Here is a 62827-nt window from a genome sequence, read left to right as displayed (position 1 = left end):
TATTGTGAGAAAAAAATTCTGTTTTTATTTTACATAAAATTTTGCATGGACTTTTGCTGTGATTGTTAGTTAAACTTACAAAAGCATTATCAAACCTTGAAATTGAATCACTTTATATTTACATTTGATATCAAATATTTTTAGGACCCAATTGGATCTGGCATTTAGGTATGTTTCTATTATGTTGCATAATGTTCCAAAACACATACTCTTACACACAAACAAATAGACAGACACACTATGAACTGGCGTTCAGTGAGACAAATGATTATATAAATGTCAATAACAATCATAAGATATTCCGCACTGTATTGTTTAACTCAATTGATACTTGACCGACTGTTTCCTGTTTAGGGATGATTGTTTGGTGTTCGGGCGGAGGGAGCGGGATGGATTTTCCCGGATTGAATTCTTATTTTCATCAACAGCTACACATACTTATTTCATTTTGCCGCGCGGATATTTATTTTCACTTCGTACACATTTGTTTCCTGCATTTTGAGATGCAAGATATTCATTTGTATTCTGTCTTGTGCAAAGTCTTTATATTTTGTTCAGGAAATTATCAGATATTGAAACTGAATATTAATTTTTATGTGAAATTTTACAAAATGCTTTGTAGAATCCTTATTTTTAATTTTAATTTTCAGACCAATACGATAAATTGTCACCATTTGGAATATGTATCACTGGATGCATTGATGGGTATGTGTGATGCTATTTCTACGTATTTGTTTGTATATATGAATAGTAGTGGACACATGGTCTTTTAATATTCAAATGTAGCATATGTTCATTTGCAATATTTTGATTGTTTGATGAAAAAAAAAGTTTGGATGTACAGTTATACAATTGGGCGTTTTATCCCTTATGAATAATAGTAAATGTACTAGGTAAATTGCAGAAAAATATTAAATACTTAAAACTAGAAAACGTCTAATTTGTTTATTAAAACTGTACATTTACCAAGTTTGTGCAAAGTAGTACGCCTACAGATAATTTGATGTATCAAAATAATTTTCATACATAATATAAATATTAGAAAATAAACCTCAAAGCGACTGGACAATGAAACTTCTTCGCAGATATGTCATATTGTTCAAATTCTATGCTCCTTTCAGTTTTTCACGATACATGATTTGGCTTAAAGCTGGTGTAACCAACAAGCAACCAAAGCAAATAGCTGCATGTTTTCTGCAGAGTGTTGAGGAACGGTCTGGTTTGTATTTGTAAATATCTTGATCTCTAGATGTTACTGTTGGTTTATACGATACAAGTGACCCTAACAATTATAGAGGAATAACAATAACAAGTGCAATTGGAAAGCTTTTTAATAGAATATTAAGTCTAAGACTGGACAAATTTCTTCAGGAACATAATATTATACATGATAGTCAAATTGGATTCACAAGGAAAGCCAGAACTGCAGATCATATGTTTATTTTTAACTGTCTTATTAACAAATACTGTAATTCAAAAGAAGGTAGACTGTTTGCCTGTTTTTTGATTTTCAGAAGGCTTTTGATACTGTTATACATACAGGGATCAAGATTAAACTACTAGATATTGGGGTTGGGTCTTATTTTTATAACATTATTAAAAGTATGTATGAAATTAGCAAATCATGTGTCAAAATTCAAAATCAAGTAAGTGATTTTTTCCCATTAGATATTGGAGTCAAACAAGGTGACAACCTTAGTCCTGATTTATTCAAGATATTCATAAATGATTTGCCCAGATATTTGTCAGATACTAGAGACCCAGTTAATGTCAATGACAAAGATCTACATTGTTTAATGTATGCGGATGATATTGTTTTATTATCTACATCAGCTGAAGGACTACGAGAAAAGCTGGGAATGCTTGATAAATTTTGCAAAGATTGGTGTCTCAATGTGAATACTAATAAGACAAAGGTGCTGATTTTCAACAAGGCAGGCAGACATGTAAAACAGATATTCACATTTCAGAATATAAATCTGGAATGTGTTTCAAAATACAAATACCTAGGTTTATATTTAAGCTCATCTGGTTCATTCAGTTATGCTCAAAATGAACTATACAAAAAATCCCTGAAAGCTCATTTCAAATTAAGGAAAGATCTTTTATCACTTAATCCTGATGTAAAAACAAGTATTCATGTTTTTGACCACACTGTAAAACCTATTTTATTATATGGTAGCGAAATATGGGGGATGTTTAATTCTCTTTCCTCTAAATGTAAGAAGGAAGATATATCTTTTGAAAAATTATATTCAGGTTTACCCTGTGAGAAACTTCATATAAAATTTTGTAAATTTATACTTGGGGTACACAAGAAAACAACAAATGCTGCAGTGTTATCTGAACTTGGAAGATTTCCAATATATTTTAATATTATAAAAGGAATGTTATTGTACTTGTATAGATTAGAGAATTAAGGTAATAATTTTCCTCTATTAAGAGAGGCATATACACAATCAAAGACATTACATCACATGAATATAACATCATGGTATGGTTCAATAAATGTTATTTTTAAAATACTTGGTATTGACTATACAAATGCCATAAATGCTCCATTTTGTGAATCCTTATACAAATTTAAGAAATATATACAAACCAAGCTATCAATATTGTTTATTAGCTGTTGGAAAAAACAAATAGATAAATTTTCAGACAGTAAACTGAAAACCTACCTTTTATACAAAACAAATTTTGGTTTTGAAAAATATCTAACATTGATCAAGAATTTTGAACTTAGAAGAAGTTTTACTAAATTACGTGTATCTTCTCATAGATTACAAATAGAATTAGGTAGATATCAGGGTATTCCCCGAATTAACAGAATATGTAATAAATGTTCTTCCAATACTGTCGAAGATGAGGCTCATTTTCTATTTGATTGTAACAAATTTGAGGATGATAGAAATTGTATGTTAGCTAGTATTGCAAAATATAATTCTTATTTTAATCATATGAGCAGTCAAAGCAAAATTATCTGGTTATTTAGTGTAGAAAATGTTGAGTTACTTAAAATAATATGTAATTTTATATACAAACATCTTCATTAGTGAAGATTAGTTAAAGGAAATCTATGAATGTATATACATTTGATTGGACATAGAAAATTATATTCATCTGAATATCACAAACATACTAGCCGATTAAAAAAAAAAATAATTGTTAAGATATATTATTTATTCAAATGTTCTCTTATATCCTTGAGGTATCGTCCCCTGGTATCAACTGCATTCAAGTTACCTATGATGCTTCCTTGTTTGCTTTTGATACAGGTAGGAAAGAGACATTTACACACATTTTACATGCCTATGGCCCATAAGGTATCGCCCCCTGGTGTCAGCTGCCTTTAGGAAACCATAATGCTTTCCTATTTGCTGCTGACACAGGATGAGTCATGGACATGCTTAATTTCTACTTTCTTTTTGGCTAATTATTATATGTTTAATTGATCCAACTTTTTGTGTACTATACATATATGGATATCTATTTTTCTTTTTTTTCTTTTTGGGCTGCTTGTTTGTTATCTATAGCAACCATACTTGCAATAAAATGCATTAGTATTAAAAAAAAAAAAACATACTATAGATTCTTTATCTACGTATTCTTTAAGAACTTAAATAGTTCTCGTTTAACTTTTTTTTTTATCTCATTGTTTGTATTGTATTATGAAAAATTATTGATGTTGTAATGTTTATGCCCTTTGGGGCCCATAATTGGAAATAAAATATCTTATCTTATCTTATCTTACCTATACCGAAATGACGTTGTAGACGGTAATACTTTTACATAGTTTTCAATGATATTAAAGATATATGATAAATATTACATTCGGAATTTAATGTTCATGCATTTATTTATAATCTTTATCTAATTATGTAAATGAAAATCAGGATTGCCATTAAGAAAAGTAACCATGTCTTATGGATTAAATAATTCGTGAAGGTGACATTCTACTTTTACTGGTTGTTTATTTAAATTGTTAACCAGTCTGGGTTAAGTTATAAACAAGAGTCAACACGTGGGGTAATAAATTATGAAAAGTGTTGCTTTTGCTATTAAATGGCTGATAAGTATCACTGCCATAATCACGTTAACGAGATGTCCGATTGGTGATGGTCATAAGATAGTCATAAAAATCAGCATATAATACCATTGACCATGTTTTCAATTACTTGTATTTAATTTACACACAAGAGATATAAACTTTGTACTTCAAATTTCCCTTAACAGGCAAGATATAGACCGTAGATAGAGAATGAACGTACTAAATTGATATTTATAATCAGTGGCTGGATTTTCATAAATGAGGTGGTATAGAGGTGCACTGAAAAATTACTTTTAACATAAAATTTCGGCTTACAAGGTACACCGTTGGTACTTCGGACCCACCTATTTCAAAAATAAGCCACCCTATAAATCTTGATGGCAAGATTTATTTACCATCACCCCTCTTTTATTAGTATTCCCATGCCAATTCCGTCATTAGAGATGATCAAAACACATCTAATGAAGGTCATTTCTAAATTCAACATTGTAATTATAAGCATTTTTTTTCCAGCTTGTCCACATATTGTACGTGCAGATGCAGGTAATTTGTGTTGTCTAGTAGCTATTCAGGCAACTTCCTCAATAGTTTACTAGGTATTTTCTTATAAGTTCAATGTGTCAAATAATATATAGACTTAGAATTGTCTATTATTTTTATTATGAATTCAAAATGGATAAAAACAGTTTTATGACGGTACAAAAATATTCTAGAAACAAGTATCATGTGGAAAGGATTAAGCTTCACGAGCAAAAACATTTACTCTTTCCTTCATAATTGTTGGAATTTCGTATTTATTCATTATATTTTATATGTGATTTGTTTTACTATAATTATAAAACCGGATTCTACTTTAAGTTAATATTAAAGAAATACAACTACAATGTATTGATACAGGCACTGAAAATGTGACAGTTTCTGCCATGCAGAATATGCTCAGAGAAAACAATAATGATTCCATGGCGGACAACTCTTTTGTGTATGGAAAATCAACACACAACCAAGTAAGTGTTTGTCCTCTGTCAAACTGGTTACACTTTATATAAATTTATTAGCATGAAAATCGCATTAAATCTTAGGGTACGACCATTTAACTGGTGTTGGTGGTTGGGGGTATATTTTTTTCTGATCCCCAATTTTATTCTGAATACAAATTTTCTGCATACCTCCTAATGTTAAATTTGAAAAATAATATTTGATTGATAGTGTCGAAACACTAAAAAAAATCAAACTGGGGAAAGAAAACTATACCGCCGGTTTGAAGTTTAATAATTACTCCCTGAACAATAGAATTTCAGAAGTTAGCTTAATTCATAAACTCGGTGCATGTTCGAATTTAATATCAAGACAATAATTATTAACACTTCTAATTTAGAGAATTGAAAGATGGTGGGGAACTCTAAGATCAAAATGCACAGACCGATGGATAAACCATTTCAAGGTAATTATAACACTTCCAATCATTAAAAACAAACTGGCAAATACGCAAGTGAAGATGATTTTATCAGTGTTTACCAGAACCGAACTCTCTTCGAAAGATCTTCGTATTGCTTTTCAGACAGATAAAGATTTGCTAAAGATCACTCTTAGTTTAGCTGTATCTTTAATATAAGACTAGTATGAAATAAGCTGCAGACATATTTGCCTATTCTAAAAGATATATTACAATTGCAAAAATATGACGCACATTCACTGGGCAAACGCGATTAAAAACAATTGATTAAATGATAATAATTGATCAAAACATTTCTTTACGGCCCTATGTTTAATATGTAACGGTCTTATTTAAATGAGATGGGATAATACCCATTGAATTCCTTTATGCACGGAAGATTTTGGCAGTCAGTATATTAAAGAAGATTTGAAGTGTGTTTGACCAATGCGACACTCGTTACAAGATAGTAAGGACTAGGTTAGTTTGGTATACTATTCTCACCTTGTGACCCCTTATCCTTTTTATTTGTAACCTTAACGTTTCTCATCGACTTGTGTATGGTAAAAAATAAGTCATTTAAGGCTATTGTATATATGTATGTTGAACATGATGAATTAAAGGCGATCTTGTAGCGAATGCACAACCCTATACTGTGTTTGGTTTTTATACGCCCGTCAAAATTTTGACGGGACGTATTATGGTATACAAATGTCCGGCGTTAAAACTTGACACACTTCTTAGTTATATTAATCTAAAGATCTGTATACTTTTTGGTGATGATTCAAAATTTTATTTTGGAGTTATTGAGTTTTTTATTTAAAAAGGGAGGAGGTTTCATATGTCGCACTGTATCTCAGAAACTATTTATGATCATTGCATAAAACTTCACACACTTGTTACTTATATTAATCTGAAGATCTGTATACTTGTTCGTGATGATTCTTTTTTTAATTTTGAGTTATTGAATTTTTATTGAGCTTTTTGGTTAAAAAAACATTTTGTGTTTTTTTTCCTGTCTCTTAATTAAGCTTCCTATTGATCTTTTTAAATAAACTTCCTATTGAGCAGGAATGAGGAATGAGTCAGGATATACTTAGCATGACTTCCTGTACAACATCTGTGTTATTCCAAAAACATTTATTATGTTTTTTTTTCACAAGACGACGGGCGTATCATGCGCTCGTGGCGCAGCTGTTTATTTTTTTTCTACGATATTTTATTTTTCGGAGGAGTGAAATGAGGGTGTAAATAATTGGAAATATGATCCTGTCCCAATCTAATAGCCTCTGGTTTAGTGGCTGTCGTTGGTTCATGTCTGAGATATTTGTTTTTAATAGTGGGCGAAATGAAAATAAGTGAGAGTTAGGGGAGTGTTATTTTTTGTTTCGATAAGGAATCAGGAAGTAGTTTAGCACAAACATATTATGAGAAATGCATACTTTCGTTAGAAATCATGATGAATATAGGTTACTTTGATATTTCAACCCATTTCTTGTTGTTGCAGAAACTTCAGGCTGAAGGACATTTTGTGGTAGGAAATAAGCTACACAAGTACGTATAAAAAAGACGGAGAAGCCTGAATTCATTGACAAATATAAATTCCATTTGAAAGAAAATGCCGAGGTGCACCTTTTACAAATAAAGTTAGTATAAATACTCGAAAAAAAAAATAGAGACAACAACCCGACCAATGAGCAAAAAACAGCCCACAACCACCAATGAACCTTCAACACAGCGAGAAAAACCCGCACCCGGAGGCGGACTCTAGCTGGGCCTTAAAAAATGAAAATGGACGTCAAACTAAACTCCAAAACATATATAAGCACAAGAATTAAAATGCGTGCAAGACTATCAAACACCAGTACCTCCAGACATGGGATGGGCGCAAAAATGCAGCGTGGTTAAACATGTTACATGTTTTACCAAACGCCAAAATAAAGACTTTGGTGTTTGCTGTTTATTCGCTAAACAAGTCCGACTAATGTGTCTAGGTAGGATGACATGTCTCCTAGTAGACTGTAATATTATGATTTTCAACAAAAAATTTGTTTTGTATTGATTGTTTTTTTAGACAGAATAAACTTGAAATCAGACAATAACACATGCACTTTGAAATGGAAAGGAACCCATGTTTGACTTTTATAGTTGATACTCAAGTTGACAAAAGCCTTCCGTCGGTTTCCAATTTAACATTACGGTTTGTGGACACGGAGTTTTCGAGCCATACAATTTATTGATTAAACAAAAACTTTGCTAGCAATTCCCCATAGGAAGAAAAAGACTCATATTTGTCATCCGTTAAATGTCAATCTCGCGTACCTATATTTAGAGATTGACATTTTGGCAAACATTTGGCCCGGGGATGTTACCTCTTTAACAATATGACAATTTTTTACCAAACTCAATTTGATATTTAATAATGAGGAGGACAGGACCCCTATTGAAAGGTCGATGTCGGAGCAAGTATGGAAAGACTAATAAATAGTATATGGAAAGAATTTTGGTTTCTGAACTTTTTAATCGTTCGTCTAATTTCCAACCAAACTTGGTGTTGTAATGCTACACAAAGTAGAATGTCCGTATTGATGTGTTAGACAAACGGTTAACGGTCCAAATCATAGCAATTGTTAATAAATTGCATCTTGACTTAATTTTGGGTTCCACGTGATGTCTTGAACCATATGAAAGTTCACATGAGTTGCCAAACTTCGCTTTTAATTTTGTTGCAACTAGATCAAAGGTTAAGCTATTAGCAGTACATCAGAACACTAATGTGGTTTTGGTTAATATCTTTGTAAGCATATGTTCAACTTTCTATGCATTGTAATTGACACAAAATATGGTTCTTCTAAGTACTACAAATCCATAAAGATCCGGTAACACAGTATATGCATTCATGGTACATTTGAATGCTTATTATTTTTTTTATCATAATTTTTATAGATGTCTAGTGCAGTTCTGTTACCTAAGCTTAATAAGAAACGAATTAGAAGAGGTCAAACATTCATGGAACCACCACAGGATACGAAGACAAACTTTGGGAGATGTGGTCACTGGAATTCCAGATCTTCTTTATCATAATCCTGAGCTATTGGGTAAGATACTGAATTTTTCATGATTCATATGATACAAAAGAAAAGATTATTTTACTCGGAATTCAAGCACTTAAATAATAAGTGAACATTTATGATATACAATCAGTCAATTAGTGGTTGTCATTGTAACTTTGGGTGTGTTACCTTATTATTCGAATTTGTGATGATATTATATCTAAAAAACTTTTAGTTGATGTATTCTGTAGACAAAATTTATCAATAAATACTCAAGGAAAAATCATGGAATAACTTTTATAGAAATTGGACGAGAAGTACAATGTACTCAAAATCGTTGTATGTTAATTGTCCAGAATCGGGTGCTGGAGACCATGCATGTCTTCGTTTTTATATGTAGTCAAATTCCTATGTATTAAAATGTTACTGTTATACGAACATTTATTTGTCAATTCACACCATAAAACTGGCAAAACAATTGTTATGCTGTCCAAATAAGAATAAACTGAATTTATACATTCGAAAACAAGTGTTTTTAAATGTCAATGTAAATTTCAATTAATGAACTTTATCAAATGGAATGTGACAACACTTAAAGCTATTTTATCGGTTAGACACTTAAAAAAATGAAAAATTAGGATAAAGTATAATTTGTACTGGATCTCTCTTTTTACAGATAATCCACACTGTAGAGATTACTCTCATGTCGTTCAAGTGAATGGTGAAGAGTTCCGTTTCCTAAAACAAAACTGTTTTTGGGACAATGAAGTCGATTCAGACTTTGCTACTTTAGCAAATGCAATGTGTGATACTAATAACATAACGAGGGTGCCATCTTCAGCTGCAGAGGCAAAATATCTGTATCTGTCTTTAAAAATAATATTAGAACCTTTATTTGATAATCAATGTCTTAAATTAGCACCCATTGTTGGTGCCCTGCTCTTATAATTGCAAAGAATGTATCACACATTGCATTTGCTAAAGTAGCAATAATAAAAGATGCGTTATTTAAACTTCTTACAATTTCTAGAAACTTCCGTTTTTACAGTTTTCTATGACTTTCTTTTCTATAGTGTTCTAGAGACTTCTGTGACAACTATTTATATACAGACACTAAAGTTAAACTTTCAGACATAGACATCGATAGACATTAATATTCTCAGCAGTTGGGTTGACATTTTTACTCTACAAACAACATCATACTAGATTGTGACCTTAGTAATGGACGTAATATTCTGATTGGATTCCCGAGAAGATTTCCGGATAAAGAAAAGATAAAAGACATATATTTTGACAGTTAAGTTGACATTTCTATTTGTGTAATACTTTTTGTAAACTTGTGTATAATAAATCTTGTTAAATTTTATTATTGATTTGTGTCTTTTGTTGGCTACAATTAAAAGGTGATTCTAGCCGTAACACTTATGCATTAACGCTGACAGAATAAAGCCAAAATTCTGTTTCAAAGTTGTTTGGTATAATGTAAAATCATCTGTATCAGGTTTGATGAACACCAATGGAATTTTATAAGTAGGACTCTGTGATTAGCCAATCGCATAATTTGTGAAAATATAGACATCGTTTATTTAAGTAGAAGCTTCTATGGAAATTCTAGTAAGTGAATTTTGAAGTTAGCTTTAAAGAAGAACACTATTCAAGGTATCGTCAGTTTGAGTAAAAATTAAACAGCATGAACGATTGCTGATTGATATTAACTGACTAATACAGGAAAATAAACAAGAAACAGTAAATTGTTTTTTTACCTTTCATTACTTGTTATTTTCTTTTGTGTGGGGTATTCACCGATTTAAATATGCCGCAACGTGGTAAAACTTATGCTTTTATGACTGTGGCGTAAATACATTTGTTTTATAGCATATATGTTAAATTGTTAAGGATTAACCACTTATGACAAGTCAATGATATTTTGTATGCAGCACTGGAAGTTTGCATTTTCACAGAGATTATTTTCCCTGGACCTTCACTTTGTCATGTTTTATTTACTTTGAATGCTTACATGATAACATGTTAAAATAAGTTCAACACTTGCATCATACTGATGAAATAAAAAATCGAGACATATACCTGTGTCAAGTTTTTTTTTTATACATGGAGCTCCGTACCGGAGCACCCCAGAGATAAACGTCAGGTTTTTTGGTGGTGTTCGCGTTTCTCAGTCTTGTTTTCTTATTTGTGTTTTGTGTTATTTTTTTTTTACTGTTGTTCTCTTGTTTTTAGCAATGGCATTGTCAGTTTATTATCGACTTTTGAGTTTCAATGTCCCTCGGGTATCTTTCGTCTTTCATTTTGTTATTTGTGTCATGGTTTTGCTGTGTCATTCACGTAAAAACCCGGCTTCAAATTTAATTCTTTTTTGTTTGTCATATTATTTTGGTAACTTAAAAGCACTTTAAGCTGTTTAGTGAAAGCTATGAGGATTTGGTGACACTAGCTTTTCAGTTGTAAAGATTGGATGTTTTTGCTCGAACTAGGTATATTTTTAACTTACATTGAAGTGTTATCATTTATCAGCAAAAAGTTAAGACCTGATAATCAAACCAGAAAAAAGAGTAGCACGGCGATTAATTTTGTCACAGAAGAACAGCGATTATGTATCAATGTGAAGACAGAAAAGAAAAGACGCATTTAAGATTTCATTTCAAATCAATAACTGCAAAATATATTCTGAAAGTGTTACTGCATCCGTAAAATTTGAGATAAGACTTTTCCTGTTTTAACAAAACTAAATACTCTTTGAAGAACAAAAGAAAAGTATATTACTTCTATGTAGATACGAGAAGCTTGCATCAAGTATTAAGTAAGTCTTTTTTTTTTAGCTCTATAAGTGTTAAACTTTTGACAGTGAAATAATAATATATTTACCGGTTTAATTCCCCCATGGTATATGTTGTTTTTGTTCATTTTTTGTACATAAATTAGGCCGTTAGTTTTCTCGTTAGAATTGTTTTAGATTTGTCATTTCGGGGCCTTTTATAGCTGACTATGCGGTATGGGCTTTGCTCATTGTTGAAAGCCGCACGGTGACCTATAGTTGTAAATTTCTGTGTCATTTGGTCTCTTGTGGAGAGTTGTCTCATTGGCAAACATACCACATTTTTTTTTATATACTAGTCAACAAAAAAGACGATACACAAGTTTGAACTAAAATTTATCAAAAAATATAATAAATAGGAAAAACTGTTAAATTATCCAGTGAAAAACATTCATGTACAAAGCAAATGCATATCATTAAAAGAATTTGACCAAATTGAAAAGTAAGAAAATACCGAGTTATTGAACACAGGGGTCAAATTTTGTTTGCGGAAAGTCAGCACTTTATTTTGAAGATGAGAATTAAGTATATATATATTCAAATATCAGCAAAGGCATTCAAAACTTTAAGCAGATATTGTTTAAGTTTAAAAGTTTTAAGTCATGATATCGATTTTTGAATTTTTGGATGAAAAAACGATTCACAATTTTTTGTTTTCGGTTTTTTTGCCTTAAATCAATGGTTTTGATGAGAAAATAACACTACGTAAAAATTAGACTAATAGGGCAATTATTTACCTCGGTGCAGTGTATCCAATTTCGTTAAATATGGAAAATGCATTGCCTTGTATCGTTTCTTTTGTTGACTAGTATATAATTAGTATATATTCAAGCATATGACGGTAAATTAAAGATGATGCACATTTATTCATAATCATACATTTGTAGGATGGCATATTGTTTTAAATGAATCATAAAGTCAACAATTCATAAATTTTCATTATGGAATATTGTTGGACATAACTTTTTTAAAATAGATATTAAAATAATGAAAATATAAAAAAAACTTTGAACTGATATATGAAATCAAGTATGTTTACTGAAAATCAGATTGTGAACTTGAAGTTCTCAAAAAATCTATTTTATTCAAACAAATCATGTATCTTTTCCACAGATTTTACTACATACAGAATGATTAGTTGTTGATTCTGTGGTCTCAAAAGCTAGATTTTTATAACAACATAAACTGGTCTATGATTTTTAAACTTCAATGTTGTCAACAGGTTTTATTAGAAACTACCCCCTTTTTCCACACACATACATACAGTCATACATGCATACACAAATATAAATCTATATATCAACTAGTCATTTAAGGAACAATGTATACATTATAATTTCTAACACTAGAACAATTGTCTCAGATTTCATGTTGCAAACTGACGAGATCAAGTTATAAGTCTAATTTGTACTGGTTTTTTATGTAGAAATCATCTTCACGTGACCATTCTGCAGACTTCTACATTAAAAATACATCATCTAAGTTAGTCATTGTCTCATGGAGATGGTACATCTACAATCAGAAAACAAAATTGTATGAAATTTTTGGAATAATACTACCAACAGGTCAATGCATTTGAAACATAATGTAGCATTATAGCATAAAACTTTGCTAGACGTGTTTTCGTTTGTGTTGTTGATCTTTAATTTTCTGTGTAGTGATTTGTTTCTTTGTCGTCGTTTTTCGGGTTTTTCCTGTCTAGTTTCCCTCGACTTATGACTTTTGAATATACCGTTGGAATCATCTCTTTTTTTATATAATACTAGTTGACTTAAAATCTGGTATTCATACAATATTGTACAATCAAAATACAGACGAGAGATCCAGCTAAGACAAATTGAAAAAAAAACCTACTTAAGATAACATGTATTGAATAAAAGTAAATACATGAATGGCATGATCAGCACAATGATTACATAAGGGACTGACCATTCAACTTTAAAAGAGTAGGATGGGTTATGGTTTTTCCCTAAACAAACATTCTGATGAAAAAATATTGTGGTCAAGCAGATGACAAAAAAATATTCGGAATCCAGATCTTCCCCATACCCTATAGTGTTAAATTTTGAAGAAAACAATAATGAAAAAAATGATTGATAGCGTCAAAAAAAAACAAAAAATAACTTCTGACTTTGACTCAATCATAAAAAATAATTGCACAACCAAATGCAAACTCTAGGTGGCTCCTAAGCAATGGACTGAACAGAATTATTTGTTAGATATCGATTACGTCTCTCTCAGGGGTATCGCTACCTTCTTTAAGCTTAATCTCACAAATATATCTACTCTTCAAACAGGATTATGTATTAAAATCAAATTATAACATACATCTTCTTTAATAAACAATAATGTTGGCGTGTGCTTGTAAATTTTATAGTTCGCCGAATCAGGAGTCAAAACGTAACTGTGGTCACAGTCATCATCCGTACATTTCTCTGGGGCATGGCATCCTAAATGAAACTTAGGTGGAAGAATTTCAGGATCCATCTCCATGCATATCCACGTATACAAAACCTGTGGTTTTAAGAAGAAATAAAAAAGGATTACTAAGTAATATATGAATATTCTTCTGAATCATCAACATATGTTTTCTATTGCGCAGCTACTCGTCTTATATCTACAAGATATTTATGCACTAAACATTAATCCAATTAACCTAACACATTGTGGATTTTCAAATATTTTATCCTCAATCATCACTGAGGAGACATTTATGGTCGAAATACGCATATGGTGCTACAATTGGAACGGTTAATGTTCTTCACATGTACTGATACCTGTACATTATTGCATGCCTACAACTTTTTGGGGTAAAGTTTATTAAGGTACAATGTAGATCCAGAAAAGCCCTTCCCATGCATAAAATTTATAAATTGTTATTTTTAGTTTGAGGACTGTGACTTAGGTGAGGTTAAGGAATTTGTGTCAGATGTTCGGATTCCTTGTTTTTTTTCGATCAATACAGGGTAAAAACAATTTTCCTAATGACACCCTTCTTTTATATAAGACTTCATTTGCTCATAAAAGGTCATTTACCAAAATTTAAGCAGATTCTATATTTCTTTTTTTCTATTTGAGACTCAAAAAAAACTAATGCAATAATAAGGTTAAAGTCCGAGTCAGTCTTTTCCGGCCGCCATTTAAAAAAACATTTAAAAGGAACTCTATAACCTATCTATATTTTTAGTTATTTTGTGCCTTAACTAATGCTCTTCCAACTTATAGTATCAATATTAAATTCTTGATTTCACCTCCTTAAGCTATACTTATATGGATCATATTTCAGAATTGAGCTTAGAACGGCGTCACTATAGTTTACTGGTGGAAAGCGGTCTCGTTAGAAATCATACCATGTCTTCCTATTTTTATAAAGAATCAATATCGGTTTTATTTAATTGTGTACCAATACTAGTAAAATAACAATTGATTTAAAAATAAGATGGAAAGCCACTTTCCCTGGTGTTTGTTGCATTATTAGTGGTTGCTTTAAGTGTAGCGGGAAACATAACACACAAATTAGCATAAAAGATGATAGCATATTAGTGATTCATATATAGACACATTTTCCGCAGCCTAGGATAACCTCCTCCTTAATGTTCAGTTTTTTGTGGTTGCTGTCAGGTTGACCCATGGAGTCAAACCCCCAGCCACCTGCACTTTTACTGCGCTAAAACAAAAATAAGACGTAGTTCTGCAGAAGTTATCCTCTTTTTTCCTCTTAAGAAAATATGGAGATGCTTTTACCTGAAGTGTATCATTTTCTCCAAATTGGCGAGTCATAGATATTCCACCATGCTCCTGGTAAACAACGGTGATATATTTCCTGTTACCCTCTGGTAATTTAAGGGATATGCCCTCAGCAACCTGTTGATACATAAACAAATCTAAAATGTCTCGAAAATGATTCACAGTAAAAACTATAATATTTGCATTAATCAATGATTGACTTCTTATCTCTGGAATTTGTAGTTCATAGTTTTAAACATTTCTGAATTTCATTTCAATAACAGCGTTACACAATCTGGGACTACATATGATAACCTTAATTAACAACGATTTATTCCGGTATACATAACTCTTACAAACAAAGAGAGAAATCAATTTGTACTTTTTATAGACCGGTCTGTTTGACTTACGAGAAAAACTATACATTTTCCCTTAATTTTAAAATCTTGTTTGTCAGTTTATACAGAGACTTTTCATATTGCACCGATATGGCTCTTGACAATTTAGTTATCGCAACCTCAAGGATTGTGAACTGGACAGAGTATGAATCTTTGTGTGTATCTTTTTCTACTTACGGATTTCCTTTGTCTTTTCTTGTCTAGAACCTAAAATATTATAGTGTAGACGTTCTAAAGATTATAAATTGCAGATGAATACATATGAATATAAACAACAGACTAACGTCATGGAAAATCCGAAAAATATCGTCTATTCCACTTTTTTAGTACGAAACTGTAGAATGTGTGTGTGTGTGTGTGTGTGTGTGTGTTTTCAATGTAAACTAGACACGCGATGGTAGGCCACCTTACTACCTTGCTTGGCTTAGCTTAAAAGTTGCTTGTTACTATCATGTCATGATACAAAATTCCTACACACAATAAGATGACATTTTACAACGTCTCCATATCTTCGTTGGTTGAGTGTTATAAGTAGCTCATCTACAATGATCACTATAGTCCCTGTTTGTGTTAATGCATATTCAACTCCGATCTTATTTGACAATGATTGCCTGCTTTCCTGTCGGAATATATGCGATTCTGTTCGTGTAGTCCCGGCAATTCTATTAATAAAAAACTGGCCGCCGGGTTTTTTCTTAAAATATGGTAAAACTAATATCATTAAATAATATGCGTGTTACTACACAGTGTCAAATTTTCAGACCATCTATGAACTGTAAAAGATAACATTTTTGATTTCTGAAAAAAAAAAAAAAAAAAAATCATTTCTTTAATTGAAAAAAAAAAAAACGGATTTGGTCGTGAAAAAGCTTGGTATATATTTGTAAAGGTGATCTTTTACTGTTCTTTTATACACCCAATCTGTTTCGTGAATGAAGTGAAAAATATAGATGAATACTAACCATATCCAATGCTTGTACATTTGATGATGAGAATGATGATGGACTTTTATCTGGACACTACAATTGGAAATAGTGTTTAATTGTCATTAGTAAGTAAGGAAGTAAGTAAGTATAAATAAGTCAATCATATTGTCATATTCATATTTATATACACTGAACAATAAACACGAAATGAAAAGCAATTATTTTATCCATAATGCTGTCTAGTTAAAATATAGAACTTTGATTTCATTAAACCCATATGGAGTATAACAAAATCAGAGTCAGTCTATATTTAAATTAGACTGTCCATAATGTTGATATGTATATGATATATGGAACCTATTAAATCTTAACAGAAAATGTCTTGTTATTCCTAATATAATCAATTTAATGGATATATATTAAAAACAAATATTTTCTTATCAGTGTCGGTGAAGGGGAATATAAAATAACATTAATTTTCAATTTATTAAATGCTGCATGCACGCTATTAAATTTCACTAACTCTGCCTTATAGTTTTCAACCTTCAGTTATTGCACATGGAGATCTAAAAACTTAATCAGTACCAGATTTGTAGGTTAATAATTAAGGTTTCTCAGTTAGTGTGTTTGTTTGAGGACAAAATACCAGAAATTCCAAAACCTAACGAAGTCTAAATTTAAAACATACCTCTTCGACTGTATTAAGTCCCGAAACTCCTGGTTCATCTATAAGCTTTGAAATAAATGAGATAGACCTGTTATGAAATTATTTCATAAATCTTAAAGTGCTAGAAGTGATTTTGAACATAATTAAAATACCACACAAAATCATTTAACAGAGTTAACTTACAATATTGATTCCTGCTTGCTTGTTTCAATTATCTTTTACATTTTTCAAATAACAAAGAATTAAAAGATTGCTGTTCTGCAAGTCCAAAACAAATTATAGTCTGTACAACAAAAAAGCCACAAAAGCTTCTATATAAAGGTTTGAATTACGGAATAAGAAATTTTACTCAAATTTCTGTACGCTGAAAAGACGTCGTTTCAACTACCACATGTTACTGTCCTGTCGTCGTAAGTCCGAAACATTTTCTTTCTTAAGGAATTTGTTTTGATGGCGAGTCTTTGCTAGTATATTTTAAAAAAATCACTTCTTAGTCTTGATTTGGGACTATTTGGTGCTTGATTAATTGTAAATATGTCATACCTTTGGTTATTGTGGAAGGCAGAATGTTATTATCTCTTGATGTCTTTTAGTTTTAATGTCTCGTTATCTTATTAACGCATAATCAGCATTTCCCTATTCATATACAGTTCAACTTTAACGTAAAAATAATGTGGACTATGGTATATTCTTAAAATGTTTTCTGTGCTCGTGATTTTTGTTGGGGATGGTTAAAGTAAGGTGGTTCGGTATCCTGTCAAAATGTGGCATCATGGATCATGCCATTACATACCTCTTCAACAGCATGTATTTCTGAAACATCTAGTTCATCTATAAGCTGTGAAATAAATAAGACACAACTGTTATGTGATTATTGCACGGACTTAATAATGCTATACATAAAATCAAACTAAACAAAAAGCTATAACAAATCTTTCATTAGAGATTACTATCAAAATCAATTGCTTGTTTCCATCAAATTTTAACGTTTTCGAATATAAAATGTTTCAAGGGTAACTTAAATGTGTGATCAAGAAATAAAGAATATGTAAGCACTAGAAGCATTTTTCACATTGATCAAACGAAATTCTATTTGAGAATTTTCCAGATTTCCTTATATATCGAACGATAAAAATGTTTTATTTGCATTCCAAAAGAATTTGTTTATCTCCCAATACAAGTCAACATCATGACAGCATGGGCTTCCCACAATCCATATAAAAACAAACGGAAAGTTTGATATAATGTTCGATGTTTGGTGTAATTTTATGGTTGTTGCATAAAAAGGTAATTATCGTGTGCACACTATTATCACGAAGCTCTTTCCCCTACAGAATATGCTATTCGGTCAACGATTTTACGAAAAATACAAAAAGGAACGTATAATTCTTAAAATGGAAACCACAAATTTTGCAGATGAAAGGATTTTTTTACCTTAGGTGCAGGCTTCCGTTTTCCCTCTGTAGATCTGAGGTATGATCCAACTGTAGCATGTCGACCTACATAGGCAAAGTGTTCAGTTATTTCATTAATGCGTAAAATCTCATTTCCCTCAGTTACATTTTATTCAATCTATAAATGCTGTCTCTATCAACAATGTGAAAAAAAAACTTTAGCACATGATACCATGGGCTGTCATACTTCATTAGACAAGGCTGTCGGTCATGTTGATGTCTCTCCATTCGGGAACCCAAAGTAAATTTTCCACAAATATTGGTTTTAACCATTGTGGTATTATTAATTCGAAGACCAAAAAGAAATTTCCAATTAGATAGTTCTTGCATAGCAACCGCCCCCCCCCCCCCCCAAACCACAACCACCAACACCACACACACATGCACCTTGACCAGTCGACGAAAGAGATATCTCTATGAAAAACGAGATCAAATGTAGATATTTGATTTGCAACAACATAAGAATTGTGTCAATAAAAAACATGGAAAAAATAAATCACTTGCGTATCCATGATATCGTTTAGAAATGAAGCTTGCTAGTAACAGATTATTCAATTATTTTACCGTTTCATTTATGAACTGTATTACAATCTGACCTTTTTTTTTTATCTGAAAGTAGATAGCATATTTTGTTGATGCCACCTTTTTTTCTTTTTGGCTATTTCTAAGCTGTTTAAATGAATAGCTTTGATCAATTTTGTCCAAGTTGCCTTTGCTGGTGGATATATATGGATGGAGATCGGGTGATGGCTGGAAGCAGGCACGAACAGATCTAATCCAGTCTCTGCATGTACTGTTCATTTGAACATCAATCCGGACGTAACCACGATCTATACCCATATCATCCTTAAAAGCTCTCTGCACCATCTTCATCTTTCCATCTAATATCTTAACATGAAGAGCCTGTAAAATCAGTAAAAGATTTTTTTTTAATATGCACTCTTGTCACTTTGGCACTCTTGTTACTTTGGTTAAAAAGATTCAGTTTATTTATCATTTACCGTTCCGTTGTATAAATTGGTAACTGTGTGTTCGTTCATAGATTTATCAATTCAAATGATTAGATTATATAAAAAAGAAGATGTGGTATGATTGACAATGAGACAACTCTCCACAAGAGACCAAAATGACACAGAACTTAACAACTATAATACGAAAAGTATAAACATTAATGATAATAAGTGATCACATGTAACATTAGAAGGAAGATAACAAAATTTCCAAGTTGATTGATGTTTCCATTGGCTCGGGTCAAATAATAAGCATGATATAACATAAGTCAGTTAGCATAACTATTAACCAGCTGTCTACACTTTTTAAAAATGCCCTAAATTACTGTTTGCTTTGGTGTCATTTTATATTTAAGCAATGACTGTAATATTTTTTCTGTATATGAAGAAATAACATAAAAAATGTGGTGCACACTGAATAACACGCGTAGCGGGTTATTTAAAAGTGTGCACCACATTTTTTTTTATGTTATATCGAATAGACAGAAAAAATATTACAGTTATTTAATTTTAAATTCCATTTTAAACCGGAGTAAACCATGAAATAACGTTGATGACGTCACGGTCACATGTCTAAATTATGTCTATGAGCTGATAAACAAAACAACGTTAGCCAATCAGAAGACGCGTTACATCCAAAATTAAATCATTTCAAAATAACTATTGGACTTCTATTACCTTAAGTCCAATTGAAATAATAGCATACCACTGCTTTTGTTAGTTCCTCTTTTTTAATACCAGTAAATACTCTCTTCTTGCTCATCCTCTGTACCGAAGCTCCCCATTTTGTTTTCAGGGCCTCTAAACTGACTCTTGCCTCTTATGAATATAAAAAAAAGTAATGTATGTTTTGTAGATTCTGTTCCTCATAGACCAAATAAACGGTTTTTTTTTTTTTTTATATCAGAGTTATTCTTTGGTCTGCATAATACATGCATTCAACTTTTCTCTTAATTGCATTTTTTCATTAAGGTTATGGGATATAAATTAATTTTCACAATTGGAAGAACAATTATTTGATGCGTGATATACATACCTTTTGTTATTTAAGGCGCTCCTTCTTTGTTTACTGTAAAAGAAAGCCAGAGGTGACTAAAAGAACGATTAAAATTGTATGAATTTATCTACTGTAAGCTATAATAAACATTATGTTGTCTTCTATTGCACTAAAAAGGAAATGTTGAACTGCCGAAAGTATTAAATATACTAAAGAGCCTTAAACTTAAAATGAATGTAATAAAATATGAAAATCGGACGAAGAAACAATTTTAAATGACTGATTTCACGTATATCACGCCAGAAGTCTTTGCTGCCCAATGAATCAAGAAATAGTGCACGAAATTTCTCGAATCGAAATAGATTTTTTAATATCATTTAGTTATAATAACATGAATAACTGCGGAAGCCGGTTAGTGTTAGGGTGTTTTATAAAGACTTAAAATAAAAACTCCACTCGGACACTAACCGGCTTCCGTAAATAACAGCATATCAATAGACGGCATGGGCGCATTACGTTTGCGCGCATTTGGGGATTTATATACCAATACGTATTATTACATGTGTTTACCTGAAGGTACGTGTCAAATAAATGCGCTCAAATGTAACCAACAGCAGCACGCAATGTAATGGTAATGCGCGCAAACGTAATGCACCGGACGACATTGAATAATTCCAAAATTTTACATACCATCTGACGTTTCTTGTAATTCTAACTGTTGTACATCTGCTAAAAAATAATAATGGTATTTATCGCCATATATTCAACAAAAGAAAGATTTTCGAACTAGCACTTTCCCCACTTAGCTATCCCCAGTCACAAACCCGGATTTGTTTTTATCTCTATCGATTTATGAGTTTCGAACAGCGGTATAGGTACTACTGTTGCCTTTACAGATAAGTTTATCGACTTATGATAATTGAATTTCATGCCAACTGTATTCCAATGAATATTCAACAATCAATTGATGTAAGTGAGGACATATATCGCAAGATATAGAGGACAATCATCTACCCAAAAGTACATTGACCGCGGGTGGAAAAAATCATAGAAATGCGAGGAGGGGGGGGGGGGGGGGCTTTGGAATCGCCGTGCAAAAAGTTATAACTTTGGTGAAGTGTTGAAATGAAGTCCGCAGACTGTAAGCAGCGAAAAAGAAATAATATAAATAATAAGCAAATACATACTCGGTAAAGTTCACCCGCGTAATTTAATCGATGGCTGCATGTTTTGGGAGAAAGTTGGACACGTAGAGGAATTGTTCGAGTTAATGGTATAGTCTTTAAAATTGTCAGATTCAAAGAATATGTAATAGTTATTGAACAATCATGCTGGTATATGCTAGTTATTTTTCACATCTTTTATGAACCTACTTTTCCCGATAAACATTGGGGCCGAGATAGCAGTGTATCTTACATTTACACTAAGGCAAGACGTCCGGCATTAAATTAAATTAGATACGCTGCATTTATTATCGTCTCCGCGGAGACGGTCTTAAGAGTTGAACGATGCACAGTCTGCGGGCTGAATGCTTCTTACTATCTGATTGGAAGATAATTACTGACTCTGTAATAGTGAAGTTCGTTGATTGGTTGGGACAATCATAGCCTAGTCAATGTCTGTTAATCCCGTAGAGTGTCGGATATGAACTCTTTGTTTTAGCAATTAGATTTTGCCTGTTTACCAATCATGCATATCGATACACGGGTAACACTTATCTATAAATAGCCGAAACTCCTAAAATTTTGTAAACACACACGTGATTATTTCACATTCAATCCAGTCGCACTGCCAAGTTATACGTACAGTCTGTACATGAAAACATAGGATAACACCCTATGTTTTTTTCTTTGGTTATAGATATTTTTTCTTAGTAAGATAATCACAAGGCAACAAAAACATTGAAAACGGAGATATCCAAATCATTTACCGGTATTTTCAATTAATATTAGTTTACAATGGAATCTTTATCTCAGGGGGCGGCGGCACTTCGACCTTTTTATGGTAGGGATGACTAGCTGAGACATCCAGTACCCCACCCTTTTCATATATTTTGAATAACAAAAGAACATACCATAGCTATCATACTTGCTTACAATAATTATACCTACATATAGCTATCATTGTTACGCTTTTCATGGGGAGATAAATAGAGTTGACAAATGTCTTAAGCATTAACGACAGTAATTTTAATTGCATCTGTAAAAAAATATCTGATTAGTTTCAGATTCACAATCATCAACCTTCTTATATATTTCACCTAAATTTCTCTACCAGCGGCTCATCTCTTCCACTCATTATAATAAGTGCCCCCCTCCACACACCCAAAGATCTTTAGGGGATCCGTTGTCTAGCTCTCCTAGCTCTTCCTTTCAAGATAGCAGACGTTGAAGAACAGAAGAAAGAAAAAACTCCAAAGGGGAATATAAGTAGAATAAAAAAAAACTACTCTCCGACGAGTAAAGCAATTATACATGTATGTTAGCATATTTTAAGCAATATTTAATATTTATGATAAACTGGACCAAATAATCTCAAAAGAGAAACATTTAATTGTAAGAATACTCATTATTCAAATATAGAAACAGGCGTTTGCGCATTCCACATTGCAGTCTAACTACAATGAATAGACAAGATATTAAATAAAAAAGGACCATACATATGTAAAGCTTTACATTTTAAGGATCATTTTTAAAAGATGTGAGATACCGTTTGAAATAGATCATTTGTGTTCTTATATGTTTAAATTAAACTATGCTTCAGTCCTGGCATTTTTCGATACCTATCACGAATGAAAAACATTCAGGTGGAAGCGGTCATACTTTTCTAAGACAAAACATTCAGGTGGAAGCGGTCATACTTTTCTAAGACAAAACATTCAGGTGGAAGCGGTCATACTTTTCTAAGACAAAACATTCAGGTGGAAGCGGTCATACTTTACTAAGACAAAGAAATAAGCAAACAACCAAAGAAAAATGAACAACATATCTGTTTGAAAAATAAAACAATCGATAAAAAGGTACAAACGCAGATGAATAAGATATTACCCCTCCGTTTCCTGTGTAAATACATTCCCCCTCCAAAAGATATTGGTAAATCTAAAAAATTGTATAAGCAATTTTTCTAAGGTAGTTCAGAGAAATATTTTACCTGCTGATGTTACAAACAAAATCTTACTATATTTATCATCAAATGATAAAGTCGATTTTTCTGGTTGTGACATAATTTCTTTACCAAGGAACATAGATTCGGATGGTGATATCTGCATAAAACGTTTTTTTGGCAACAGTTCTGATCCATCATGGGAACCGGACAAGTTAGTGGATGATCGACTTACTTTTTCCGTGAGCAGAAACATAAAACTAAAATCTGTCATAATGTATGGCAGTCCGAATGAATCGTTCATTTATTCACTGTCTCTCTACGAACAGAACGGTGATCTAATCCAAAATTGCAAAACAAGGATTTTGTTCCAAACAACTGTGTTCCCAATTGTATTTCCAAGGAAAATGTCTTTAAGACCAGAAACAAAGTACACGTTGGTTGCAATAAAAACAGGACCAGCAAGTTACAGTGGCGTTGGAGGAGTTGGTAGCTGTAGGGTCCAAGTCCCTTCTGGAGAACGCCTCAGAGTTAAATTTGAAAACTCTTTAGGACTATCAACCATTGGAAAAGGCCAGTTTAATGGCCTTGTGTTTTCAGAAATTATGTGAATGGTCTGTAAAGATCTGTAAAGGGGATGATATTTCTTGTGTCAATAAGTCGGATATAAATTATCTTTCGTAGTGTTTTTTATATACAATTTTATTTGAAAGGTATAAAGATATTCCATGGATTAATATAAAAAATCTGCGTGAACTTGTCAAATTTATGTTTCTATGTATACATAATTCCTTGATGAAAAATTTGTAGAAATTATCACACTGACTTAATAACCAACGTTTATCGTCTTTGCTGAAAGTCTTATATTTAGTATAATTCAATGTAAATAATTTAATATATATAACCGCTTCCTAAGATATTCTTAAAGATTAATGGAACAAAACATGTGTAGGAATTTCATGACTTATTCAATGGTATTACTTTTCATGGTCATTTTAACAACTTACTCTTCAATGTTCGGATCGCAACTCTGTCTTGATATGTTCATATATTCATTAGCGTTATTAAAAAGAATCAAGAAATACTTGAATCATCATGCACGAATTTTATTTTGCAATGCTTATATATTCATCCACATTTGGTTTATTGTTTTTCAGTATGGGTAAACCATCTATTGAACTATTTAATGAAATGAAATTATCCCCGTTTATAACATAATACTTTACCACAAGTCATTGTTAACGTATAATTCAAAACATGAACTGGCGTCATAATATTTACCAAATGTTTATTGTGCTTACGAATATATAGTAAACAATCATACAATACTCGACTTTCATTATCAGATTATTTTATTGCTCCTAAATCAAATACAGAATTATACAAATAAACTTTTTCTTTTAGTGGTTAAAAAGTGTGAAATTTACTATCCATGCAGTGAAACTAAAAAAATGAAAACTGTGTCTGCAGTAAAATACTCTAAAAAACATTATCTTTTTAACAAAGTGTTAAATTTAATAGTTAAAATATTATAGGTGTACTATTTTTGTAATATGTTGATATAATTATAATATTTGTGTATTGGGAAATTGATTATGTTTTAGTATTATCATTATGAGCGTAGATTTGCAAACTTCATGTATGTGCCTGTCCCAAGTCAGGAGCCTGTAATTCAGTGGTTGTCATTTGTTTATGTGTTACATATTTGTTTTTCGTTCATTTTTTTGTACATAAATTAGGCCGTTAGTTTTCTCTTTTGAATAGTTTTACATTGTCATTTCGGGGCCTTTTATAGCTGACTATGTGGTATGGGCTTTGCTCATTGTTGAAGGCCGTACGGTGACCTATAGTTGTTTATTTCTGTGCCATTTGGTCTCTTGTGGATAGTTGTCTCATTGGCAATCATACCACATCTTCTTTTTTATATTCACACTGTTTCTAATTTTCTGCTTTTAGTTGCTGTGAACATTTTCTATAAAATAACCTGCAAAGATGATAGCTACAAATATTTCACTTATTATTCATAATTTTCATTCATTTTCCAAGCATTTTTCATTTAACATCTCCAACCTCAACTCACGAGCCAACACCTTAAAACATGCACGCGGGGGCTGGTCCATTACCACGCATGAGCCGTCAGATGAAGCTTTGCTTTGTCATTCTTTTGTCAGCTGTGTTGTTCAAGTTGAGCTTAGTGGCTTGTCAGCTGGTGTACTTTTCACGAAAGAATCGCTACCTGACAACGTCCTGGATCAAAATTATTCTTCAGATAGTTGAGTGATTTCCCAAGGCCAAACAATTTAATATGTTTTATATCTTTAGAACAGAAAATACACTTTCATTTTATTTAGTGTAATATTCATAATAAATATATTACATTTACACTGTATTTGTTTAGTATCAATGGTTCCGTGAACAAAATTTATTATTGAATCTACAGTCTGCTGACACTACACTAAGATAACATTCACCAGACTGGAACCTTTAACAAATTTGACCTCAAGATTTGTAACAGATGTAAAAGTTTAAAACAGTGACGTTAATGAGCATATGGACACTAAATAATTTCACAGTTTGATGTCCTGCGAAGATTCTCATGCTAACTGATTGATTGATAAGGAGAATACAATAATTATTACAGAGACTGCAATGTCGAATTCCTCACAAATCATTTGACATGCTATTACATGTGTATAGCAAACTGCATAACATGAGACTTATGTTATAATCGCCAATGACACCAGCATCACAGTTTATTACAACCTTTAAATATGCTATCATTATATTAAATTTTACATGATTTCACTTCGACTATTGAACTACAATTAGATAAACAAGATTATCATGTGGAAACCTCGCGTTATTTTCAGATCTAAAGTTATCGATTGATTAATTTGATTAGATGCTTACATGGTTGATTGGTTGTTTGTATAGTTCCAGTGGCAAATAGTTCATGCATATACACGACGGGAAAAACAGAAAATATATTTTGAAACAGAATTTCGACTATCAGTTTTACACAAGCACACACAGGAAAAACGAATATATAAAATCTATATATACTTGTATTGTATAGCAATAAAATCCAGCTTATTTGTATTAGATTTCCCCCCCGATATAGATAAAATACGTAAAATTTTCCAACAGATTAAAAAACTTAAAAAAACATCAACTTCTTATTTTTTTATTGATAGAAAAATATAATTACCATGTGTGTTGCTTAACTTGCACATGTTTGTGTGGGTATTTATTAAAAACACGCATAAAGCTATGGTCTATGCAGTATTGTCCTTTTTAACTTGGATATACAATTAGTTTCACAATTTTATTCACATGATGTTAGTAGCATCTTAGACTACTTTTATACATGCTTTTAAAAATACCCACACAAACATGTGCAAGTTAAGCAACACACCCATGATAATTATATTTTTTTTGTATCAATAAAAAAATAAAAAGATACGATTGCCAATGAGACAACTCTCCCAAAGAAACCAATGACATAGAAATTAACAACAATATGTCATCGTACGACATTTAACAATGAGCAAAACCCATACAGCATAGTTAGTTATAAAAAAAATTTAAGGTCCTCCAATGACATGTCAAAACAATTCAACGAGAAATGACTTGGGACCACATACAGAATGTGGCAGGTTAAACTAGTTTGAAGGCACCGACCCTCCTCTAACCTGGGACAGTGCTGTAACAGTACAAAATATGAACACAATAAAAATCAGTTGAAAAGGGCTCGACTCATCAGTCGATACAAAGCAAAAGTTGGTCTACATCATTCGCGGAGTCGGTTAGGTATGGAAAGCCATACGGGACCCCCGACTTCGTGCAAGTTTAACAGTGTAATAATACAGTACTTGCACGGCCGTGTAAGATTACCGAATCCCGTGAATGTTTTTGCCGACTCCGCGAAAGTTTTGGACCGACTCCGTGAAAGTTGTTGGCCGATTCCGTGAATGTTTTATACCAACTCCGTGATAGTTATGAACCGATGATTCCGTGAAAGTTCTTGACCGACTTCGCTTTTTGGACCGACTCCGTGAAAGTTGTTGACCGATTCCGCGAATGTTTAATTCCGACTCCCTGAAAGTTATGAACCGATTCCGTGAAAGTTCTTGACCGACTTCGCGAAAAATGCATGTGAACTGAACTATTGAAATATTTTGTAAATTCCTTTCCGTTATAATATCTGAATGGACTTTTAACATTTAGTTCATTCTAGTACGTAACGATACATGCCAAAATTGAACATTTGGTAATGATTATACAGCACAAAGATCATGAAAAAAATGACGACTCTGTGATGATTAATAAAGATATGATGCAAGAATGCAGCCGGCTCTGGTTATTTTATAAACTACATTTGTGATCTTAATAGTTCTTCTTGAAATGATTAAATTAAATGAAATGTTCATAAGTGTTTGGATAAGGGTCTTCATACTTGTTTTCTTTAATTTTAAGGACTTTTTCCCTCTCTTTCCTGTTCCATTCTTCATGATTTACCACCCCATTATTCGTTTTATTTTCTAGCACTCCACTATTCTCATTTCTTTTGTATCTGGCGCCGATTATTCTCATTTCTATATTATTTGCATATTATTCTCTATTTTGTAAACCGTATCCACACTCTCGTACGGATATTAATGATATCATGTTCCTAAATTGTGATATGGGGGAAAATATAATGCTTCAAAATGCTTGAATGGCTCGTCCTGTTAATATCATACACGTGTAGATATCAACTTCCTGAATTGTGATGTGGGAAAAAACTTAAATATCATATGTTCCTTCAGCAATCACATAAATACAAATGACCAATTACATGTTAGATGTTTCCAAGACAACACCTATAATGTCATATTCATGGGACAGTTTCAAGAGTATGAATTTGTCTATCAATAACTACTAACAAAGTTTTATATTTGGCGAGTATAAAGCTTAGGATGTCTATGGAATTTTCATAACGAAGTCTTTGTAAATGAATGTTTGAAAACAGGCTTGTTGTGAACAAAACTTTCTTGCTATATCCTTTCTTTGTCGTGTTTTGAGGACTAATGTTTGTTTCCCAGTCGTCTTTTGGTTCTGCATAGTTGTTTGACAAAAAGTTGAAAAATATCGTATTTCACCAGTCGAATATAAGAACAGTCAACGCTATGACAGAAATCCGAAATCGACAAAAAGAATAACAACGGTATTACAACACCACATAACAGCATAAAGACTTATTTATTCATCCCATGAAATAGGGGTGTTCTCGTGTGCTCTTGATTGGTAATAAGATTCTGGTCAACATGTGAAGAGTTCGGTACTACGTTTCGCTCATTGCCTGGGTTTATTCACTCTCTTTTTTACTGTACGAGCAGTATATAAGACATAACCAAAAGAAAAAGTCATTATTTTGTACCAGAAGTTTACTTTAAAGGGAACATGTTTTGGATTATCTCCCGTTTCCCAGATAAAATATTTTCGTCCTGAGTGCGGTGATATGTATTTCTTATACGCATACATCTGTGAAGTTCTGTTTAAATACTTTTTTCTTTTTGCCATATCAGTAGCTCGTCCTATCCGAAAAGGGTGAGAACGAATGTGAAACGGTAATTCACAAAAACCCAAACATTTTGGAAGGAGGGAACAAAATTGATATTTTGTTAAGGCCAAGCCATTAAAGTGTGTATATAATTTATTTGAACCATTTACGCCGGAGAAGCGAACCTGCAAGTAAGATTGTAATAGATGAATTGGACAGATATTCGAGTCAGCATGTCTCTGAGTTATCAGGGTAACAGAATTATGCTTTTGATCGGTTTTTGAACTACATATGTAATTCGGTGCGACCATTACTCTTAGAAAAAGTGACATCTTCACATTTCAAGGCATGCCCGCATTCGTTAGTACGACTGTTTATAGCTATCTCGCTTATCCGTAACATAGCAAAGTACGCAAGAGAAAAAGCAGAAGAAAACAGGATAGTTTCATACTGAGAATTACAAACGCTGCGTAGACTGAGAATTAAACGTTTTAACAAATTTAGCGATATCGGCGTTCGAACATCTCGTTTTTGTGGATTTTTTTCTGCGCATACTTTCAATTATTTTGCAAATAATGAATGATTTCGTGTTATCTGTTACATTAAGAATTTTGTGTGTGTGGGCCAATCCGGAAATGTAAGTAGAAACAGTAGACGCAGACAACCCTTTCTATGACAGGTATGCTATAAATTGAGCGATTTCGTCGATAGGTGCCGGCCAGTTATAAATAATTATAAATAATGCGAAACTTTTTAAAACATTCTACTGCTGTTTTATAAGTTTTCCAGGAGTCAGAAGCCATTGACCATTTAAGTAAAAGGTCTGCTTCGTCTTTTAAACTTTCCAGAGGTGGGTCGGAATCACATGTGGGCTTGGACCAGGTTGTGAAGTCATTGGATCTGAAATTCCCCTTGAACTGTCAAGTATGTTTTGCTCGTTCCGTCGTGGACTTTCTTGAGGTGTCTCTTCCTGGATCCTGAATGGCACGAATGGGGACTCCTGATCATTTGCGTCTGCCACGATGTTGATCACCGGTCCATAAGCCACTGACAAATTAGAAGCTGTCACTGTTCTAGAAACTGGTACATTGTCTACAGTTCTTTGCTTGTTCTGTGATCTACGCACATCAATGTCTGATGAAGATGGAAGTGCTGCTCCTCGTATTGATGGCACAGGATCAAGTGGTATCTGTTTGCCTTTTTTAAGTTTCTTGGCTGGACCTGGCTGATGTAAAACCTTTCTTGGAGCATACTTGCGAACCTCTGACAATGAGAAATCATGTCATGACATGACATGACATGTCAAAAAGCGTGTGAAAACGCGCGACGTAGATGCAGACTTTTTCACACTATATAAATTTGTTAATATAAAAAACAATATTCTACTGTAAACTTTTATTGTTTTCAACAGTGGTCTGTTTTGCTGCTTTTAAAGCAACACCACTAGGCACATATTCTAAACAATTGCCAGTTTGGTTACATTTACTTGATAACAAGGCACACAATATATATCATTGTCAAGTTCTTATCAGAATTCAGTGTACACTTCTTTATAATTGAAAATGCTCTCTCACAGTCAGGATTGATATTTGGTTGAACTATATGTATATATAATAGCTTTATTAAGCTTTGAAAGAGTGTCATAACGTTTTTTTTTTGCCATCTAAAATGTCATCTTTTATCTCTGCCATTGCTCCCAACAAAATATATATGTTGCTATTGCCTGGTCAAAACTGGGAAGTTCATCAGAAGACAGCTGGTACTATGAGAACTGATCCAACAGTTCCGTGATATTTCCAACCCCTATGGCATGTGGAAATCTGTTGGCCAGATTTGAAACTGAAACTGAAAAATATTTTATAGTTTGATTACCATTCAACATTATATGCTTCATCAAATAGCTACATTGTAGTTCTCCTCTCACATGTATTGTTATGATTGCAACTTAGGGTGCACATTATGCGTTACTCATCCGTCGCTCATTTAAACTCGAAAACCAAAATATAATTTATAAATCTTGAAATTATCTTGGTACGTACGTATATATACACATCGTTTTCGCTTAGCAATCGACTCTTTAGACGACAGTAGTCCTGAAAGCGACCTCTCACTCTGTGGACACTTCCCCTAAGTGAATTTGAAAGAAAGAAAATCTTTCAAAATCGTAAATACTAATCACAAACTACTTACCTTAAGGGCTTTTGCTGTTCGTCCATAAGAAAAATAATCAATGGCGTCCAAACAATTGTTTCGAAATTTTCGGTATTTATCCTCAAGTAATGAAAAAAACCCGTGAATCGCGATATCACTAACGACCAAAAAATCAAAACAAAGAAAAAGCGTGTAATTGCGTGTAAAGTGGTGAAAAGCGTGTACACGCCATGTGACAAAATCCTCGCGTGTAAGCCGTTGAAAAAGCGTGTATTACACGCGATTATCATGTCACTTGGCAACTATGTCTTGGAGCATTACGAGGCCTCTACTGCGGTTTCATATCTAAATAATAGGATGTGAAATGCGGATGTTGTAGATTTTTTTTACGATTGTTTTTTGAAACTTTCACTTATCTTCAAGAGCGGCTAGTTCGATGTGAGCAACAGTACCCATCAGCGTGTGTGAAAACAGAACCTATGTCAATTAAGAGCCGGAAGTGAAAATAGAACCATATGTTACACATGCGTTATAGCCTACTAATAGACATATATATCTACCCAAAAGATAATGTGAACTGTCACGATACAGGACTTATTATCAAATTAAGTAGCTGATATAAACACACTTTCTACACAATTATCAATGGACATCATTAAACTGCTGAACTGATAATAAAAAAATGCACGAATTAAATGGCAACATTTAAATATCTTGCTCTGTTAAAGACACATAAATTTATGTTCTGTTTGGCACTGATGAATGAGAGTCTGGATGGGGTTTACAGAAAAGAGAATAATGGTAAAAAAAAGGTGCAGAATAAATAAAGAATAGAGAAAAATTGGCAAAAATGATAATAAAAAAAATAGAGAAGAGTATGGTGAACAATTATAAAGAATAAAGAATAATGGGCATGCAAAATAAATAATAAATATAGAGAAATGATCTAAAAAAAAGTTAAAGAATTAAGATATAAAGGAACCCCCATCCAGACCCTCATGAATATTTGGTTCCAGTTCTATCGTAATTATTGACAAACGCTTGTTGACCTTAATTTTGAAGATACAATTGTACCAAAAAAAAAAAGAAATTATTGAAAGCTTAGGTATTGGGTTGATGAACGCTTCACTGTACCAGTAAAGTAAAAAAAAATGTGTATTTATTTTATATCTGGGACTAATTGAAACATTTATCTATTAGTCCCAGTTTTATACATATTAAATTAGTCTTATTCAAAATTAGAATGTAATATGTGTTTTTTTCAAAGATATCAGACAGAACGATCATGACACAATGTCTATAATTACTACATTTATGAGTATTTCTAAAATATTAAAATACGATTACTATTACACAAGCATTTTCTCCCCCGTGAAAATTACTTTGATTTAAATAACTTAAGTTCATTGACCAGAAAGTGAAACTATTTATGAGTAAAACAGAGGTTGGAATTTAAAGAGAAAGATTTATTTGACGTAGTTTATTTATGTACGCATGTAAATGATTAAAAATCTTTAAATGACAAAAAAAATTAATATGATTATCTACTAAATGTCTACATTATTGAAGCGTCAAAACGAAAGCGATTTTTTTCTTCGTTCTGTTTAGTGGACGACTATTTGATTTTCGGGGGAGGGGTGGGGGGAGGAAATCCGCTAAAAAAATATGCATGCGTAGCCATGAACAGATGTAAATAAATAGCCAATCCACAAAAACCCAGAATATCAAATGCCCGTCCCCTTAAGTAAAATAAGGATGAAGCCATGTAAGAGGGTATGGATGGGGGATCCTTAATTTCTGTCTTCTTTAAATTTTTAGGGCATTTTTCGTTATCTGTAAGAATAACGCTTAAATAATTTTACAATTAAAATTTTCTGTAATTGGAGGATTTCTTTATTCTGTACATCGTTCATTTCTCTAATCAGTAAAGTATTACACAATTCTTTTATTTTCCAGTTATTCTCTATTCTTTATATTTTCTGCTCATTTTTCTCTATTCATTATACGTGTTATATTTTTTTGCCATATTTCTCTATGAATACCCCATCCAGACCCTCATGTTATTGTAACGTAAATCTCTGTAATTTATTGTTATACTTACACTGTATTTTTCCCCTCTGAATTTTTAAAATCTTCTTTCCCTTCGAAAAAGACTGAACAACGATACACCTATGTCTATATATATATATAAGGTGTAATTATGAACCAAGTCAGTATATGGAATATATATAACGTGTTAATCCAGAACCAAACATGCAAATTTAGAACCAACGCATTGTTAATCCAGAACCAAGTCTGTATATGGTATATATATAACGTGTCAATCCAGAACCAAATATGTAAATCCAGAACCAACACCTTGTCAATCCAAAACCAAGTCTGTATATGGTATAAATATAAGGTGTCAATCCAGAACCAAGTTTGTTTATGGTAAAAATATAACGTGTCAATCCAGAACCAAACATGTAAATCCAGAACCAACACCTTGTCAATCCAGAACCAAGTCTGTATATGGTATAAATATAACGTGTCAATCCAGAACCAAACATGTAAATCTAGAACCAACACCATGTTATATCAGAACCAAATGATTTAATCTGTTTATGGTATAGATATAACGTAAACATCCAGAACCAAACATGTAAATCTATAACCAAGTCTGTATATGGTATCTATATAACATGTGAATCCAGAACCAAACATGTAAATCTAGAACCAACGCCTTGTCAATCCAGAATCAAGTCTGTATATGGTATATATATAACGTGTTAATTCAGAACCAAACATGTAAATCTAGAACCAACACCTTGTCAATCCATAACCAAGTCGTATATATGGTATAAATATAACGTGTCAATCCAGAACCAAACATGTAAATCTAGAACCAACACCTTGTCAATCCAGAACCAAGTCTGTATATGGTATAAATATAACGTTTTAATTCAGAACCAAACATGTAAATCCAGAACCAAACAAGTAAATCTAGAACCAACACCTTGTCAATCCAGAACCAAGTCTGTATATGGTATAAATATAACGTGTTAATTCAGAACCAAACATGTAAATCTAGAACCCACACCTTGTCAATCCAGAACCAAGTCTGTATATGGTATAAATATAACGTGTTAATTCAGAACCAAACATGTAAATCTAGAACCAACACCTTGTCAATCCAGAACCAAGTCTGTATATGGTATATATATAACGTGTTAATTCAGAACCACACATGTAAATCTAGAACCCACACCTTGTCAATCCAGAACCAAGTCTGTATATGGTATAAATATAACGTGTTAATCCAGAACCAAACATGTAAATCTAGAACCAACGCCTTGTCAATCCAGAACCAAGTCTGTATATGGTATAGATATGACGTGTTAATTCAGAACCAAACATGTAAATCTAGAACCAACACCTTGTCAATCCAGAACCAAGTCTGTATATGGTATAGATATGACGTGTTAATTCAGAACCAAACATGTAAATCTAGAACCAACACCTTGTCAATCCAGAACCAAGTCTGTATATGGTATAGATATGACGTGTTAATTCAGAACCAAACATGTAAATCCAGAACCAAACAAGTAAATCTAGAACCAACACCTTGTCAATCCAGAACCAAACATGTAAATCTAGAACCAACGCCTTGTCAATCCAGAATCAAGTCTGTACATGGTATAAATACAACGTGTTAATCCAGAACCAAACATGTAAATCTAGAACCAACACCTTGTCAATCCATAACCAAGTCTATATATGGTATAAATATAACGTGTCAATCCAGAACCAAACATGTAAATCTAGAACCAAACATGTAAATCTAGAACCAACACCTTGTCAATCCAGAACCAAGTCTGTATATGGTATATATATAACGTGTCAATCCAGAACCAAACATGTAAATCAAGAACCAACACCTTGTCAATCCATAACCAAGTCTGTATATGGTATAAATATAACGTATCAATCCAGAACCAAACATGTAAATCTAGAACCAACACCTTGTCAATCCATAACCAAGTCTGTATATGGTATAAATATAACGTGTCAATCCAAAACCAAACATGTAAATCTAGAACCAACACACCTTGTCAATCCAGAACCAAGTCTGTATATGGTATAAATATAACGTGTCAATCCAGAACCAAACATGTAAATCTAGAACCAACACCTTGTCAATCCAGAACCAAGTCTGTATATGGTATAAATATAACGTGTCAATCCAGAACCAAACATGTAAATCTAGAACCAACACCTTGTCAATCCAGAACCAAGTCTGTATATGGTATAAATATAACGTGTTAATCCAGAACCAAACATGTAAATCTAAAACCAACACCTTGTCAATCCAGAACCAAGTCTGTATATGGTATAAATATAACGTGTTAATTCAGAACCAAACAAGTAAATCTAGAACCCACACCTTGTCAATCCAGAACCAAGTCTGTATATGGTATAAATATAACGTGTTAATTCAGAACCAAACATGTAAATCTAGAACCAACACCTTGTCAATCCAGAACCAAGTCTGTATATGGTATATATATAACGTGTTAATTCAGAACCAAACATGTAAATCTAGAACCCACACCTTGTCAATCCAGAACCAAGTCTGTATATGGTATAAATATAACGTGTTAATCCAGAACCAAACATGTAAATCTAGAACCAACGCCTTGTCAATCCAGAACCAAGTCTGTATATGGTATAGATATGACGTGTTAATTCAGAACCAAACATGTAAATCTAGAACCAACACCTTGTCAATCCAGAACCAAGTCTGTATATGGTATAGATATGACGTGTTAATTCAGAACCAAACATGTAAATCTAGAACCAACACCTTGTCAATCCAGAACCAAGTCTGTATATGGTATAGATATGACGTGTTAATTCAGAACCAAACATGTAAATCCAGAACCAAACAAGTAAATCTAGAACCAACACCTTGTCAATCCAGAACCAAACATGTAAATCTAGAACCAACGCCTTGTCAATCCAGAATCAAGTCTGTACATGGTATAAATACAACGTGTTAATCCAGAACCAAACATGTAAATTTAGAACCAACACCTTGTCAATCCATAACCAAGTCTGTATATGGTATAAATATAACGTGTCAATCCAGAACCAAACATGTAAATCTAGAACCAAACATGTAAATCTAGAACCAACACCTTGTCAATCCAGAACCAAGTCTGTATATGGTATATATATAACGTGTCAATCCAGAACCAAACATGTAAATCAAGAACCAACACCTTGTCAATCCATAACCAAGTCTGTATATGGTATAAATATAACGTATCAATCCAGAACCAAACATGTAAATCTAGAACCAACACCTTGTCAATCCATAACCAAGTCTGTATATGGTATAAATATAACGTGTCAATCCAAAACCAAACATGTAAATCTAGAACCAACACACCTTGTCAATCCAGAACCAAGTCTGTATATGGTATAAATATAACGTGTCAATCCAGAACCAAACATGTAAATCTAGAACCAACACCTTGTCAATCCAGAACCAAGTCTGTATATGGTATAAATATAACGTGTCAATCCAGAACCAAACATGTAAATCTAGAACCAACACCTTGTCAATCCAGAACCAAGTCTGTATATGGTATAAATATAACGTGTTAATCCAGAACCAAACATGTAAATCTAAAACCAACACCTTGTCAATCCAGAACCAAGTCTGTATATGGTATAAATATAACGTGTTAATTCAGAACCAAACAAGTAAATCTAGAACCCACACCTTGTCAATCCAGAACCAAGTCTGTATATGGTATAAATATAACGTGTTAATTCAGAACCAAACATGTAAATCTAGAACCAACACCTTGTCAATCCAGAACCAAGTCTGTATATGGTATATATATAACGTGTTAATTCAGAACCAAACATGTAAATCTAGAACCCACACCTTGTCAATCCAGAACCAAGTCTGTATATGGTATAAATATAACGTGTTAATCCAGAACCAAACATGTAAATCTAGAATCAACGCCTTGTCAATCCAGAACCAAGTCTGTATATGGTATAGATATGACGTGTTAATTCAGAACCAAACATGTAAATCTAGAACCAACACCTTGTCAATCCAGAACCAAGTCTGTATATGGTATAGATATGACGTGTTAATTCAGAACCAAACATGTAAATCTAGAACCAACACCTTGTCAATCCAGAACCAAGTCTGTATATGGTATAGATATGACGTGTTAATTCAGAACCAAACATGTAAATCCAGAACCAAACAAGTAAATCTAGAACCAACACCTTGTCAATCCAGAGCCAAACATGTAAATCTAGAACCAACGCCTTGTCAATCCAGAATCAAGTCTGTACATGGTATAAATACAACGTGTTAATCCAGAACCAAACATGTAAATTTAGAACCAACACCTTGTCAATCCATAACCAAGTCTGTATATGGTATAAATATAACGTGTCAATCCAGAACCAAACATGTAAATCTAGAACCAAACATGTAAATCTAGAACCAACACCTTGTCAATCCAGAACCAAGTCTGTATATGGTATATATATAACGTGTCAATCCAGAACCAAACATGTAAATCAAGAACCAACACCTTGTCAATCCATAACCAAGTCTGTATATGGTATAAATATAACGTGTCAATCCAGAACCAAACATGTAAATCTAGAACCAACACCTTGTCAATCCATAACCAAGTCTGTATATGGTAACGTGTTAATCCAGAACCAAACATGTAAATCTAAAACCAACACCTTGTCAATCCAGAACCAAGTCTGTACATAAAATAAATATAACGTGTCAATCTAGAACCAAACATGTAAATCTAGAACCAACACCTTGTCAATCTATAACCAAGTCTGTATATGGTATAAATATAACGTGTTAATCCAGAACCAAACATGTAAATCTAGAACCCACACCTTGTCAATCCAGAACCAAGTCTGTATATGGTATAAATATAACGTGTTAATCCAGAACCAAACATGTAAATCCAGAACCAACACCTTTTCAATCCAGAACCAAACATGTAAATCTAGAACCAACGCCTTGTCAATCCAGAACCAAGTCTGTATATGGTATATATATAACGTGTCAATCCAGAACCAAACATGTAAATCTAGAACCAACACCTTGTCAATCTATAATCAAGTCTGTACATGGTATAAATATAACGTGTTAATCCAGAACCAAACATGTAAATCTAGAACCAACACCTTGTCAATCTATAACCAAGTCTGTACATGGTATAAATATAACGTGTTAATCCAGAACCAAACATGTAAATCTAGAACCAACACCTTGTCAATCTATAACCAAGTCTGTACATGGTATAAATATAACGTGTTAATCCAGAACCAAACATGTAAATCTAGAACCAACACCTTGTCAATCCATAACCAAGTCTGTATATGGTATAAATATAACGTGTCAATCCAGAACCAAACATGTAAATCTAGAACCAACACCTTGTCAATCCAGAACCAAGTCTGTATATGGTATATATATAACGTGTTAATTCAGAACCAAACATGTAAATCTAGAACCAACACCTTGTCAATCCAGAACCAAGTCTATATATGGTATAAATATAACGTGTTAATTCAGAACCAAACATGTAAATCCAGAACCAAACAAGTAAATCTAGAACCAACACCTTGTCAATCCAGAACCAAGTCTGTACATGGTATAAATATAACGTGTTAATCCAGAACCAAACATGTAAATCCAGAACCAACACCTTGTCAATCCAGAACCAAGTCTGTATTTGGTATAAATATAACGTGTCAATCCAGAACCAAACATGTAAATCTAGAACCAACACCTTGTCAATCCAGAACCAAGTCTGTACATGGTATAAATATAACGTGTCAATCCAGAACCAAATATGTAAATCCAGAACCAAACATGTAAATCTGGAACCAAACATGTAAATCTAGAACCAACACCTTGTCAATCCAGCATCAAATCTGTATATGGTATATATATAACGTGTTAATTCAGAACCAAACATGTAAATCTAGAACCAACACCTTGTCAATCCAGAACCAAGTCTGTATATGGTATAAATATAACGTGTTAATCCAGAACCAAACATGTAAATCTAGAACCAACACCTTGTCAATCCAGAACCAAGTCTGTATATGGTATAAATATAACGTGTTAATCCAGAACCAAACATGTAAATCTAGAACCAACACTTTTTCAATCAAGAACCAAGTCTGTATATGGTATATATATAACGTGTTAATCCAGAACCAAACATGTAAATCCAGAACCAACATGTAAATCTAGAACCAACACCTTGTCAATCTATAACCAAGTCTGTACATGGTATAAATATAACGTGTTAATCCAGAACCAAACATGTAAATCTAGAACCAACACCTTGTCAATCTATAACCAAGTCTGTACATGGTATAAATATAACGTGTTAATCCAGAACCAAACATGTAAATCTAGAACCAACACCTAGTCAATCCATAACCAAGTCTGTATATGGTATAAATATAACGTGTCAATCCAGAACCAAACATGTAAATCTAGAACCAACACCTTGTCAATCCAGAACCAAGTCTGTATATGGTATATATATAACGTGTTAATCCAGAACCAAACATGTAAATCTGGAACCAAACATGTAAATCTAGAACCAACACCTTGTCAATCCAGAATCAAATCTGTATATGGTATATATATAACGTGTTAATTCAGAACCAAACATGTAAATCTAGAACCAACACCTTGTCAATCCAGAACCAAGTCTGTATATGGTATAAATATAACGTGTTAATCCAGAACCAAACATGTAAATCTAGAACCAACACCTTGTCAATCCAGAACCAAGTCTGTATATGGTATAAATATAACGTGTTAATCCAGAACCAAACATGTAAATCTAGAACCAACACTTTTTCAATCAAGAACCAAGTCTGTATATGGTATATATATAACGTGTTAATCCAGAACCAAACATGTAAATCCAGAACCAAACATGTAAATCTAGAACCAACACCTTGTCAATCTATAACCAAGTCTGTACATGGTATAAATATAACGTGTTAATCCAGAACCAAACATGTAAATCTAGAACCAACACCTTGTCAATCCAGAACCAAGTCTGTATATGGTATATATATAACGTGTTAATTCAGAACCAAACATGTAAATCTAGAACCAACACACCTTGTCAATCCAGAACCAAGTCTGTATATGGTATAAATATAACGTGTCAATCCAGAACCAAACATGTAAATCTAGAACCAACACCTTGTCAATCCAGAACCAAGTCTGTATATGGTATAAATATAACGTGTCAATCCAGAACCAAACATGTAAATCTAGAACCAACACCTTGTCAATCCAGAACCAAGTCTGTATATGGTATAAATATAACGTGTTAATCCAGAACCAAACATGTAAATCTAAAACCAACACCTTGTCAATCCAGAACCAAGTCTGTATATGGTATAAATATAACGTGTTAATTCAGAACCAAACAAGTAAATCTAGAACCCACACCTTGTCAATCCAGAACCAAGTCTGTATATGGTATAAATATAACGTGTTAATTCAGAACCAAACATGTAAATCTAGAACCAACACCTTGTCAATCCAGAACCAAGTCTGTATATGGTATATATATAACGTGTTAATTCAGAACCAAACATGTAAATCTAGAACCCACACCTTGTCAATCCAGAACCAAGTCTGTATATGGTATAAATATAACGTGTTAATCCAGAACCAAACATGTAAATCTAGAACCAACGCCTTGTCAATCCAGAACCAAGTCTGTATATGGTATAGATATGACGTGTTAATTCAGAACCAAACATGTAAATCTAGAACCAACACCTTGTCAATCCAGAACCAAGTCTGTATATGGTATAGATATGACGTGTTAATTCAGAACCAAACATGTAAATCTAGAACCAACACCTTGTCAATCCAGAACCAAGTCTGTATATGGTATAGATATGACGTGTTAATTCAGAACCAAACATGTAAATCCAGAACCAAACAAGTAAATCTAGAACCAACACCTTGTCAATCCAGAACCAAACATGTAAATCTAGAACCAACGCCTTGTCAATCCAGAATCAAGTCTGTACATGGTATAAATACAACGTGTTAATCCAGAACCAAACATGTAAATTTAGAACCAACACCTTGTCAATCCATAACCAAGTCTGTATATGGTATAAATATAACGTGTCAATCCAGAACCAAACATGTAAATCTAGAACCAAACATGTAAATCTAGAACCAACACCTTGTCAATCCAGAACCAAGTCTGTATATGGTATATATATAACGTGTCAATCCAGAACCAAACATGTAAATCAAGAACCAACACCTTGTCAATCCATAACCAAGTCTGTATATGGTATAAATATAACGTATCAATCCAGAACCAAACATGTAAATCTAGAACCAACACCTTGTCAATCCATAACCAAGTCTGTATATGGTATAAATATAACGTGTCAATCCAAAACCAAACATGTAAATCTAGAACCAACACACCTTGTCAATCCAGAACCAAGTCTGTATATGGTATAAATATAACGTGTCAATCCAGAACCAAACATGTAAATCTAGAACCAACACCTTGTCAATCCAGAACCAAGTCTGTATATGGTATAAATATAACGTGTCAATCCAGAACCAAACATGTAAATCTAGAACCAACACCTTGTCAATCCAGAACCAAGTCTGTATATGGTATAAATATAACGTGTTAATCCAGAACCAAACATGTAAATCTAAAACCAACACCTTGTCAATCCAGAACCAAGTCTGTATATGGTATAAATATAACGTGTTAATTCAGAACCAAACAAGTAAATCTAGAACCCACACCTTGTCAATCCAGAACCAAGTCTGTATATGGTATAAATATAACGTGTTAATTCAGAACCAAACATGTAAATCTAGAACCAACACCTTGTCAATCCAGAACCAAGTCTGTATATGGTATATATATAACGTGTTAATTCAGAACCAAACATGTAAATCTAGAACCCACACCTTGTCAATCCAGAACCAAGTCTGTATATGGTATAAATATAACGTGTTAATCCAGAACCAAACATGTAAATCTAGAATCAACGCCTTGTCAATCCAGAACCAAGTCTGTATATGGTATAGATATGACGTGTTAATTCAGAACCAAACATGTAAATCTAGAACCAACACCTTGTCAATCCAGAACCAAGTCTGTATATGGTATAGATATGACGTGTTAATTCAGAACCAAACATGTAAATCTAGAACCAACACCTTGTCAATCCAGAACCAAGTCTGTATATGGTATAGATATGACGTGTTAATTCAGAACCAAACATGTAAATCCAGAACCAAACAAGTAAATCTAGAACCAACACCTTGTCAATCCAGAGCCAAACATGTAAATCTAGAACCAACGCCTTGTCAATCCAGAATCAAGTCTGTACATGGTATAAATACAACGTGTTAATCCAGAACCAAACATGTAAATTTAGAACCAACACCTTGTCAATCCATAACCAAGTCTGTATATGGTATAAATATAACGTGTCAATCCAGAACCAAACATGTAAATCTAGAACCAAACATGTAAATCTAGAACCAACACCTTGTCAATCCAGAACCAAGTCTGTATATGGTATATATATAACGTGTCAATCCAGAACCAAACATGTAAATCAAGAACCAACACCTTGTCAATCCATAACCAAGTCTGTATATGGTATAAATATAACGTGTCAATCCAGAACCAAACATGTAAATCTAGAACCAACACCTTGTCAATCCATAACCAAGTCTGTATATGGTAACGTGTTAATCCAGAACCAAACATGTAAATCTAAAACCAACACCTTGTCAATCCAGAACCAAGTCTGTACATAAAATAAATATAACGTGTCAATCTAGAACCAAACATGTAAATCTAGAACCAACACCTTGTCAATCTATAACCAAGTCTGTATATGGTATAAATATAACGTGTTAATCCAGAACCAAACATGTAAATCTAGAACCCACACCTTGTCAATCCAGAACCAAGTCTGTATATGGTATAAATATAACGTGTTAATCCAGAACCAAACATGTAAATCCAGAACCAACACCTTTTCAATCCAGAACCAAACATGTAAATCTAGAACCAACGCCTTGTCAATCCAGAACCAAGTCTGTATATGGTATATATATAACGTGTCAATCCAGAACCAAACATGTAAATCTAGAACCAACACCTTGTCAATCTATAATCAAGTCTGTACATGGTATAAATATAACGTGTTAATCCAGAACCAAACATGTAAATCTAGAACCAACACCTTGTCAATCTATAACCAAGTCTGTACATGGTATAAATATAACGTGTTAATCCAGAACCAAACATGTAAATCTAGAACCAACACCTTGTCAATCTATAACCAAGTCTGTACATGGTATAAATATAACGTGTTAATCCAGAACCAAACATGTAAATCTAGAACCAACACCTTGTCAATCCATAACCAAGTCTGTATATGGTATAAATATAACGTGTCAATCCAGAACCAAACATGTAAATCTAGAACCAACACCTTGTCAATCCAGAACCAAGTCTGTATATGGTATATATATAACGTGTTAATTCAGAACCAAACATGTAAATCTAGAACCAACACCTTGTCAATCCAGAACCAAGTCTATATATGGTATAAATATAACGTGTTAATTCAGAACCAAACATGTAAATCCAGAACCAAACAAGTAAATCTAGAACCAACACCTTGTCAATCCAGAACCAAGTCTGTACATGGTATAAATATAACGTGTTAATCCAGAACCAAACATGTAAATCCAGAACCAACACCTTGTCAATCCAGAACCAAGTCTGTATTTGGTATAAATATAACGTGTCAATCCAGAACCAAACATGTAAATCTAGAACCAACACCTTGTCAATCCAGAACCAAGTCTGTACATGGTATAAATATAACGTGTCAATCCAGAACCAAATATGTAAATCCAGAACCAAACATGTAAATCTGGAACCAAACATGTAAATCTAGAACCAACACCTTGTCAATCCAGCATCAAATCTGTATATGGTATATATATAACGTGTTAATTCAGAACCAAACATGTAAATCTAGAACCAACACCTTGTCAATCCAGAACCAAGTCTGTATATGGTATAAATATAACGTGTTAATCCAGAACCAAACATGTAAATCTAGAACCAACACCTTGTCAATCCAGAACCAAGTCTGTATATGGTATAAATATAACGTGTTAATCCAGAACCAAACATGTAAATCTAGAACCAACACTTTTTCAATCAAGAACCAAGTCTGTATATGGTATATATATAACGTGTTAATCCAGAACCAAACATGTAAATCCAGAACCAACATGTAAATCTAGAACCAACACCTTGTCAATCTATAACCAAGTCTGTACATGGTATAAATATAACGTGTTAATCCAGAACCAAACATGTAAATCTAGAACCAACACCTTGTCAATCTATAACCAAGTCTGTACATGGTATAAATATAACGTGTTAATCCAGAACCAAACATGTAAATCTAGAACCAACACCTAGTCAATCCATAACCAAGTCTGTATATGGTATAAATATAACGTGTCAATCCAGAACCAAACATGTAAATCTAGAACCAACACCTTGTCAATCCAGAACCAAGTCTGTATATGGTATATATATAACGTGTTAATCCAGAACCAAACATGTAAATCTGGAACCAAACATGTAAATCTAGAACCAACACCTTGTCAATCCAGAATCAAATCTGTATATGGTATATATATAACGTGTTAATTCAGAACCAAACATGTAAATCTAGAACCAACACCTTGTCAATCCAGAACCAAGTCTGTATATGGTATAAATATAACGTGTTAATCCAGAACCAAACATGTAAATCTAGAACCAACACCTTGTCAATCCAGAACCAAGTCTGTATATGGTATAAATATAACGTGTTAATCCAGAACCAAACATGTAAATCTAGAACCAACACTTTTTCAATCAAGAACCAAGTCTGTATATGGTATATATATAACGTGTTAATCCAGAACCAAACATGTAAATCCAGAACCAAACATGTAAATCTAGAACCAACACCTTGTCAATCTATAACCAAGTCTGTACATGGTATAAATATAACGTGTTAATCCAGAACCAAACATGTAAATCTAGAACCAACACCTTGTCAATCCAGAACCAAGTCTGTATATGGTATATATATAACGTGTTAATTCAGAACCAAACATGTAAATCTAGAACCAACACCTTGTCAATCCAGAACCAAGTCTATATATGGTATAAATATAACGTGTTAATTCAGAACCAAACATGTAAATCCAGAACCAAACAAGTAAATCTAGAACCAACACCTTGTCAATCCAGAACCAAGTCTGTACATGGTATAAATATAACGTGTCAATCCAGAACCAAATATGTAAATCCAGAACCAAACATGTAAATCTGGAACCAAACATGTAAATCTAGAACCAACACCTTGTCAATCCAGAATCAAATCTGTATATGGTATATATAACGTGTTAATTCAGAACCAAACATGTAAATCTAGAACCAACACCTTGTCAATCCAGAACCAAGTCTGTATATGGTATAAATATAACGTGTTAATCCAGAACCAAACATGTAAATCTAGAACCAACACCTTGTCAATCCAGAACCAAGTCTGTATATGGTATAAATATAACGTGTTAATCCAGAACCAAACATGTAAATCTAGAACCAACACTTTTTCAATCAAGAACCAAGTCTGTATATGGTATATATATAACGTGTTAATCCAGAACCAAACATGTAAATCCAGAACCAACATGTAAATCTAGAACCAACACCTTGTCAATCTATAACCAAGTCTGTACATGGTATAAATATAACGTGTTAATCCAGAACCAAACATGTAAATCTAGAACCAACACCTTGTCAATCCAGAACCAAGTCTGTACATGGTTTAAATATAACGTGTCAATCCAGAACCAAACATGTAAATCTAGAACCAACACCTTGTCAATCCAGAACCAAGTCTGTACATGGTATAAATATAACGTGTCAATCCAGGACGAAAAGCATAGACATTCCGCATCTTAATGATATAACAGAGATTATTCCATCAGAGAAAACATGCGTCCAATGCAGAGACAAGCTTACCAGAGTTGTTTTGGTGAATAGACATGGTAAAGCAGTATTGAAAAACAAAGTCATACATGGTAATTGGTTTATTTTAGTTTTTTTATGAGAAAAAAATGTTTTAGGTTAAGAACAGTGTTATTTTAAAAGCACAACATTCTTGCACTATTTCAACTAACTTCTGGATCCATTTCGTTCAGTTAAATTCCTATGTCATGCCCGTTGATAAACTATCCGTTTTTTAAGTTTTACAATTTAAGTGGATGTAATTATAAAACTTCCGAATCGGTTCAATCCAAAATTTTATTGTTATTTAAACTTCGAAGTTTGTGACATTTACATACAAATCAAACTCGGCATAAAACTTAAATAAAAGTTTACACACTACAGTTGGCTGCTGCATAGGTTTAATTAATGTATCTAGTTCATGTAGATTGAATAAACTATTACCAGTACTTGCTAACTGCCTTCAGGAAAATTCACTGGATCTATTATACATTTCAGATATTTCAGTTTACAATAAAGTGTGCTCTAAATGCGGAATGGAGTATAGGTATCAAGAATGGAGTGACGGTCTTCACAATTACGATGATTCAACATTCATTGGGTTTGATGCTTGTCATCTAATTAGAGCTGGCTTACAGGTATAGCTAAAGATCTGTTCAAACGCATAAACATTGTCAACCGGTTTTGAGAGAATACCGCGTGACATATGTTTTAGCCAATACACCTGATTGCATTTTACACACTAAAAACAAATTGTTGTAATTAACGTTTTCCACAAAACAGGAAAAAATCACCCCACATCACATATAATGCCAAACATATCATGAATCACAATAAATAGAAATCTAAATATACATTATGATTTTTTTTCTTCGAAAAAACAACATTCCTGATGACTTAATATTTTATTGAATTTGTGCACTGTGCATGCATGCAATGAAACATTAGCGGATGTTTCGTTGTGTTAAATAAAACTTTTATTCACTGTTTTGTAGCGACAAAACGCATTTTTATGAACCCTTAATAGTATATTTACCAATTCCGTAATTGCTCCTGTATTCTGAAATTTATTTGTATGATCGAATATTTTGAGAATTTTACCTTTTCAAAAATATAATTCTAAATTTTGTTTTCAAGTAAAGAACTAACTTTTATTTTATTTTTTTATTACCTCAAGTCAGCCCCTGTTAAAAGTTTAAGTTCCTAGAATGATAAGGTTAAAGCGAATGAAACATTTATCTATATTGAAATGTTTTAATTACATGCAAGTTTAAATGCAATGGCAAAATGTAAAGTGGCAAGTGTTGTAGAGCAATCTTCTATTTAAGAGTTAAAGTCTCTTCTAAATTCATCAAATGACAATAACTTGCGGTATGCGTTAAAAAATAATTATTGGAGGATACGGTCAGTCACATGAGTAATAGTATTGATGAAAGCCTGACACATATAGGACGATAATTTGTGAAGGCGTGACAAATAAATCTCATAGTATCCAATCAGCTTTCATATCATAAAGGACAGAAACTTCAAACGTTCGGTAATTATTAAATACTAGTACACATTCTGTTTCGACCTAAATATGATTCATAATTATTGTAGTTTTTTAAGCTATAATTCAGCTTTTAAAAATATACGTGATTGAATTTAAGAAAATCTAGAAATAGTTTGATAATTTAAGTAATACTAAGAATATGTTAATTATTGCACTTGATGTGCAACATAACATTGAACATGACATCAAATGCTCATTTTTCCCATTTAGGTACTGACGCTTTAACGTCAGAAAATCCGAAATTGAAATCAATTTATATCCAACACAAGTCGGCTGTGTTTTTTATCGTCATCTTTTGTTTTGATATACACTACGAGCAGTTAGCAGGGATTCCTGTTTTTATACGACCGCAAAAATTAAAAATTTTTTGGTCGTATATTGGTATGACGTTGGCGTCGTCGTCGTCGTCGTCCGAAGACACATTGGTTTTCGCACTCTAACTTTAGTTTAAGTGAATGGATCTCCATGAAATTACCATAAGGTTCAATACCACAAAAGGAAGGTTGGGATTGATTTTGGGGGTTATGGTACCAACAGTTAAGGAATTAGGGGCCAAAAAGGGGCCAAAAATAAGCATTTTTGTAACTTCCAGACATAACTTGTGTGTTAGTGTATGGATCTCTCTGACATTGTACCACAAGGTTCCATATCACAAAGGGAATGCTGGAATTGATTTTGGGGGTAATTGCCACCAAATTTTAGGAATTAGGGGCCAAAAAGGGGCAAAAAACAAGCATTTTTCTAGTTTCATGACAATAACTTGTGTGTAAATGTATGGATCTCTCTGACATTGTTGTGCAAGGTTCCATATATCAAAGGGAATTCTGGGATTGATTTTGGGGGTAATTGCCCAAAACGTAAAGGAATAAGGGGCCAAAAAGGGGCCAAAAATAGCATTTTTCTAGTTTCCAGACAATTACTTGTGTTCAAGTGTATGGATCTCTCTGAAATTGTACTGCAAGGTACCACACCACAAAGGGAAGGCTGGGATTGATTTTGGGGGTAATTGCCCTAAACGTTTAGGAATTTGGGGCCAAAAAGGGGCCTAAAAACAAGCCTTTTTCTAGTTTCGAGACAATAATTTGTGTTCAAGTGTATGGATCTCTCTGAAATTGTACTGCAAGGTACCATACCACAAAGGGAAGTCTGGGATTGAGTTTGGGGGTGATGAATCATAAGGGGGTTCAAAAAATTTAGGGGAGGGATTTTTTTTTTCTTTAAAATTTTCCATTTTATAAATGGGTTATTTCTGATTTATATATAAAAGCAAATAATAATGATATGGTTTGAATAGGTAAATTAAAAAATTTTAAGTTCTTAGACCACATTCATTCTGTGTCAGAAACCTATGCTGTGTCAAATATTTAATCACAATCCAAATTCAGTACTGTATCAAGCTTGAATGTTGTGTCCATACTTGCCCCAACTGTTCAGGGTTCGACCTCTGCGGTCGTATCAAGCTGCGCCCAGCGGAGCATTTTATTAATCTTTATAAAAATAAGAAGATGTGGTATGATAGCCAAGGAGAAAACTTTCCACCAGGGACCAAAATGATATAAAAGTAAGCAATTATAGGTCACCATACGACCTTCGTCAATGAACAAAACCAATACCGCATAGAAAGCTATCAAATGCCCCGAAATGAATTGTAAAATAATTCAAACGAGAAAACTAACGGCCTGATTTATGTACAAAAGAATTTACGAAAAACAAATATGATATACAGCAACCAACGACAACCACTGATTTACAGGTTCCAGACTTGGGACAGGCAAATACAGAATGTGGCAGTGTTAAACATGTTTGCGGGCACCCAACCCAATTATTTATATATAAAACATCCAAAGAATTTTTTACACTCCAAAATAGTTTATTTCATTTCTTTCATATGCTTTTTCACAAATGATAATGATTTCTTTGATAGTAGTAAGGGAACTAGTTAAAAGAATTAAAAGATTGGTGGTAGAACACCTACTAGAGACCGAGATGAAACAATATTTAATGTAATTTAAGTAACCAATTTAAATAGGGACCTTCAAATGATCAGAGGAGGCCTTAAGCTGAAACGTGGTTATGATATGATTGTTTACTATTTGAATCACTGTGGAGCACATGGACCTGGATGTAGAAGAATTTATTAAGTCGACTTATTTTGCAGTTTTCTATTAAGATGATGGATCACGAAACAGAAAGTTTGATTGAAATATTTAATAAGGAAATGTTTACTCTTCTTATAGAATCATGTGGCAATTAGTAGAACGATAAACATGCTGGCAGATACACTAGACGAAAATCTGAGGCTTCATGACCTAACGAATGCTTATTTGATGTTTGAAGCACTAACTGAGCATTCATATTCTTTCTACTGCTATCTGTGTGGCTTCTATCCGACAACGATTGTGATGGACGGTATACGAAAGACTTGTTTTCGACATGCCGGTTGGTATAAGTATTAGTTATCCATATATATATATGATATAATTGTGTTCACACAAATTTTAAAAAGTCCCCTGATTTAGTCTAGGTCGGCTTTCACGTTTTTGTGATTATCGTTTTAAAGCATGCGGTTCGAAGAATAAATCCTTCACTTTATACAATTTGTCACACTTGATCCATTCTAGACAACCTTCTAGACAACCTTTTGCCTTACAGTTACGCAAATTTGATTGACTTCCTTTATTCTGTGTCACGTATATTCTTCTAACTTTGATATAACAAACCAAAGAAGGATATAATTACAAATCACTGCATATTACTAACATGCTATACGTCCTTAATTAATATCATTACACACAATATTTCCTAAATGAAAATAACTATAAGATCTCCAACAATGTTCTCGAGATACAACATGAATTGGAGTAAAAGCTTTATATTTATTTATTTACACCATGCAGAAGAAATAGGTAGTAAAATAATAAAACAAAAGTATGTTTTTGGTTTCCCACCTTCATATTAAAATGTTGTTTAAATTCACTTGCAATGACATTTAAGGAACAAGTGAGTTGACAGAATAGTTATACACCAATACTCCAGTCGCAGATATTTTAATCATTCCCTTGAATATGTCTTTGCTTAATTTTTGAGGCTTAGCTTCTCAGACTTGCAGTAGAAATAATTCAACGATTTGATTGCATTGTCATGTCTGGTACAGTTTCAGATATGGTTGCACCGGCAGATTTTACAGAATTACCCGAAACAGTTGATATGGATTCATTTTGGAAGAAAGTGGAACAAGAGTTGATAAGTCCTGGAGTCAGACATGGTAAACATTTTCCCTTGTTAATCGCATGTATATTGATGAGGCAACTTAGTAAACGAGTGCAAATATGTCCCCAAAAAAAATCGAAATATAAAGGAATGCTGCCTCATTGCATTAAACCTGTCACTAATATGATAAAACCAAATTGTGTATTAGATTTTTGTTGATGAAACACATTATTGAAATAAATATAAAAATAAGAAGATGTGGTATGGTAGCCAATGAGACAACTCTCCACCAAAAAGCAAATGACGTAGAAGGTTAGCAACTATATATAGGTCACCGTATGGCCTTCAACGATGAGTAAAACCCATACCGCAATGCATGCTATAAAAGGCTCTGAAATGACAAATGTAAAATAATTCAAACGAGAAAACTAAAGGCCTGATTTATGAACAAAACAATAAACAAAAAAACAAATATGATATACAGCAACAAACGACAACTACTGAATTACAGGCTCCTGGCTTGTGACAGGCACATACAAAATGTGGCGGGGTTAAACATGTTTGCGGACGACCCAAACCTACACTTATTCATTTGTTGACATGTTACAGGAAACCGACTAAATGAGATAGTGCCAAACTACGAATTTTGGGCACCTTGGATTGGAAATGAATCAAGACGAAGCAACCATGTCTTCAATACAGAAAGTTTAAAATGTCCAAGAAGACTTCACATTCCAGACGAGACTGAACCAGTTCCTGACGAAGTTTTAAAAAGTTTAAGGGATGAAAAGGTACACGTAATGTATTTTTATGCGAGTCATGTATACTTTTGTAATACACTTTACAGTATTTGTTCTGTCTTTTTCACATTCTACTAAGAGTTTTCAAATATTATCATATTTCCAGGGTAGGTTTCGGTGTATGTATTTTCCTGATACATGTAATACATTTTGTAACAACATAATTTAAAAGTAGTGTTCTGAATGTAATCAGAATCCACTTATAATATGGCAGCCAGTGAAGTGCATATTGGTTGTTGTTTTTAACTTATAATTTGTTTATGTAAGAAATGAAAGGAAACCCTTATATAACTACAATTTCAAATGGTATAGTTCATAGATCAGATCAAATAAACGGTTTGAAGAAGAATCGCAACGACTAAAATTTGGGAGAAACACCCCTCCAATCTTAGGAACGATGGACAAAATATAATGGAACAAGGCAAATATAAACGCGTATTTAAAACAAATAATGAAACTAAATGTTTCCTTTAACCATACGAAACCGTTAGATCAAAAGTGTAAGCATGTCTAGCTCGACAACCCTCTATCACTACTTGGTCAATATTTTGAAAAATTCAGTTAATATGAATTATTGATCAAATATATGATAGTAATTTCTATGTAAAAGAGTCATTTTCAGCTTTAATACCGTATTGAAACGTTATATGTAAAATATATGTACGGCCAACGTCAATCATATATTCTTCTTTATTTGAAGGTTTCAAGAATTCGACGTTTCTGCAAAGAATTGGGTATACCGGACAACGGTTCAATGATGGATCTAATCATCAGACTTCGTGAACATTCAATAAAACAGACTGATTATGACAGGGCATATGAGAAAATCTTTGGCACATCTGGTAAGTTTCATTGCGAAATCTTAGCGTTTTGAAAATGTTTATTTGGCTGAATTTTATTTAAAGATACAACAGAATAAAATTAAACGAGTAGAAAGTGATTTAATTTTAATTTTACAAGAAAAAAAATGGAACTCAGTCGGCCAATCATTCTTTCACATTGAATCAATATTCAAATGCCAGTTACAAACTTTTTTATGAGGGGGAGGAGGGTAAATAGGAATCACAGTCATTCCGTCTGGATGTCTGCCTGCCCATATGCTCTGTAAGCGCAACTTTACGACTGGGCGGACAGTGGTGACATTTTACACAGTTAGACAACATCACATGAGTTTGCATACATACGAAAGCCCGTTTATGACCACCAAAAAATATACCACGAAATTTAAAAAACTTCTGATCACGAATTGAAATCGTTATCATGAATTGTACAATTCGTTATCACGCATTAAATAAGTGATAACGAATTTGTGGAATTAGATATTACATATTGTTGTAATTTGTGATCACAGATTATATACGTTATCATATATTTTTGTAATTTGTGATAAAATATTTGTAGAACACTACGTTAAAACAAATTTTGGAATTCTTTATGACGGATTTAATCCGAAAATCTGTGATAACGGTTTTATTTCATGATCACGAATTACCAAAATCTGTGATAACTATTTCAAGGGATTCGTTAATTTCTGGAAATGCTCAATGTCATTCGTGAAATCTGTAAGGACAATATAGTCTTTAATGCCGAATGATTATTACAATGAAAGACAATAGCGGCATTGATCACATGTATATAGAATGAATTTGTAACTATAAATTAAGAGTAGAATCCTACCGTGCAACTTGTTTTAAATTGACTAAAAATTCTGCAAAAAATGTTCATATATCAATACGAAAAGAAGGGTGATAAAATTTTCTTTTTAAAGTGTCAATCTGCCTAAGAATCAGGCAGTGGTGAAAACATGACAAACAAAAAACCACGCAAGTTTACATTAATTTATGTTCAAAATGTATAATGGTGCATGAAAATAACATTCGTTTCCATTTCCTGTTCTGGTATTTCAAGATATAATTTGGTTGAAATGCACTAGAAATTAACAATTAAGGGGAGCTAATTCCGTAATTTGCTATCATTCTAACCAAAAGTTATTTAGAGATTTCTTAAATTACCAGACACAGAGAAACGAAAGACCTACCATTTCTAACTCAGGATGAGGGTAACTTCAAAACAGGATGGTTAGGTCGGTGGGTTTTTTTCGGTCATGTTTTGAAATTCTCCTAAATTGCCTGATTCTTACAAAGACTGGCACTTTAAAAAAATACATGAATAAAATTGAGAATGGAAATGGGGAATGTGTCAAAAAGACAACAACCCGACCATAGAGCAGACAACAGCCGAAGGCCACCAATGGGTCTTCAATGCAGCAAGAAACTCCCGCACCCGGAGGCGTCCTTCAGCGGGCCCCTAAACAAATATGTATACTAGTTCAGTGATAATGGACGTCATACTAAACTCCAAATTATACACAAGAAACTAAAATTTAAAATGATACAAGACTAACAAAGGCCAGAGGCTCCTGACTTGGGACAGGCGCAAAAATGCGGCGGGGTTAAACATGTTTTTTGAGATCTCAACCCTCCCCCTATACCTCTAGCCAATGTAAAAAAACAAACGTACAACAGTACGCACAGTAAAACTCAGTTTAAGAGAAGTCCGAGTCCGATGTCAGAATTGGAAACAAAAGAAAATAAACAAAATGACAATAATACATAAATAACAACAGACTACTAGCAGTTACTGACATGCCAGCTCCAGACCTCAATTAAACTGATTGAAAGATTATGTCTTCATCATATGAATATCAGGCACAATCCCTCCTGTTACGGGTTTAGTATTATACCATCATAAAATATATGAGAAGAACATAACCCGTGTCATGCCAACAACTGGTTTTAGAATAAATATGTTTAATAATGTATGCTAGTTTAATTTTGATCCTGGTATCTATGATGAGCTTATTTTGATAACTTAATTTGAAGATTTAAAGATATCAAATGGAGTTTATGTTATATTGCAAACAATGTTATTACTAATATAAAATAAGAAGATTAAGTATGAATGCCAATGAGACAACTATCTACCAGAGACCAAGTGACGTAGATGTTAACAACTATATATCACCGTAGGGCCTCATCCATATTCACCAACCATATCGCAAGCTATAAAAAAACGCCCCGACATGTCGAAATGTAAAACAATTGAAACGAGTAGACCAACGGCCTGATTTATATACAAAACAACAAACGAATAACAGTAACAAACGAAAAACAGCAACAAACGAAAAACAATTATGATATACAGCAACAAACGAAAAACAATTATGATAAACAGCAACAAACGACATCTCAATTACAGGTTTCTGTATTGGGACAGGCACATACATATGGTGGGGTTAATCATGTTTACGGGCGCCTAACAACATCCTCCTAACCTAGGACAGTGGTGTAACAGGACAACATAAAATCAGTTGAAATGGGCTTAACGTATCAGATCGATACATAGCAAAAATAAAAAATAAATTTATTTTTTAAATTCAGGTGGATGGCTTATTGCTGCCTGTCCTCATTCTGTGGTTTATGCAGCGAAGAGTCTCCTCAGAGGTGAAAGTCCGAGAGATTTCGTCGATTTGATGAGATCATTCAAACATCGACCGAACATCTTGATATCGGATATAGCCAACAGAGTAGCTGCCAGCGGAAATAAAATCACCCGCATGTTTTATCCATTTGAGGGACGTGTGGCAGAAAACACCAACGAAAACTTAGAAAAGGCTAAAAGTGGGCTGTTTACTTGGGAATTGGGGTGCCTTAATGAGATCGGGCCAGAAACAACAGTCAACCAGTCAATAAGCAATGAAAAAAATCCAACATCCGGGTCATCGGAACACTATAGCTTATTTGACTGGTTCCACGAAGATAATACCAAGGATGTTAAGGAAATTCTGAGAAAGGTATCTTTAGTGGAAGGATTAGGGTCATTTACCAACTCCCAAGTTGTTGAACAGTTTTTCAACAGCATGAGAAGAGATCTTTATTTCCTAAACGAGATGTCTCCAGCTGTTCATGTTTTCATCTGTCGCCTCATGTTGCAATTCCACAATGAGAAATCGAACAACTTAATAAAAAAGCAACAGAGTAAATTATTTCCAACAGAGATGTCTTTAAACCAGTTAGGTCAGTTATGTCAGCAGTTTGGAGACGACATCAATGGTATACAAACATCAATTGTTGAGAATTTGGAAATACGAGAAGATCATGGATCAGGAAACGTTGGTCAGCCATCAGATGTCACCACACAGAATATTTGCCCTACAGCTACTAGTATGACTGATAGGTCACCTTCCGCAGTTCCTTTACATTTTCAGGAGCTATCGCAAATACAGAGCGCACTAAACTCGTCAGCCAGGGAGAATTATTCGATCTATTCCTCTTTAATGCTGTCTACTTTTGAGGAAAAAATAAGAGAGCTCACAAACACCTGGGACAACCTTTCTGACGAAGAAAGACAGGCTATATCACTGAACATGGACTATGTATCAAATGTTCTCTTTAAATGTCCATCGGAGAGAAGACTGTCAGAAGTGTCAAGCATTTTTGTTGCAGGATCGTATATACAGTGGCAGGGACCTACAAATTACTGTGGTTTGTGTGCAGTAAATAACATCATTGGTTCAAGCCCTGACGGAATATTTCCTGTATTAATAGCGGACATGGATTACATCGCAGATGAACTGTGGCTGAATATGGCTGGAGATCCCATAGTTCCGCTAACGTTTCCGATACCTGCACTTCGTGACAGAGAGGGATTTTATAGTGGAGAAGTCATCATCCAAACTCTCGAGAGGCGGTCATATTCGACGACAAGACTGCAACATGATGTCCTTTCTTCCACAGAAGATAATGAAATCATAAACAATCTGATGTCCTTCGAAGAAATAAAGGGATTGATAATTAGAAAGTTTAACGAAGCACATTGGATTTCAATTCCAATAATCAACGATCAATTTATCTTCATAGATCCGAAAGTGAAAGCACAACGTACACTTCCATCAAGCGATGTATGTCAATTAATAAGGAGCCATTGTTTTCACCCTGGAGCAGTTTACATTGTGCAGGTAAAATATGACCAAAAAAGTCCCGCTTATCAGATACTAGTATAGAGTATTTAGCTACTACTGATTTCATAGTCAACTAAAAAATTACCCACATATGCAAAGTCCAATCTGATTGAAACCCAGATCCTTCGTCCACGCTTCGTTTACAAGCCAATCGTGGACATAGGATATGTACTTTTATTAGATTGTGCAAAGTCTATCCATGCATATAATACTCGCCAAAACGTGTAAAATATTTAAGGAAAATGTCACAATAAGTTAAGAGACAAGCAGGCAAGCCAAAATCCAACACAATAGTGTTACTTGTTATGAAGGAGAAGAAGAAGAAAACAAATGAAAGTGTGTTCAAATACATCCGACCCTCGTTCATATCTTTTGATCCAGAATACATATATAATTTACATCACATGTAGAAGTTGACTTCCTCGCCATCTGTTCTTAATTGCATTGGAAATAATAATTTAAGTCACCTTTTTACATATTATCATCAGCACCATTAAGGTGTATTAACGAAAAAAATTAAAAGGAACAGCAATACACGGTTTTATATAGAACTAAAGATATATTTGTTAAAGATGGTTATTGGTTTTTGACATTTGATATAAAAAAAAATTGTCCTTATAATCTTCTTTCAAAAGTACGATCATTTACAACGATTCCTAATAAAAAGACAAAAACGGATTTAGTTTTTCAAAAGTCTCTTGCTGCGTTTAGGGTATAGAGTAAAGTACACTATGATATGTTGAATTAAATTGTGAAAGACATGGTGAAACCAGAAACAACAAAAGAATTTTTTATAACTGTTGTCGGACACTTTTAAATATTAAATCAAATTTAAAAAATAACGTCAAATGTATACATTTTCTGTTACAATTTAAGACACGTATGTTTTAATTCTTGAAATATTTCACAGAAGGACACTTGTCAAACTGGTACAGATGGCATCGACGAAAAAATTGGTAGTACAGATGTAGAAGAAAATTATGAAGAGGGGATCATTCAGAATGAGGTTACAACGGTAATTATTAAACCATTCACATATCATTAAAACCCATTGTGTCAGGGTTCAATTTGTTTTCATATGAAAATGGTTGGTCTATAAATCGTAAGGATGTTTAGAAATGCTATAAATCCATTTAATTTTATCTTGAACATCGTTAACCCGCAAATAAATTTTTTTTAAAATCAGCATTAAAAAGTAGTTATCATTTTTAAATATGTTTGAAGCCCGGTTGTCACTATCAAAGTTAAAATGGTAAAAGTTGTCTTTGACGAGGTAAACTTGGTCCAAGTCATCTGTTGTCACTATCAAAAGTTTTTCATCTTTGGTCAAAGAAAAGACTACACTGTGATTGGATAATTCCCTTAGAAAATAGGATTAGATTCTATTCCATACAAGTCCGTCCAAGTTTTTGATCAAAGTTTTCTTTGACGGTTGTCACTATAAAACAATCCATCACTGTGACCAAGAAAACTTGTACAAGAAAACTTTGATAGTGACAACGGGCCTTTAGAACATTTTCTCTATGCTTTCAACACTTTACAAAAATTAATAATGATCACGGATCCGATAATTATGTCATTTTTAGTACTTAATATCTTAAAAGAAATCGAATTTCAGCATGGCGATTCTAAAGATGGATAAGGAGTTATGTTTTAAAAAATATACGATTATTACCCCCTTTGAATTGTTTAAACCACGGTGAACAATCCCAAAGTTAATGAAACCAAGTTGAATTTAAAAATAGAAATAATATATATCGAAAGAATTTTGCAACAACCTTTCCAATATGTCTATAAGTTGATGTCAAATTGTCAATGATAGCTTAAGACATTTCTGTTGAAGACATGATAAAATATGGCAAATTGTACATGTTTTAGCGAAATTTTACATCGAAGGTTTGAGTGTTTAATAGTCTTTTGCTGAATTTCCAGTGAAGAATATTTCTCGTGAATTTTCAGGACGAGCATTATAAATACGTTGTAAACCAATATAAAAAAGAGCATAATGAGTTTGAGGTCCTATTGTTTTGCAATAAAAAATCTTCCGAGCAATAATATTTGGTATTCTTTTTGTCAAATCCATTCGCATTATTCCATCTTAAATAGTAAGTTCCATAGCTCCCTCTTAGTTTATCATGTTTGAAAGAATGCTTTTTCTCGTTAAAAAAAAGTCCAAAGACTTTTGGAACTGGCCACAGGAAAAACTTTATGAATATGTATATGACGCGAAACATTTACAGTATAATTTATAGTTTGTAAAGTTAAGGGGCGTGGAAATTCTTGTCGCGTGCGCGACTCGAATATTTCCTCGCCCATGTCTTGTTAATCAGTTACAAATCCTAAATCAAACTGTTTAAATTAATATACTAGTAACTTGGAATTTCTATTGTATTTTGAAAGAGAAAATAGCAGAAGTTAGTACAGTTTGAAAATTCTAAGAATTTCTTTTAATAAATAATGTTTAAATGATTTGATGTACTAAGTTATTTTCAAAAGTTAAAAGTGTTAAAAATATTAAAACCATCAAATAATTGTCCAATTCAATTAGGAATATAACTTTTCCATGTAATGATTCCAGATTGTATGCAATTTGATATGTTACGCCATTTGTTAGATGACTTATTCCGTTTATTCGATTACTGACGATCGCAGTCGTTGGCAAATCAAACACAGTACTGATATTCCTTAAGTGTTTTAGATAGTCTTTCATTCGGTTCTGCTAGTCTTAATTGTTGATGAACATGATATACACTTGGGGCATGATTTTATAAACACAAATTATAAGATTAAAGCTGACATGTATTTTATTGGTATCTTTCATGTTAGGACAATACAACGGAAGACATAGAAGAACAAACCAGTGATGGAAATGACAATGGAACAAAAGATCTGACTAACAGTGAAAATACAATGGTAATCATTACTTAATATACTTGAATTTAAAAAGATATATGTTGGATAGTTGTATCATCATACCACATCTCCTTATTTTTATATCCCGGTCTCTCGTCTTATTAGACATATTTACCATGTTTACGATGATATAAATCACACAATCCTTTTACGTACATTTTATATAATTACCAGTTTAGTCCATTTTTTTTATAAATAAAAATATATCACTAAACATACGTTTGGAATAGCGTGGTTGCTTTTCCCTAACTTTCCTTCCTCAAAATTATAACCCAACAATCTCAGTGGTCTCGTGGTTGCGTGCTCGCCTCTGGCTCAATGTTGTGGGTTAAATTTCCGACATTTCCTGCTTTCCTGCTATCAGAGACATATAATTGTATTATATGTCTCTGCTGCTATGCACGCGGCATTTAGGAGTAAAGTTGGCTCGGATTCAGAATAATGTGTGCAGCAACTGTGACATGTATTCCTGCGGATAATCATTGTTATCTTGTGAAGAAGCAAGCCTTCAAGTAAAATACGGCTATACAACAAGGCATAGTCTATATTTATTTGTAAGTTGCATGATGTATTTGTCACTTGACGTTAACTACCAATCAATTATCAGTTATATATTATGATTCCTTCTGGAGTCGTGAAATTCGTTACGAAAGAAGTTGTAATCACGGAAAAAATATTTAGAGTGAGAAAACTTACTTTTACTGGAATGATAAACACAGATTGCGAACAGTTATCTTCACTTAGAATTAAGCACAGTCTACATATAGCATCTGAACTATAAGAGTTTATAATTAACAAACTGTCCTTATTTCAGGTGAAACGTAATTACGAATTAAGGAAGAAACCACCAAAGGTAAATGATTATATACTTAGCACACATAATATACGGGCGACCTACATTTGCGCGAATTTGAATTTTGACTGGTATTACGTTTGCGCGAATTTACCTGCAATTTACATGAGTTTTATCCGTGTTTAATACTGAAAATAACCTGAATTTTACAACAGCTTTTTTAATGATTAATCATATTGATAAATACATATTATTTTATTCGTTTATGTATTAGATACACCTATGAGGGCGTTAGCCCGATTGGGTGTATCTAATTTACACCAAGATATTATTATCAATGCAGAATGATAGTTTTCAATAATTTAGGAGGGGGGTCTTTCAGCGATTTGACCATATGTTATTGAAAAGCATGACAAATGTAGGATATCCAATTTCATTTAACGACATCTTGGTGTAAATTAACATGTAAAAGCAAAGTCTTGAATAAAACACAGTGTGTATGTTCTCGACAAGAACAATCTATAAGTCAGTCTTCGGAGCGATTTAGGATAACATGAATGTGAAATTTCTCCAGAATGAAATTAAAAAAAAATTGTTCAATGGTGAACTGAATGTTGACTTATGTCCTTGTCTGTGCGTATCGTTTCAAATGAGCAGTGGTATCGCTTCCGCTTATTTAAAAGTCAACTAAACTTTCGCTATAACCAGTACTATTTATTCTCTTTCTAATTGAAGTTCGTTAGTTTCATGATTGTGCTTGTTTGTTGGCCTAACAAAACTTTACATTCGCGATAAGATTTTATTCTACATTTGCATATTTTCTATGGTGCATCTCCTTGAAATTTCTTCATTTTCTACTCTATATCTTCACGAAAAGTATATTCATCGAATATCAAGTATTTTTCCCCCTTTGTTTGTCTCAGAGATGGTATTCCTATCTTCAATTCGATTTTCAAATTATCATCTCAGTTATTTTTTTAAAATTTTAATCTATTTTGTTTTATTTCAGAATTCATCATATTTGTCTTAAAGCTTTTCAATAATTTTTTTAAAGAAACTTTAATTAATCCAGGCAAAAGTAGTAGGAGTTTCCAACAGGTAAATTTCACGCAAACGTGGATATTTTTTCGCGAAAACGTAACGCGCCGTAATATACAAAACAATGATACGCCATAGAAAAATATGGTACGAGTTCATTTCAATTGAAGGCAGACACAATGCAACAAACTATAAAAAAAAACTATGTCGAAACTAATATTATCTAATATAGTTATGTATACAATAGACGGAATCTCATTTCCAATTTATGCTTCACAGAAAAGAAGGAAGAGTTTTTGGTATGAATACGACCAGAAGAAGATTGCCAAGAGATTGCCATGTTATGTAAGTGTCAATCATTGATATATCTCTAATTACTCACAGAACACTTACCAAAAAGTTGGTAATTGTTCAAAAAGTATATATTTTACCTGCTGGCAGAATTTCTATAAATTTTCAAAAAAGATAAATTTCAACATTACTCTTTGAAAATTAGAAAAGAAATTGACAGCGGCAACTCTTCAACTACAGTACTGTTATTCCTTAATTTGACAAATATCGATATCATCACGGATGGCTGATACAGCACGATTGCCATTGATTGTATTACACATACAATTTACTTGTCTTAACTACTAAGTATAAAATAAACAGTTGTATTATCTGCTGCCAGCTGTGTATTTCTTGTAATGATAATTTATAGCTTGAAACAAGACTTGTTCGGTTTGTATTTTTGCATAGAAACTCTGTACGATTTTTTTCTGAGCATTCCAAAAGATCGCCTTCCTGTAACATTTATAAAAATGCTGTATAGATCTTTTATGAAGTACAACTATAGGTATTACAGTATAGGACGGCATAACTTCATCTCAGTGGATTAAACACTTCGAGCTTGCTTTCGACAATTGCGAGTATTCTTTGATATAGTTTACATCAGCATTGATTTGTTAGTAGTTATGAATTTTTTTATTGTTATTAAT

At 33.0% G+C, this 62827-nt stretch overlaps 2 long non-coding RNA genes across 2 annotated transcripts; one reads left to right on the top strand and one right to left on the bottom strand.

Moving 5' to 3' along the window:
- Nucleotides 1-30568: 30568 nt before the first annotated feature.
- LOC127708873 (uncharacterized) lies at nt 30569-31442 on the bottom strand. The gene is made up of 2 exons (XR_007985414.1): nt 31379-31442; nt 30569-31027 (listed from the first exon to the last, which is right to left on the bottom strand). It is a non-coding gene; the product is annotated as an uncharacterized LOC127708873 (long non-coding RNA).
- A 15576-nt stretch (nt 31443-47018) lies between these two features.
- LOC127708874 (uncharacterized) lies at nt 47019-51345 on the top strand. The gene is made up of 3 exons (XR_007985415.1): nt 47019-47159; nt 50311-50512; nt 51228-51345. It is a non-coding gene; the product is annotated as an uncharacterized LOC127708874 (long non-coding RNA).
- Nucleotides 51346-62827: the final 11482 nt, after the last annotated feature.

Source organism: Mytilus californianus, unplaced genomic scaffold (genome assembly GCF_021869535.1).
Source record: "Mytilus californianus isolate M0D057914Y unplaced genomic scaffold, xbMytCali1.0.p SCAF_7, whole genome shotgun sequence".
In the NCBI taxonomy this organism is placed as follows: Eukaryota; Metazoa; Mollusca; class Bivalvia; order Mytilida; family Mytilidae; genus Mytilus; species Mytilus californianus.
Note: the sequence above shows the minus strand (reverse complement) of the source record. Positions and strands in the feature narration are given on the sequence as shown.